Source organism: Athene cunicularia, assembly GCF_003259725.1.
Source record: "Athene cunicularia isolate RWA chromosome 2 unlocalized genomic scaffold, athCun1 chr2_part1, whole genome shotgun sequence".
NCBI classification, from domain to species: Eukaryota; Metazoa; Chordata; class Aves; order Strigiformes; family Strigidae; genus Athene; species Athene cunicularia.
The window spans coordinates 118,417,253-118,489,341 of record NW_020799095.1 but is presented as its reverse complement, the minus strand read 5'-3'; the positions used below and the strand labels follow the sequence as shown (position 1 = coordinate 118,489,341).

At 38.0% G+C, this 72,089-nt stretch overlaps 3 protein-coding genes across 4 annotated transcripts; 2 read left to right on the top strand and 1 right to left on the bottom strand.

Moving 5' to 3' along the window:
- Positions 1–10,729: 10,729 nt before the first annotated feature.
- Positions 10,730–22,443, bottom strand: XKR9 (XK related 9). Its single transcript, XM_026843151.1, has 3 exons — positions 22,169–22,443; positions 12,448–12,671; positions 10,730–11,373 (listed from the first exon to the last, which is right to left on the bottom strand). The coding sequence occupies exons 1-3, from the start codon at positions 22,441–22,443 to the stop codon at positions 10,730–10,732; spliced, it is 1,143 nt and encodes a 380-aa protein (XP_026698952.1).
- Positions 22,444–32,589: 10,146 nt separating this feature from the next.
- LACTB2 (lactamase beta 2) lies at positions 32,590–48,599 on the top strand. Of its 2 annotated transcripts, none has more exons than XM_026843129.1 (7): positions 32,590–32,803; positions 33,375–33,538; positions 34,815–34,938; positions 38,885–39,063; positions 43,276–43,424; positions 44,998–45,075; positions 47,668–48,599. In XM_026843129.1, the coding sequence occupies exons 1-7, from the start codon at positions 32,682–32,684 to the stop codon at positions 47,740–47,742; spliced, it is 891 nt and encodes a 296-aa protein (XP_026698930.1). In that variant the 5' UTR covers positions 32,590–32,681; the 3' UTR covers positions 47,743–48,599. The 2 variants fall into 2 exon arrangements, with proteins under 2 accessions (XP_026698930.1, XP_026698928.1); XM_026843127.1 differs by having other exon boundaries at positions 44,998–45,079.
- A 4,929-nt stretch (positions 48,600–53,528) lies between these two features.
- On the top strand, positions 53,529–71,167 carry TRAM1 (translocation associated membrane protein 1). The gene is made up of 10 exons (XM_026842320.1): positions 53,529–53,661; positions 54,242–54,363; positions 54,545–54,661; positions 55,526–55,584; positions 55,975–56,059; positions 59,718–59,788; positions 61,976–62,080; positions 62,679–62,822; positions 63,815–63,975; positions 67,056–71,167. The coding sequence occupies exons 2-10, from the start codon at positions 54,313–54,315 to the stop codon at positions 67,127–67,129; spliced, it is 867 nt and encodes a 288-aa protein (XP_026698121.1). The 5' UTR covers positions 53,529–53,661; positions 54,242–54,312; the 3' UTR covers positions 67,130–71,167.
- The last annotated feature ends 922 nt before the right edge of the window (positions 71,168–72,089 follow it).

Below are 72,089 nucleotides of genomic sequence, written 5' to 3'. Positions count from 1 at the left end.
GGATGTCAAGGAAGGATTAGGAAAATGAAAAGCAGCCCCCACACTTATGGTTGCTTATACAGTAAACAGTTACTGCCCCTCACAGCACAGCAACAACCATCTGTTTTCATTATATATGTTAAAGTTTTGTGGTGCTTCTTGCTATTTTTGTTAGTATCATGTTTGCTCTGTTTGTTACACCAGAAGACATCATTGGAAGAGATGCTCTTTTTGTAGTCAGCTATATTGCCTAAAGTAATAGAGGTAAAATACTTAAAACAAATGTGGACTATACAGACGTATATAAGACAGGCTATAGGAACATAAGTTAAGTTAAAAAGAAGAGATGTCAAACTCTGGAGTCCTGGAGTTACTGATCCAAACCAGCCCATCTGTGTGGATCAGTGAAGCACTGTGGGGATATTTTGACTGAAGCCCTGAGGCCATTAGTCTTGCACAGCACCATACCCATGCTAACAAATTCTCTGGGCTCCAGGGGCTCAGTAAGCAGCTCTCTATAGTACACCTCTTAAAACCTCCCATCACAGGCTTTAAACCTGGTCCCTGTGCCCCTGCCTTTGCAGCATGGTCAGTCTGCATCTTGTGTGGACATCCACAAACAATGAAGATATGACTATTTGCCTTCACTCTATAGGAAGTTAGGAGAATAGCAATCTTAGAAAGGGTCCTGTGGTATTGGAAAAATATGTAGGCTGAGATTTTTTTCACAAATCATAAATGAGGAAGACTTCAACAGGCTTTTCTACTAATATTTAGGTCTTGAAAGCCTTCTAAAAGCTACAGCTCTTTCTGGCAATTGGGTCCATGTTATGTTTCCAAATTTACCTAGAAACACTGAGTGCTGTGGCCTGCTTGTGTGTTGCAATGCTGTTTCAGGGTCTGCAGGCTTTTCATGGTGTGCTTCCTTTTTCAGGTTCTCCCAGCCCAAAATTCCAAACTATAACTATATTTATCATGTGATAAACTTCAACAATAATGAAATATAGACAGAAATTTCATTTCTTCCCTCATTTGCACTGGCTATACAAGATATTATGTGATAGGATTTTTTTTTTTTCAAATACTTTTGATTACAGCTTTTCTGTAGTTACAAACATTCCTCAAATGCAGTCCTGCTACAGCTGCAACATACAGCAGTGTTCCTGGCTTGGAAGCCACGTTGCTGTCTGAAAATATTTCTTCAGTTATTACCAGTACCCTTTCAAGACTATTAGTGTCAAAATTTGGGGTTTTAAAATGTTCCTATTTTGTTTGCTGACCTGCAGGTGACTTGACACCACTTCTGTCTGTCCAGATGTAGTATAGTAACTTCTGAATGTTGCAGCTGACTGTTCCCTGAAGTTCAGATGACATGAACCCCTTTTAGCTGGGGAAATTTGGATGGATATGAAAGAAGGTGAAAGGGCAAGTGAAGATCTTTTCATCTGTTCAGATAAGCCACTAATTCAAACATATTTGCAATTGATTATAGATCAAAGAATGGTCAGCAGAACTCACGTGTTCCGGCATAGTATGTAATCTTATCTCACTAAGATCCCAGCTGGCCTTAGGTGGCCCTGCTTGAGCATGAGGGTTGGACCAGATGACCTCCAGAGGGCTCTTCCACCCTCAGCTGTTCTGTGATTGTGACACAGCTGGACAGAAACAGAAGAAATCATAAATGAGTAACAAAATTATGTCAGGGCCAGAAGTACATCAATGGCATTGGTGTAGGCATTGGAGGATTGAGAAAGCACATAAAAGCATGAAGGAGCAGAACAAGACCTGGGAAATTAAGTGCACAGGAACAGGTGAAATGGCTGAAATGGGACACTGACAGACTGCCCTAGGTAGGAAGGATGGGTGCAAAACACACTGGAAAAAAGTTCCTGAATAAGGTGTTACAGAGCCTCTGGTGTAGAGAGAGGTGAACTATACAACATTATTCATCTGAAAGAAGAGGGGAGGCTGCGTGGCATCATAATGTATGTAGATAGGACACTGACACACAAAGGAAAAAAGATGTGGAAAAGTAGTCTGTATATATACAATAATCAGGCCTGCGGAAGCAAGGGGACCATGCAACACTCAAATTATCTTTAGATTAGTAGCAGGGTTGAGGTGCAGAAGAGCCTCACTTTGGGGCACTCCTCTGGCTGTATAGCCAGGCTCTGCCCCTTTCCTTCTGAGCAGGAGCTGGGCTCCTGTCCTCTCCACAGACCAGTGGACACTAAGCTGAAAAAGGGGCTCTATGATGGAACAGGGACTAACCTTCCTCTTCCCCACTTTGTCCCACTTACGCTGTATGCAAAATCCTGTTGCCATTTATCCTCCCCATGCACAGACTGCCTAGGTGTCATGACAAAATAATTATCAAGAGCAGAAGCAGAGCTAACTCCTGAAGAAGAACCAAGTAGGACTTGACAGAAAATGAAGGAGGGAGAGGGACAAGTTATGGCCAAGTCTCTTCTGAAATTATTTTCTAATTACTTGTGCTTTCAATATATGCCAGGATAGAAGGTGGATGTTGCGTGTGCTGTCTTCTCAAGCCGTGCTCTTACTGCCAGATTATAGAGCAATGGTGAATTGCACTTGCTGACTAACCTGCTCAGTAAGTAGTAGGAGAATCCAGTCTTCTGAAATTCATGAATCAACTGGGAATTTTTAGCATGGTACCATGCTGAATTGATCAATTTCTTTCCCTGAGCAACACCCATCAACTTCCTGAGATCAGCTACAGCAAACTGTATCAGTAACCACAGATTCTCTCCAATTGACTGCTGAGAAAACCACTTTTTTTAAAAGAAAAATTGAGATTGAGGTCTTAAATCATGTAGAATTCTTGGTTAGGTGTATGGCTGCCTGACACATACATGAGATACGACTGACACAATATTGTTGGGACTTTTGTAAACAGAAAAATAAATTCTTGCTTTGATAGTCACTCATTTACATGTTTTATTGATAAATGGAAACTGGAAGTCTTAGTATTTTAGTGAGATTCTGTTGCTTTCTTCTTAAGTGGTTGAGCTGAAAACTCATGGCCTCCTTTCTCAAAACATTCAAGCATAAGGAGCCATTAACCATCAAACAAGGGTTCACCCACCTTACATGTAGAGTTTGGTAACTGCTGAGCCATGAGGTCCAGCCCACTTTGGTGTGGTGAGAACAATTATTGCCCATGACAAGGCCTGCAAATTTTCATTTCTATTCTCCCATTCACAATCATTCATTAGCGAAAAACCCCCCACCCTTGTGTTTTTGTTTTTCCTTCTGAGGGCCACACCCAGGTGCTTTAATTATACTTCTAAATACATGCATGTAAACATTGTCTTTGTCCAGGAAAATATATGTGCAAGGAAGGCTTTTTAGAAGTATAATTAAAGCACCTGGGTGTGGCCCTCAGAAGGCATAAATTATTTACTGATAGCTACAATTGTTGCTCAAGTCTGATTATAATTATAGACATTAAATCACTAAATATGATTTTATATTCATTTTCTCACACAATAGTAATTCTTATTTGAAACTGCTATGCTTATTTCTTTTCATAAAATTCCCCAGCCTGTTTAACAGAACACAGTGGAAATGGACATGCAACTTCAAAAAAAACCCCCATTGTTTGTATTATGCTTTTTGAAAAAGCTGTTGATTACGATAACTGTTTGCCAAAGCACAAGCTCATTAGCCTATGCAAATTCTGATAGTGTCATTTAAGAAGTTGTTTATAAGAGACTTCTTCCATGTTATGTGGCCTAGCCTGTTGTCCCTTGTGTTTATGTAACTATGCCATTCAGCTTTGCAGACTATAAGGTCACGCTCAGTTAAGATTATGTAGTCAGTGCCGTTGTAGAGAACCCAGGGACAATTCACCATGGATAAGTTCCTTCCACTTTTTTTTTCCTCAAGTGAGAAAATCTTATCAAGTGTTACTAGCAATTTTCACCAGAACAAAACCTAATACAGGTTGATATACTTTTAACTTCAAAATACTTGAGATGGTTGCTTACTACACTGAAGACACTAAGTTTCAAAGGAAGGCTTTAATAAGGCTCTCTGAAATGCTAAATGTAAGCCATTATGCAGAAGAAGCAAATGAGATTTGAAGGATCTCAGCACCTCAGAGAAGTCCATGTCTATAGGACAAAGAAGTGTTCCCACCATTTGTTTTTCAGCTTTTCAATGTTCGAAATAGCCAACTAATATCCCTGTGTTCCTTATATAGATAATCTGAAGAAAGATTTCTATTGATAATTTACTGGGGTTCTGTTACATGTAATAGAATTACTATGCAAAGGGCCAATTATATCACCTAATTTTATCTACCTCCACTGCATCTTGTTGACGTTCCTTCTGAAATCAATGGGAAAGGGCACCTCTAAGGGACGATTCATTCATTACATCCAAAAGAAGTGGCAGGGTAGACAGGATGACAGTCCTCTGGGTGTAATTTTTTTCCTCTCTGTTGATTGTAGAGGACCCTGTACAACTTAACATCCAATTTGAATTGTGTATGGCAGAAAACTGAGATAAGTACCAACCTACAAGGGTACCAATACCACTCAGATAACACTGCCACACACTAGTGAGTGATGCAAAGCAGCACAGAGCTATACGAGGTATTGTTTTGCTGCTTTGGAGTGCTGACAAAAGCAACTGACAGATGTATAAGACTTTTTAAATCTAAGTTTAGCAATGACTATAGCCCAGTAAAACAAAGCCCAAAACAGCTTGGATGACACTTGTAGAATGTAATCTTTGTGTTGTTCTACCTATTGTATGACACCATTCTCTGGAGACCAGATTATAAAAATATTTTCTTGTCACTTTACCTTTTCATCTAATTCAAACAGTATAACAAAGACCTGATGGTTTACAAAGCCATCAACAGCACACATTCTCCATCATGGCAGGGGCATGTATCCTCACCCAGCATAACTCAACCAAGCACATGCATTTCTTGTCTTAATTGAATAATGCGATGTTCATTAAAGATGCATGTCTTTATGTGGGACATAGTTTTGGAAAACCCCAAAATCGCAGAATGATAAAAAACCCCAGTGTTTTTCTGAAGTCTCAAAATTTTATGTGAACTCCCAGCCAAATTCTGATGACTAAACATTTGCTATTGAAGAACAAAAGCTGGTTTCTAGACCATGAGCAGAATATTCATGGAAACAAATCTCTGAAGGAAGCCAGGCCCTAAAGAAGGTGGGAGCTGAACTTTATCTTATAGTGAAAACCAAAGGGGGAAGAACAGATAAGACAATGCTGCTGCACAAAGCTATCTGTGCTACAGTACATTAAACGTGAGTCACTGAAAGTCATGATGTCATAAAAAGACAAAAATTGTAACTAGGATTTAAAAATGGGATTATAGCCTGTGGACAGAAGTAATCCAACTGACATCCTCAGCAGTAGCTAGTGATGCACAAAGATGCCGGTCCTACCCTTCAAGGAGGACATGGTCAACTGGAAGAGAAAGCAGCAGCAAGGATCATCAGTCTAGAAAGCAGGACATACATGATTAAGTGGCTTCATGTGTTTGGCATTCAGAGAAGTCAGACAGCATGATAATGATCTTCAAATATGTAAAATACAGCTTCACAGAAGAAGGAAACCATCTGCTCTGCAAGGCAAGGGGGACAACAAGGGACTCACTGCAGTAAAGACGCTGAACATAGGAGGCTTCTGACTGACAAAACTCTGTAGATGTGGGGGATATCTGGGGGAGATTACCCTGGGACATTGTGTTTTTCAGAAACAGAAAACTTCTGCCAGGAATGGCACAAGCACAGTGGTCCTGCTGTAGGACAAACTACAAAATTATGTTTGAGGTCCCTTTCTGCTCTACTACAGTATAACATGCTTCAAGTTTGACTGAAAGTGTGGAGTATGCTATGTGGAAAATGGCTGAAAAACACCAGCTCCCACTATTTGTTATGCCTTCCTCTCCACACCTTTGTCTTTGCAAGTGACCTTCAAGCATGTAGCTTGGTCATTTATTTTCTCACAGCAGTGGGGAAATGTCCAGGGACATTTAGCCCTTGTTTTTCAGCGATTCACCTACCCCCCACAGAAAAAGGTGGGTAATCATCTCTTTTCCAAGATATCTGTAGTCTCTGTGAAAAGATGCCTGTTCTTAATTGGAAAGACTTAAGATCAGTTAGAAGTGCTGAGCAGACAAAGCATGACAGAACTTTACTGCCAATTTTTTGTTGCATTCTGGTTGCAACAGATCTGTATTCTTCAAAGTATTGTCATCCTAGGCACCTGGACAAAATGCCAGTAGTAGTAACAATGGTAATGATGATGAAAATTTTGTACTGAGATTAGTAAAATCACACTACAGTTTCTGAGGCACAAATGTGCACTTGAAACCCTTCCTATGCTTTCTCGTTCTGCTCTGTTATTTACAGTTGTGTCCTCTGCCAGAAATAAAACTAGTATACTATAAATAGAAACATATATGGAAAACAGCATACAATCATAGGAAGGCCAATGTAGTTTGTGGTTTCAACAGGTATTAGCAGGCTAAAGGAAGTTTGAAGCATCACTCCCCATTCCACCAAGATCTACATTTTACTGAGCTAATGAATGTAAGACTTACATAGTGGGTATCTTCAGTGTGATTTGCCTTTGTTATATGTTAGCTAATTGGAGGTAAAAGAAGAAAGTTTCTTTATGAAGGTGGATTCCAAGGGGTCATCTGCACTCCATTCAAATATTGATTGTACAGCCCATCTACCTTGCTACTCTTCTATTAAAAATCTGATGAAACTAAAGTGCTGGGAAGGAAAGAGCATGAGGAGGTAGAACAGGAAAATTCTTCAGCTGGAATGAATGACAAGTACATGTGTTGCCTCAAGTTCAGACAAGATAAGTTGTTTAACCTCTTGAAACTTATCTTTTTCTGAAAAAAATATACACATGCTCAAAACGGAGCAGAATGTAGGTAAGCCTAAAACCAGTTACCTTTCAGCTGTGTGGATGCTTCTACACTGCATAATAAAAATGAGAGAACTGAGTTCTGAAACTGTCCTTGAGATGTAGGTCTGTGGTAGAAAAAAAGAGCTGGTACTTCAGTGTCTAAAAATACAATGGTTAGTGTTTGGGCTTGGGGATTTTAGAAAGAAATATGTATAGTACCAGTAAAAAGCAGTGGAACTCAGCACTCTGAAGGGTTAAAGTGAACTTTAATCTTCCACTGATCACCCTCTGTTACTGTGTCTTCATAAATTTGCCTCGTTTATGGAGTGTTTTTGATGGGAGGCAATTCTTTGTTGAAAGTTAAGTGCTCTTTTATATGAATAAATAAAGAAGGCTTTGGTTTGAATGAATACATTATTTTGACAAATGTTTATTGGAAACCCAATTATGGCTTCATAAATCAGTACTATCTGTGGTACATCAGGTGAGCTCACCCATGCCATCAAATGGTACGTTGAATATTAGTAGGATAATTAAAACAATTCTGTTGAATGTTGTCCCTCTTACCCAGGTCTGACAGTAGTCAAAACAGGAAGAAATTGTTTATGATTTTTATTTAACTTATTAAAATACTTCTTGTAAGATGTAATGGACATACTTAATAAAAAAAGAAAAAACATTTGTTTTCAATTTGCAGTTAGATTAAAATGACAAGGTCAGACGTGATGCACAAACTGAGTGGCAGTTGAATTTTAAGAGTAGTCAGGGAACAGAAGGGATTTGTATGGTCTATTGTTTGAATTTTACACCTAGGTGAAGTGAGGCATTGTTTGTTTTGTCTGAAGTGGTCACTGATTATATGAAATGTGTCTGCTCTGAATTCATGTTCTTCCTTGTTCTCTGATACAGTGATTCTGAGTTAGAATGACCAAATGAATGTGAAGCCATTTTCAGAACTATGAAAACGAAGGGAATCGAGTTAAAATCTTGAACTCAAGGTCAAGAAGAAAAGAGGAGGTTAAAGTGAAAAATAAATAAAAGTAGACAGAGGACATTAACAGTATTTCCCATCTCTTGAGGCCCTCTGACTGGCAGCAGCAAAATGGAGACATTTACAGAATATGACAGGACAAGATCCGTTTAAGCTTTAATAAAAGAATCTGCATGATTTCCCAAAGAATCATTTCCCAGTTTTAGGATATGGCTAAATTCATATTCACTAGGACTTGCAAGCATAAAATAGGGATTGAAACTTAAGTAACTGGGTTTGATATGTATTTGAATTAGTGTGATACAAATAGTCACCTAGATGCCTTTCTTACCAATTCAACTTCAGTGTACATTCTTCTCAGTGGCACAGAAGAGGGAACAAGGAGACATAAGGAGAACAGAAGACAGCACAACCTTCTGCTTTTCTCCCATGAAAGAAAATGTGTTAGGATTTGGCCAGAGAGATAGCAATGAAAGACTTTTATTTAGAGTTTGTTAGTTCACTGAAAGGAAAAAAAAAAAAAAAAAAAAAAAAAAAAAAAAAAAAAAAAAGAATCACCAAGACAATTTTTTTTTTGTTTCACCAGAAATTAACCTTCCTCCAGAGCAACTCAAGATCCAGATTTCTAGCAGGATGCAGACAACCTGGAGGCCCTGGGGGTGAACCTCTTACAGTAGGACTCCTCAAAAGCTCATATTTCCCCAGAAATCTGCTTCTCAGATAATGTACAAAGTTTGAGGTCTTCTTCCACATAGTGGTTAAACAAAATTTTGTCATTTTCTACAAGATGAAATAATATTCTCCCTTTTCCACCCTACCCTTCTGAGGATTTCAGATGAACAAACAATAAAGTGTGGGAAGCAATATTAGGACAGTATTCACTGTTTAGGATCCTATTTTTTCACAGAAAAGAACAAGTACATTCAGGCATATATTTTGCTGCCAAGGGCATCATCACTGGTAATAAATACCCTGTTAGATAAAAGAGACAGAACTTAGGTCAATCATGGTGCATGAAGCAGGATGGAGCCTTGGGCTTCTACTCTTACCTAAGCAGCCATTCCAGGGCAAACAAATCTGGAAAACTCTTTTCCAATGTAGAGAGAAGTAAAGGTACTCTTTTATATATTTGTTTTGGGAAAACTATTGCTTAAGTCTCATGAATTGTGCTTTTTTAAGTCTTAACTTCTGGACCCACCTGCTAGTTAACCCTAAGTGGAAATGAGGGATTTTAGAAGTAAACTCCTCTTACTGTGCTGCTTTTTCATGCGTATCCTCAGAGAGGCAGACCATTCAGTCTAAGCTATGCATCTAGAAATTCAATTCCTTGAATAGGATTAAGGAGATGTAAGTAGTTGGCCTGGTAAAAGAGAACTATGAAAATGGAACAGGAAAGAAACACATTTAGAAACTTCCCTGAGCTCTGCTAAAGCTGGAAGTATAACAAGATAAAGGCAGTCTGCAGTCCATGGACTTGACATAAACGGTGCAAGACACAGCTCTTCAGCACCCTAATTATCAGCCAAAGCATCAGCCCTTCCTCCAAAATTTTAGGGAAGTTTGCTGTCAATCAATAATGCTAACAGATTTGGTTCCTGGCAAAGTTTATCATTTTTTCTTATCTCTGGTCTCTTTTCTCAAATCCTGTTTCGTCCCTTTGCCTGTGGCTACTCTGCAAATGTGAATTACTGGAAGGGGAAAGGAGGGAAGAGAAAGAGCCAGAGTTTTCATAATTCAGATTTAAAACACAGCTGCTCTGAAAGACTTCCCTTTAGATTTTATTTCGGAAGAAGCTGTGGTTATCAACCTTATTTCCTTTGTTGTTGATTTAGCATTTGAACACAGGACTGAAATGTTGTCTAATTTCACCCTGTCTTCTACCAAAAAATCTTGATGGACAAGATGGTTATTCCATCGTTTCCCAGCCCCTGTGAGTGCAATGTATCAGAATAGTTGTTTTTCTTTTCTTCAGTGACAAAGATAAAAGAAGCTGCACCACTGCATACCTTTCAAAGCCTCCTATTTCAGTGGAAATCAGCATTCAAAGTATTACATCTCAGAGCTCAAAGGAGAGGACAGCTTCAAGGAAGACAGTTCTTCCTTTATATGCAAGACTCCTGGTGCCATCCATAAATCACTCAGGCTGCTATTATAATCCAGAACAACAAACTGGCATCACCCCTAAATACAGAAGGTTGTGTGAAAGATTAGCAGAACAAAAACAATAAAGGAGTCATTAAAACACCTAGAAGATAAAATGCTTGACAATATCTCCCAAATTTCCTTGTGGCAAGGCAGTGATTGAGCCATAAATCAAAGCTGTTGTTCTTCAGGGGATATTTAGGGAGAAGCAGTACAATTTGTAACTATGCTCATCTAAAGAACTGCAGCTCATACACTAATGGGGCGAAGCAGATAACTGATCACTGTCCTCAATTATTTCAAATGCAGTCCTCTTTCAGCAACAGAAGAAAAGCAAGCCCTGTTTTTAACAGAATCAACATAAATGAATAGACTATGGGTTTAATGCAAGCTTTCATTTGATTAACTTTTAGCTTTTTGTATGTTTTATTTGCATTGCTGAAAACTACAACAATTAATTGTTTTGGATGGATTAAATTGCTTCTTGTTCAAAAGTAACTTTGATCAGCACATACAGAAATATTCATGTTATAAAGGCTTTGTCAGTATCAGAGAAAACAATAGTTATTCAGAGCCAATAACTCTGGTCCATTACATACTACTCAGTGGTGATACACAAGAAACAATGACAGAGAAATAGACTGTCCAGCAAGTATTTGAAGTCTGCACAAAAAAAATCTATACTGTTCATTGCATTATGAAATTTTGAAATCTACCAGTTTTCACTCTATCTTTTTGTCCTGCCTCTCCATCAACTTCATCTGGACATGCTTGTGGTCTGCAATAAGCAGTGGGATGAAAACACCCATAATAAACAACAAGAAAAATAATACCTAACACCAGACTAAGAACAGTTAGGATGCTCACTATTGTAAAATGTATTTCCTTGATAATGACAGGTTTCCAGAACATATATAGAAACAAAATGCCTAGAGTTACAGCAGTGTGAGTAGCATAATAAATAAAAATGCAAACTTTTGTTTTTCTCCCCTTTATGTTAAAAAAGGTAAAAATTAGAATGATTCCGACAACAGTTCTGTACAGATATTCCATCTTCTTAGATTTGCAAAATGTCGTATGTTGTTTCAAAGTCCAGCTGAAGCCACAGATCCAAAGAAATATCAGCAGAATTACAGAACTTCTAACACTTAGTAAAGTGATCAGTGCGATACTGAGTATCCAAGAAGTGATGGTGAGCAGTTTATAGAAGAGATATACTAACTTGGAAAGCACATGAAATTCATCTTTATCAGGCAGAGATTCTCGTAATGATATCTGATAATCAACTGTTGAAAAGGAGATACCACAAAAAGACATAATAATGGCAGCATCTAAACAAAACACAAGGAAGAATGTTAAATTGAAGAAAAATATACTTATTTTACATTATAATTTCTGGATGAACTTTTGGACAAATTCATGCTTTCTCAGCACTTTCTTTATACAAATTTTATATTTCCTCTGTGCTCCTGAACAATTCACCTTAATTTTAAGGCTCGATTTAGTTACCTAAATGTAGGTATCTAATGCTGTTTGGTATGCCTATGTTATCCTGCCCAGACTCTGGCTGTTAAATGGTCTCACCAAAGTTCTGTGTCATATTTGCCATCTCTATACACAGATGACTTAGTCCCAAAGTATTGCAGATAGCCCATAAAACCTTGTTTCAGCAACTGACTCCACGCTGTCTATAATGTAGAAATCTATAACTAAGACTTGACCCTTCACATGGTCATATCTGAGATTCGTCTGACCATTTTGTCTGACTACCTATTGACTCCATGGACTATGAAGGAACGCTAGACAGCAGTGCAGGTCTCTCCATTTGGTTAGATAAATTCCATCCCTGAGTAAGTCAATGTCTTACAATAATCCTACTAGTTTTAGAGCTGGAAATGGTACAGCTCCGGTCTTGCTGAGGGTTTAATCAGTATCTCTTAATCATACTGCATTCTGTGATGCTGACATATCCTTAGTTTTTTCTGACTCTGTTGCTCATCTGTTATGTGGTTGATGGTAGTGCAACACACAGGGCTGCTCTTAAATACGTTACTGATTTCAAGATGGCCAGTTAGCAGTTTTAAATGAAATTGTAAGCAAAAAGACATAAAATAAACTACTCTGGAAATTATACATACTAATTGTATTCAACAGCTTATTTTTAAGTGATGTATTATTATGTTCCTATAAGATATTATGGCTTGTTAGAGTGAAATCTTCCTTCTCATGGATTTAGCAGAACAAACCATCTACTAGACAGAAATTATAATTAAATGCAGAGTAATTATACAGTGGAGTGTATGTTTTTCAAGGTACATTTAAAATATTATCCAATCACATGAGGTCGTGGGTTTTTTTAGGTAAGATGGTACTCAACTTGAAAATTAACAAGAAAGAAGACTCACATTGACAGAAATTATTTTTGCTGTGTTCCATGAGGATGTAAATCTGGACAAAAAGTTGTGGTGTGGTCTCAAGAAAAGTGTTGAATACTCTGAGCATGTTAATATCAGTCACTACATCAATGGCTTGTTTTTGAATGAAATTGGGAGGGTCGGTTTCTGATGCATCTCCACTGCTTTTTTGTTTAAACGCAGCCTGGCAGCCATACTTCAGAGCAAACCAATACCTATAAAAAAAAAGGAGACTTGATTAGACAGTGTTGTTTAGAAGAACAACTCAATAAAATCACATAGGCTAACAACGATTTTTCCCATTTCATTCTCCATTCACATTATATTTTTGACTGTAATCCAGCACCTTCTACTAAGATAAAATTCTGTCCAATATCTATCTGATATCACTGATATCAGATAGTAATTTAAGCCCAGTGATACCCATGCAATGTAAAAACCACTGGAACAGAATGAGACCTGGCTGAATAAAGATTACAAGCTTTATTTTGTTAGGTTCTTATTTCTTTAAAAGTACAGCATTTCTGAAAATTCCCTTAGCAACTCTCCTCAGTCTCTCTTTGAGATACTCATTCACTTTCTTTGGATCTTTTTAAGGGTATTAGTGAATATCCAGCTGTGAATATCCATATCTATATAAGCATAATATAGATGCATAAGCCCCAACAATAATAGCTGATGAATTGCAAACATACAACAGACTTTAAAAAAAAAAAAATCACTATAGTGCTATTTTCTAAATACTCAGGAAGGTATTAATTTCAGAAATTGATTTTCAAGACACATGGATTCCTGGGTTGACAGATTCTATTAGTAATCTGAGTGGTTTTACATGAAGAAGTCATTTGCCTCGGCAAATGAGTGCACCTGAATGACTTCTAGAACAGTTGTGGTTTATTTTCAATTAAGCCTAAATGAATACCTCCTCTAAAAGAGCAGTAAATGCAAAGATACATGGAATTAGCTAGTCACTACTGGTGTACATCCTCTGTTGTAAAGAACATTTTCTGTTCAGAATATTTCTAATGCTTTGCTTAGAGATGAATAAAACATAGCTCTTAATCCCATTTTCTAGACCTTTGTCTCGGGCCTGGAGGTGGACATAGCACCTCAGAGGGAATAGAAAGCATAAGTTTTAATCAACAATTTTGATAATTAAGGGAGGAGCCTGCTATTGTACGTTATAATCTTTACAGCTGTGTTTGGGAAAACAGGATAGTGGCTACAACCTGATGTAGGACCAGAGCTCCAGCTGCTGGAAATTACAGTATTTCCACTATCCCTAATAAACTCACACACATACATGGTCCTGGTGAATGACCTGACTCATTGCAGTAGTTCTTTAGAAACCAAGCAAGGTAGGTAAGGCTATAATAAATGAAACGGGGCAATTCCAGAGAAGGGGTTTTCACAGCTAAAGACCTCTTTCTAGTTGAACTGCTCAACAGCAAAGAAAACAATCTTTTGGAACTAGTTAACAAATGAAAGAGGGGAGAAGTATCCTCGTAAGTATGCATGTAGATCCTATCTTAAACCAAAACAGTGCTTGTTCCCTTCTGTTGTTTACTTGATTTCAGGTGGTCAGTAACACTGGCTGTGCAGGTTGTAGACAACGCCTTGTAATTCTGCAGCACTGTAGTAGGCACTCTGTCATTGCTAGTAACATGGCATAAGCTCTGCAAGGCCTCAGGACTGAGGCTTGCCAGGCTTGCTCTAACGTTTTTATGACCTGTTTGTGACTTTGTTTTACTTGGTTTAGCTTGGATTTTCTACAGAAAAATTGGTGATTTCTTCCAATTGTCCAGGTGGTTAATTTGGTTTACTTTTGTTTCTTTTTGTGTGGTACAGCCGTAGCTTTATATAGGTAACAGTAACAAGCAGATATTCTATATTGAATGAGATATTTATGACAGACTTGATGTAAAATAGAGACATATAGTCCTGGTATGATAACAGAGGTCCTGAGATGTGGAGGCACCAGATGCAGTATAGAGAAATACATGCATAAGTTATTAAGTAATGGCTTGACACTGGAGACTCTGTGGATATAGACAAACCACCAGTGGTCAGTTATAGAAATGCAGACCTGGATTAAACCAGTTTTAGGGGTAACAAAGATAAAAAATAAATAGTATTTAACATGCACAAAAGGCACCATAGATACTAAGCTTGGATGTAATGTGAAGCTGCAGAGAAATTAAGAGAAAGCAAAGTCTGAAAGCATGTTGGAAAACATACAAAAAAGACCCAAAGTGGATCCTAAGGGTGAAGAAAAAGAAACCATCAACATGAACATCATGTTCCTCCCAGCAAGACTCCAGACACTCGTAACACCTGTAATACCCCCATACACCAGAATTAAACTACTGACCTTAAGATCCAGAGGAGAAGAGGAAAGGTGAGCAAAAAAAGAAAAGGGATAGCAACTAAGAAACACATGTAACAATTTTACCATATTATTATTACTGGAAATTTTTATGCATAGAAGTATTCTTTCTTTTCCTATAGTAAATACATCTAGACTAATAATGATTCTTAGAATGAACTGTTACAATTTCACTTATATTAATAATAAATTCTTGGTTTTATCAGTATATAAATCCTGTGTATTTTCTCATAACCAGGATTTTGAGCATAACAGCCTTCAGACATCACCTTCAAGCCTATTTCTGCCTATTCAGTTCCCAGATGTCTTGAGCTTCCAATGTTCTTCTCCAGTGAACCTATTTTGACTCTAACTGGCAGGCAAGGAAGAAAAAGCAGTCCTTTTTCAAGAAAACTCACTGTTATTCAATTTTCTAGCATTATAAACATTGCTAAAGGCTTTCCCCCTCAAGAGAAGAATTTAGTCATCTGGTTTATGAAGATTACATCATTCATTCAGGTCTATTTTCTTGAGAAATCAAGTGGAACACCACAGACCATCACTTGGTTATCTCACACAGCTGTATAAGCCTGCTAACATGCATGCATGAGAAAGGCAAGGTCCTATGCCGTGGCTTGCCTCCTACTTTCATTCCCCAAGGCTGCATCTGTGATGATTTCAAGATTTATGCTAAAGTGCCTCAGTTCCAGATTCCCTGATCATCCACAGGATCATACGCACTACAGACCCCATGAAACCCATGCAGTTTCATTTCCATAACATAGAAATCAGGTGTCATTAGAGACCCAGACCTCACAGATTCATCTTATCCCAATATGACACTGGAGCACGGTCCCCTTCTGCTTATAAAGGGAGCTAGGAAGAATCCTTGGCTCTTCCAGGTGTTAAAAGTTTAAAACCTTCACTGTCTTTAAAGACCAAATCCTTTAACCACAGGAGAGACAGTGTCAGGGGTTCTACCACAGCTACAAGCAAGACAGCCAGGATCTGTAGGTCCTGGGTTAAGTGCATGCTAGAGGAATCATGACTTATTCCCTGGTATGTTAAAGCATGTCAAGCATACAAGTGAGAATTGAAACCTGGAAGCATCAGTAGTAGGTGTAGAGCAGCTACGTTACTATTGAGGGGCCTTAAGGGAAGATCCTTTGCTCTTCTTGCAGAGACTCATAGACTGCAGCCCCCATTCAGGCCATACATTGATTCTGTGAGCTGGCTCTAGATCCATTCTTTACTCCTAAAGGAAACTGTTTTCTACTTTCATGTTTTTGTGTATTTATCTTACTGTTCTTTGACTAATAGCTCATAAGCAAAGAACTGAACAGTTTGGCAAGGCATCTATAGCTTTTCCAGTTAATAGAACAATTAGTATTACAAAATATTTGGTTCTTGCATCTGAGATATAAACAGCTGGAAAGTTTGCAATGTTTCCAAGCAAAAACAATTGTGTAGACTGATCTGTTAGTTGTCCATGGACTCATTCCCCAGAGCGTGTGTTTGCCCAAGCAGCAAGAAGTGGAAACCAGCTGCACAAATTTCAAGCAGCAGAGCTCACAGCTGAGAAGGCAAATGACACACAAGAACCAGGAAAAGCAAGAACCTAGTAAAAGGACTATTTCAGCTGGATGCAAACCTGAAATCACTTGTCAGTTTTTGGAAGCACATTCATCTGAGTATGGTATACTAGGTTTATATTGTTGTAAGATGGTATGCTATAGTATTTTTAACTACTTGTAGCAATTTCAGTTAGTCCACTTCTGACTTTGAATATTGTGTAAAATACATTGTTTTTTCTAGAAAAGTCCAAATATTTTCATTGCGCTCTGACTATGTACTAGGTAAGGTGGCGTTCCCTGAGCTCCACTTGCCTATGTCATTTACTGTAGTTCATTTGATGAGTTCTTTATCCCTCAAGAGTATTTTGAGCTTACACTCCTATTTCCATCTGCCCATTTGGCATGTAGTATTCAGACATTTTTGGAAGGGCCCATAGCAGACTTTTAAGCCTAACATTGGACAACTGCATTCACAGCCAAAGGCAAAGTTCAATCTGTACTAAGGGATAGAACAGACTCAAATTTTCTCCTTTATCGTGCCCACAGCTCACCTAAACACTGTGCCTGCTATGAATCTATCATAATTATATTCACAGAATCGCAGAATCAACTAGGTTGAAAAGGACCTTGAAGATCATCTAGTCTAACTGTTAACCTAACACTGACAGTTCCCAACTACACCATATCCCTCAGCGCTATGTCAACTCTACTCTTAAACACCTCAAGGGATGGGGACTCCACCACCTCCCTGGGCAGCCCATTCCAATGCCTAACAACCTGTTCTGTAAAAAAATGCTTCCTAATATCTAGCCTAAACATTCCCTGACACAACTTGAGGCCATTTCCTCTTGTCCTATCACTTGTTACTTCGTTAGAGACTCATCCCCAGCTCTCTGCACCCTCCTTTCAGGGAGCTGTAGAGGGCGATGAGGTCTCCCCTCAGCCTCCTCTTCTCCAGACTAAACATCCCCAGTTCCCTCAGCCGCTCCTCCTACGACCTGTGCTCCAGACCCTTCACCAGCTTCGTTGCCCTTCTCTGGACACGCTTGAGTCATTCAATGTCCTTTTTGTAGTGAGGGGCCCAAAACTGAACACAGGAATCGAGGGGCGGCCTCACCAGTGCCGAGTACAGGGGCAAGATCCCTTCCCTGTCCCTGCTGGCCACGCTATTGCTGACACAAGCCAGGATGCCGTTGGCCTTCTTGGCCACCTGGGCACACTGCTGGCTCCTGTTCAGCCGGCTGTCAATCAACACCCCCAGGTCCCTCTCTGACTGATTGCTATATATCTATTGTCATAGCAGCTCCATGTTTCAGTCATCATAAACAGAAAAAAAGACTGTAATAAAAATACATTAATTGAAAGTACTGGTTTGGTTATGTATTTCAAGTAGACATACATCTTAAACTGAAGGTGAAATGGATATGTGTAGTGTGTTATTGATACAGACAAATGCAGGGTTGCCATTTGCTTTTTCTCCCTCTACATTCATTAAAGAGGACAATTTTTTCCATTAATCCAAGGTATATAAGCTACTTGGAACCCAAAAGAGTAAAAAATCATTATTTCTTTACATCTGGAATTGTCATATGTGAGCAGCAAAGAATTATCAGTGTTTCTAAATATCCTATTCACTTTGATGGGAAAAAAAAAAAGGTTTCTGCCTTTGTAGTGTTGCTTTGTGGAGCAACATATGATAGCACTCCTACTTGTTATACACAGCTCCATTGTGTCTCTGTTCTTGAGATGCTCCTACATTTTCATCATCATTTCATAAGGGGTGAAGTTTTCTTTTTGTCTCCTGTTAAATTAGGCAGGCTTTGGCTCTCCAAGCATGACTGGGAATTCACAGAGGTGACAGATACTTGGTTTTGTTGCTTCACAGCCTTCACATGTCATGGGCAAACTGCCTTACCAGTGCTTCCGTGTCACCTTCTTCCTCTCAGATTTCTACTGAGGACCTTTCACTACAATCCCAGTACTACCCTTCACATCCTGTCTCATCAAACTACTCTGATGAAGATTTAGGTGCTGGTTAGAAATTAATTGAGAAAGAGTGTGAGAGACCTGGCAGCAGTGAATTCCAAATTCTGGTCATGCAGTCATAGTTTGGAGCATCATATAAATCCTTAATCAAAGGAAAATTATTCTCTCCTGCATGTTAAAATTAATCTTCTAACTATAAAAAGGCTTGGATTAAGTCCATGAAACTGATTCAACTAAATAAATACTTAGGACAGTAAATTTATATTAAGAAAATGTGATCAAGCACATATTACTATGTAATCTCTAACTCACTTTAAGTATCATTACAAACTTTCCACTTTTAATTGACTGTACCTCACTGACTTGGTATCTTAAATACCTTTCTATATATTTTGTCCTGTGGAACTTCTTGTTATACACATAAATTGCTGAGGCATGTTGCCAGCTTTGGTCCTTATTTTTGATCCATTCTTGGTTTGGGTGTGACTTAACAGGTATTAAATCTATACCCATATAAACTGAACATTACCTATCTTGACTAAATTTTTCTCAACACATTTTAAAAACCTGTAATGAAAAAATCCCAGGTTCAGTGAAGCACTCACATTTACTCTGAAGTCTCATGGATTTAGAATTCATCTTTGAAAAAAGATCTTTTTCATCTGCTCCTGTTCAAAGGTACAGGGCATCTTAAGCCTACCTTTAAGCATCAAGAGACACAACAGCAGTTGCCAATATTACAATGGCTGCTGCCTATATGGCCACCTATTCTGACAGTGAAGGTTATTAACTGCTAAAATTTAGTCTTCTGCAGGTGTCCTTGGCTGATGCTGCAAACTGCTACACATCAGTGGACTCCAGAATTCATATGGTGCCCCAGGGAAATGTCCTCTTTTTCCATATTCACTGACTGTATTATTGCCTTAATGTTGACTGTTATGACACAGTCTGTTCTCAATTCTACCACCATCTGCGTGACCTATTTAAATGGATTGGGCTGAAAATCATTTTAGTCACCATAGCTAATATATGCTTTACCAACTAAATTTTGCTCCTTGTAGAGAATAACATTTCATATGAAATATAATTACAGGTCTACATTCTTTCCAATTAAAGCCTCATTACATATGAGGCAATATTACAATTTTAATTTCATTTTTTCTCTATTTTTAATAGTTATATGTACGTAAGTGTATAAACACATATTATTTCCATATTTATTTCTTAGCATTGGCAACTAGATTGATTCCCATTGTGCTGTGAACTGTACAGACATAACAACATGAAGTTCCCTGCTTCAAAGGTGGAACAAGGTATAAAAGACACAGGAGAGAGGGAAGAAAGGAAGAAATGAAGGAAGATAATTTGGTAAGATGTATTCACATCTTATAATTTCAGGCATCCTAACTTCACTGGTAAAATCGTATTTACTTACTAGGCCCTTATTTTCCTCTGTAGTGAATGGAGAATATAGGTTCATGCCCCAGATGAACTTGTGGGGAAAATCAACAAGTATGACCCGACTTCTGACAACATTTTTATCTATTGACTATAGAGATAAGCCTGAGAGACTCTGTCTAAATTAACTGGGTAAATCAGATGACTAAGTAGGAGCACAGGAGGGAGTTGTATATGGATACACCTAAATAAACATATATAATAGGAAGTATATAATAGTTGACCACAAAGGTACAAGCCAGCTGTATGACAGCTTGCTGTTACCAGTTTATACTTTAAAGTATGCATTATCACACTGCTGAATTTTGAGGAGTGGCTGAAACAACATTGTAATTTATACATATCAACTTGGAAAATTTTTCTAAGTCTAAGTGGCAGCCATGGAAAGACTATCATTTGTGTGACACAGAGCAGGTGACCAAGTTGACAACACTGCCAGTGCAAAGGGCAAAAATTGTGTTTACTAGATAATAAGCCACTCAGAGAAGATGACACTAATTCTGGGAAGGAAGCTTTGAAAATTATAGAAATTAATGGTATGAGTTCAGCTAAATCCAAGAGTTTCATGGATTACTTTAGAGTTAAGGTAATCCGTTAAGATTTGCCTGTAAAAGCAGCATTTTGGATAGATACAAGCGCTGAGTCAAGATTACAGTATCTAGAATTGTATATGATCAGAGTTTAGATCTGAATTCTGAAAGTCTGTGTTGAAAAGTGACTTCTTAGCAGCAGGCACTAATCAGCAGGAAATTTTGGGGGCAATCTGGGAGTGTAAAACCAAGCCAAAGGTGAAACCAGAATTACAGTCCCGAACAGATTAGAGAATGAGGTCATGGAAGAGAAAGGGGAAGAGGGGAGGGTTTGGGCCAGACATTAGAAAAGCAGCTTCTGCCATTCTACACCACAGTTACTGGTTAACATTTATCATCAATTATTAGAAAGAGAGGTCATGGCTTTAATTTCCTTTGGAAGAAACATACTCAAGGGGGGCAGGTTTGTAAGTCATGAACACAAGAATGGCACTCCCAGCTATGCTGAAGATGAAAAGCCTTGGGGACAGACAAAAGGGAGAGTGCCACAGTGGTCCCCAAGACATCCCCTCTAAAAGGCAGAACCTGGTAGAGTCCCTGTGGCCAGGTCTTGGGATATCTCACATGAACCAACTCATGTCCATGAATCTGGTTAGCAAATGAGAACTGTCCAGAGAAATTGAAGAGAAATTCTCTTTTTATTCAATATTTATGCAATTGTGGTATTTCTAAGTTTTTCTAATACCTGACACCAGAAAATGGTGTCAGTAAATAGTCCTCTGTGAAGTCTGAAATTTCAGGATTGTAAGAGAAGAAGGAGGAAAGTAAAGATGATGAACAAAAGGAAAAATAATATTGAGAGGCAAAAGTTAATTGTGACACCTAAAAGCTCCAACATTTTGCTTAATCCATTATAACATCAAGTGAATAGAACACACTTGTGAGGGGAATTTTTAAGCTGGAGTAAATATATCTTTCATCACTGTCCATAGCATAATATAAAAAGTTAAAGGAGGCATTTTAAATAAGTATTTTATTCAGTGCCTCTGATAAATCTATATTCAGTCATGTTTCTGGCATGTTGTATAGCCAAAATAATTAAAATTCAGAACTTTTTGCCAACATCTTTCACCTCAGTTTTAAAATGGAAATAAAATCTTGGCATAAATGATCTATATAATGATAATTTTATAGCAAAGCCACCATAGAATGTTAAGCATATGGTATCTTAAACTATTCCTGGACAAATACCTTTTAGCAAACAAAGGTTCCTGACACCATTAACTCAAGTCCCTGCAGGAAGTACAGCTGCAAGTGTTCTTACTAACTATTCAACTATTCATTTCTCTCCTGAATCTTGGTGGGTTTTCTACATATGGTTAGACTCTCAGGTTCAAAAATAGCCTCTTACTTCAGTTGTCTCACCCGCTTAGTGTAATCATATTAGTTCCCTTCCTAACATTACTTTGAAAACTGACATTTATCACTTACAACAGTATTATCCTGCAAAGCAACCATTTTATTAAATATGCCCTATCACAAGACTCATGAGTCAGAGTTAGGCTGTGAATGATAAAAATTATTACTTACAGTTAAAATGAAAGAAGGTCCACATTTCCGTCAAAACCTGACATAATTTACTCTGGCATAAACAGACAAAAGTCCATTTGCTTACATGAGGCAGTAATTGTTAAGACCAGAAGTGGTCTTTTCCCTGAAGCAATATTAAGCATTTCTTAATAAACTGTCCAAAAGCAATATGATTTCTTATTTTAAAATAAATTTTTAAATGTGCTTACCTTATAAAAATTCCACACTGAAAGAAATGAACTAGAAAAATCCATTTCAGCTTCCCAGTATCAGTACCTTCACAGTCGTTTTTAAACCACTCATAACTGAATATCTGAGTTATTAATGATGAAAGACCTCTAAAACACAGTATCAATATACTCCAAGAATATTGTCCTTGAGAGAAATATTTACTAGCTACCCAGAAGTCTACTCCAATATCAATTATATAAATTATAATTCCACCAACTAAAAAAAAAAAATTCTGCTTAGTAAATTTCATCATGCATTAGATTGTCACTGTTGTCATTCTCTCCTCACTTCATGTAAAGGAAAGTCAGAATTAATCTAAATGCTTTCCTACAATGGAGTATTTTTCCTGATGATACCACCTTCTCATAGTGCTTTATACAAAAATAAGTTGGGTTCTGCATTTTTATTATGGCAAAGCGACTTGCATTTTTCTATATTCCTGATTTAAATGTTCTATTGACTTCACTGATACATGTCTATTCTGGAAAAGCTAAATGTAAATTGTCTCTTTAATTGGTGGAGTCATTCTTCATTACTGGTTCCTAAAACGAAGAAGAAAAAAAGACTAGCAGTAACAATATTTTCTTTTGAAGTATCATACAGCAGTTCTCACGACCATCAAACAAGCAGGTATAAAATGCAGAATGTACTGAGATATCAATGAACAATCAGCCCAAGAGAAGCTGCACTTCTGAACTTGCTGAGGTCACCCACTCTCCCAACCACCGTAACTCTCCACTTACCAAGCAACTGTTGAGATAACCCCAAATAGTTGCAAAACATTAAGAAACAAGCTTACTTGTTTTTAAAACTAGTTTATGGAAAAAAAAGATTGTTTCCTTCTCAGAACTTTCTCAAGTTTCTCTCAACTTCTGAGCCCTCCTCCCTTACTGTACACAGCACAAAACACTGAGAAAACTCCTGGCTTGAGTACACACCATTGTATCAGAGTACACATCATTATGTCATTTCCAACTGCGTTACTGCATTTGTGTGCATAGATCTAGTGGTCTTATCATTTCTGTGTGTTTTTCCAAATGCAGCAAGGAACTGCTGAATAGGATTGCAGATCTCCTGTTAAAGAGACTTACTCATAAGGAGCCAGACCTGCACCAGTCTACAACTCTTTGGAAAATGTCTCCAAAGCTGTGTGAGTAGTAGCTACATACAGATGACCTAATCACACAGTCTACTACAAATAGAATTACTTCACAATCTGAACTACATTTACATTGCCTAACACTGCAAGGATTCTTGTGACCTCTTTGAGTAGTCCTTACACCTCTTTTCTCTGTGGATCTATGGTATTTGCCAGGTGTTGTAAGGCAGTACGTACATTCTTTGTCTCATTCATTTCCATCACTGCAAAGCTATAAACATTCAAATTAGAAAGGCCCTTATTTTATTTGCATATCTTAGGAAAAAGATGCTAGCAGCAATCCCAAAGGATGGGATGCAGGACATGCCAAAGAACTGGGTTTGGGCTGGTGCCACTGCCAAACAGCAGCAGACAATACACAGGGAACAGCTGTGCCAGCGAACTGGGGGCAGGGGAAGGGCATGCGGAGGCAGGTCTCCTTTGGATTTTTGTGAATTTATGCACACTGCCACAGAGGAATGAAATGAGACAATTGGTTAATATCCCATGAACAAAACTTTTGAAAGGTAGTGACTATTACTCACCTGTGTCGACTGGGCTAAACTATGCTGTGACCCAGGTACAAATACGAAAAAGAGAACATAAGCTCTTAATTTCCTAATGAAGACAAGTGGGAACATAACAGCCTATAAAAGGTGCTGGGTGTCTAGACATTATTTCTTTGGATCTAGGCATTAGCCTCTTGTTCTATCTCCTACTGAGGTTTCATGTCCTGGCCTAGAAGAGGTCAGAAAGATCAGGCAACCTTAGAGCTGGGATAGCTGGAATCCTTTCACTGTGCTTTCCCATCCTCTCCAATAAAATACCAGTAATCTCTTTCAAATCACAATTTATATCCAATTCACAGTCAGATTCGGGGAAGTGGACTTCAGTACAAAGTCCAGCATAATCTGAACTTCATGTTTATAAATGTTTAATATCTGAAAACATGTATGAACCAACTTAAGAGTTTATTACTATGATTCATTCAAAAAAATTCCAAAGGAAATTGTATTTTATCTGTCTAAGAACATCATGTCATTCTGCATTTTGATGTACACCACCTTTGTCAAGCTGTATCCTTTTTTTGTGACAAGAACATTATGCACAGTTTTTCTAACATTCAAAAAAACACCCCCTCAAAAACCAGTCAGGTTCACTATTTGACTGCAGCAGGAAACAGAACAGTAGAAGGTGAGTCAATAACTGGTTTCAAACAGAAAGTTCTTTGGATAGGCCATTTATGGCCAAAGTAGGTAGTATACCAAAGTTCACATTTAATGAGTAATACTGTACTAGACGTTTGAGGGGCAAGGTGTAGCCTCTAATTTTGTACCTGAAATAAAAAGGGTAATTGGATTCCTCCCTCTTTACAACCTCCCTATCTTTTCGTATCTGAGCACTTCACAAAGAGGAATTATCTCATTATCATATTATCCCTAATAAGAAATGAAGTTTTACAGGCAATGTCCGGACTCCTCTGAAACAACAGGATGAAAAGTAGCTGTGACTCGAGTGATTTCTACTTCCTACATGCATACTGTCCAAACTGCTGCTGTGCTGGCAGTCTGCAGACCTGTCTGTACATCTTGGTAGTATATGAAGCCATCAGGTAAGCTGAGATGAATGAGGAGCCACACATTATCAAGCATGTCAGCTTACTCATAGTCCCATGATTATCTTGAATATGGAATCTAGTCTTGAAAGAGCCTTGGAATGGCTGGTAAGACACAGGGTTTACATTTTACTTATGGTAACCTAAAAAAATCTATCCAAGACTCACAAATCTGTGTTCCCGAATGTCCAATGTCATACTTCCAAATGACAGACATATACAAATGCCTGCTCACAAGTGCACATTAAATCTCTGTTGAAGATCTCAGCCCTTAACATCCCCTATATTTTATGCATGATAGCAGTCCAAAGAGCACCATGGTCTCTTGTACCAGGTAGGGTACAATTAAGTTCCATGCAAACTAACATACTTCTACAGAATCATTTTGTGATAAACCAGAAACAGTAAAATGTGATTAGCAAGGCCTTCAGTTCTCACAATACATTTAAAATGCTGTTATAAAATGCAGACTTACCTTAATACTGGCCATGGATAAAGATGTTTCACTTAAAAAAATTGTAGATTTACATATTCACATCCATACCTTTACAAGACTTGCAATCCAAGAAAAGTTAAAGGGCTTACTGATATAACAGAAACTGAAACTAAAATCACATGGAAACCAGGTGACACAGTTAATGATTTGCCACCTGTCAAGAACTGTCATTCTTATGAATATATTATAAAAATTCTATTCTAAAAATTTGTTTTAGAAGTCCCTGTCTATATTTAATACTAAGCTAAATATATTATAAAATTCCTTTCAAAAAATTAATTTCACACTTCAATCCATAACAGTACCATTTTACCTCTGTATGTTTATAATCTGCGTATGCATGTTCGAACTTAGACTTTAGTTTATTAGACCTGTTGAGCAGAAGCCAATTGGTATTTATGGAAACATATGTGTATATGTGTGTGTTTATATGTATATGTTTGTTTATACATATATTAATTTATTCATTTGTATATGCAATTCTATATCTCAAAGATTTATGAAAAAAGAACAATCTTTTTGGCTGTATTTGAATGCCCTATAAAATTTTTTCTGTGTAATGATACATGAAGACACTGCACGTGTCCAGGGACAAGTGATTAAAATTACTTTCCTCTGGTACAACTACAGGTGTTTGCAAGAGTCTGCTCCAGCTGAGCTGTCGGCATTCAACACAATTTTTATGCATGCTTAAAAGAGCTGCAGGGTACAAAGAGCAGGTGTTGTGATTCAGCCTCTACAACTGTCCTGCACAAGGACATACCCTAAGCCAGAGCAGTCTATAGGTTTTCTAGCTCTTAGGACAGGAGATAGACTCCTCTCAAGTGTCTTCATAACAAACATAGTATCAGCACTTGCCTTTTATTGTGCTCCTTCCTGTTTCCCCCTTATAAGTTAGAAACATCCTAATCCTAAACAGTTCTTGCAGTGCTTGAAATGCCATAATTTTGATGTCATCACTTGAAGAACAGAATCGATGAATCCATTTTCCAAAGCTAAAAAGCAGTGTCTTAATCCAAAGCAGTACTGCAGAACTCCTGGTTCAACTGCACATGGCTCATTCCTGCAAGACAACACATTGGGAAGACACCTTAGGACATTAGTGGGGCCTACTGAATAAATGCAGCAGAAGTTTTTCTGCCTGTGCAGAATCATCTCAGTGATTATTCAAAGATAACAGGCCTAATGGCCTGCATGCCCAACAAGCTCTTCATAATGGCTGTGGGCATCATGAATGCACTAATTAAAAATGTTACATTGCTTATAAATTGTTGTATATCACTCCAAAATAAAATCCTGGACTTGAGAGAAGCAGCAGCTCAGCAATTACAATGACACCTGTTCTGGTTTATAAATGATCAAATGAATACAAGCATTTCTATTCTGTTAGAATATATCTTTTCTGAACGATATTTCTTTCAATGTTGGACTAAGATACTGTGTGCTCTTGCAGTGAACTGAACATCTGATACCAGCATAAAGCTATGTAATCTTTGCCCAGAAAATAAGTGATTCATCTTGTCCATCCTGTCTTGTTTTCCCCTGACTTTATTCCACTTGCATAAAATCCACTGGAATGGACTGGACCACTGGTTCTTCACAACCTTCACTTCACTGGGACCTCAGTGGATGAGACTGCATGAGTACCTGCAGGTAAGACAAGACTGGCAAACTGACTGTGGGCTAGACCATCTACATTTAGCAGCTTTTACCAAGACTACACCTCTCCATGGATCTGGGCCAGATTTGAAAAGCGACTGCCTTCCAGTGCAACACAGATTTCTTTAAATCCTAAACAGTCTCTACTGATCTTAGTCAATGATTAATATCATTCCTTCATGTATGAAAAATTTTGGTCATCTGAGATATGTTTTCCCTGAATTATAAAAATACACATAACAGCAGAGTAATAAATATATTATATACTGAGTTTGGTATATACCTTTAAATTCTTATAGCTCCACCCTATCTTTTTAAAATTTGTAATAGGTTTTGCAAACTATTTGCCCAAATAGTGACTAAGCTACTACAGCTTTAAATGAAGGCATCTTAAATCAGCCAAGTCACAAACTCATTGCTGTGACCTTTGTTATTATTTAAAAGTGACAAAAACTCTATAGCACAGAGAGAGAGAGGCAAAGTTTCTGTATCTGATTCTTGAAGTGTAAACCAAGCAGTTCATGAGCTAAATTACTGGCTGGATTATTTATTTGTTTTCTAGTTAGACTTGCCATTGAAGAAAGCACATCTCTAAACTGTGACAAAACTCCTGTGGTATTCCGTACCCATCTTGTTATTTGGTTCCACATGGGATAGGAAGGACCTTTTTTCTCTGCTTTGATTAGTGTTGACAGGACATTGGATATTTTATCTTTGGAACAATAACTTATTCCAGGTATCGGAAGCTAAGGTTCTCACCAGGACTAGCACAGAAATAATCAGGATGAAGCGCTGACCTGAAACACGTGGAGATTTCTGAAGATTCATTGTGTAGGTGTCTTTATTTTTGATACTTCAGCTTTGCAGCCACTTAATGGTTTTGCCATTGGTATTAATGGAAGTTACAGAAGAAAATGCATGGCTTGAAAGAGTGTACTGGCCAATGACTTCAGTGTAACAGATTCCCCTGCTTTTTCATTAATTACTCCAATATACTTGTACAGGCTGTCAGCAGTTTTCTACCACTGCTGCTACTTTGTACCTTGCTACAGCAGAACCCCTGGTCGCCTGTACAGTGAACACAGAAGTTGACATGGTTCACATGGAGTATTTATGCTCTGATCAGCATTAACATACAGATTTTTAGGAGAATCGCACAGTCACAGAATGGGAAGGGACTGCTGGATGTTGTCGGGTCCAACACCCCTGCTCAGGCAGGGCCACCCAGAGCCAGGTTGCCCAGGACTGTGTCCAGATGGCTTTTGAATATCTCCAAGAATGGAAACTCCAGAACATCCCTGGGCAACCTGTGCCAGTGCTTGGTCACCCTCACAGTGAAAAAGTGTTTCCTCATGTTCAGAGGGAACCTTGTGTGTTTCAGTGTGTGCCCACTGCCTCTGGTCCTGACCCCATGACAGGACCAGAGGCAACAGCCCTGTGACAGAGCCTGGCTCCATTCTCTATGCACCCTCCCTCAGGTATTTATATACATTGATGAGATAGATCCCCCTGAGCTTTCTCTTCTCCAAGATGGACAGTCCAAGATCTCTCAGTGTTTCCTCACAGGAGAGATGTCCCAGTCCCTTCATCATCCCCTTTAATCATCTCCTACAAACCAGCCGATCTGGTTTTCTACATTTCCTACACAATGCTGCCTCTCAATGTAGAAATCTTGCAGCCTACGTTCCCTCTGCAAAATCTGCTTCACTTTATGGTTTAAGGTTTCTTTACTTATCTCTGTAACAGGTAACAAACATAAAAACATAATTAAATTGAAAGAAAAATTCTGCAACTACCAATAAATATATGCATTTCTTAAAATATGTTTTATAAATAGCAGGTATAATTGTATTAAAATAACATGAAAACCTACCAAACAAAAATCGGCCCCACAAGACTGTCACGTACCAATGTCTATGAAGATAAATATCTCAGTAAATTTTCTATGTATTATTCAACTGATTCTAATTATCACAGAATTACATACTTATGCTTATATCTATTAAGTTATTACACAGCCACAGTGGAGAGGCTTTTATCTTCAACATTTATTCTTAAAATGGGGAAAAAAGCCAAATGCCAGCACTCAAAGGTTTCTTGAGTGCTAAAAATGCAAACAGTGACCTTGTGGGATTTTCAGAAATACCAAACTGCATTTTATGTATCTCATAGTTCTATAAAATTAATCGTCCATCAAATATCACATTGTATATCACCAGAAATCACATTTTATTAATGAAACTATTTAATTTTTTTTTTTTTACTGATAGTCTAATATTCCCTGCTTCAGAATATTTTTCCCCTCAAAATTTTGTCTTAGCAACATAAAACAGTCAGTGAACCAAAAGAACTTGAGGCTCTACACTCACATTTGCTTGCAGAGTATAATACGCTTTCACTACGTCACTATTAACCCCTGTATTTTAAGGGAAACAACAGACTTCTCAAACCGATGGGTTTGTGCAGGAAATAAAGATGGTAACAGAACCTGTACGTTGTTCTCCAAAGGCACCCACTGCTGCCACCTACAGACGAAACAGATTCACAGCTCCTGCTTAATATTAGATAATACATTCCTTTACTACAGGACAGTAACCGCAGTAATAAGTGTTCCCCGGGGAACAAGTCTACAGTTCCCCAAACACCTCTTAATTCAGAAAAGAAAAAAGTATTGTGATGTCAAAAATAACTGGCACCTTACTACTTCTAAGTTATCAATGACATGTAAAACTTCAGGTAAATAATTTCAGAAATTTTCTCTAAACTTTCAGAATTTTCTGAGAAATATGAAGCTACTGAAATACACAACTTGTCTTTGCTTATGTAGTACCTTCTTCTAATGACATAACAACTAAACTTCACCTAAGGACTGAAAATGGGTTGAGTGTACCACCAAATAGGTATACACATGTGCTACAAAATCAGCATAGTACAGTACCTCATGATTAGGTAAGTTCAGGTCTAGTCACAGTTTCTTATAAAACAGTATACAGGAAAATGATATGGGAAGAGACTGGAATATTGTGTATAGGGGGTCTTGCTTACTTCAGCAGCATACCTGCATACAAAAGGGCTTCTTTCCTTTGATCTGAAACATCCTTTCTGTTTGCTGTAGTTCATGCTTTGATGATCTTGAAAATAAAAATCAAATATAATAGGTTTATATCTCAAATAAGTAAAGTTTTGATTTAACAGATAAATCAAAGAAATTGGCTTGAAGGCCTAAATTTAGGGATGGACAGTATCTGTACTGTGGCACAGATTCTGTCTGTGACTTTTGTGATACCTGGCAATTAACAGCTGCAATCAAAGTCCATGCCCAGGAGCAGATTTCTTTAATTGCTCTATAATATAGGTCAGCACAAAGTACTTCTCTCAAGCCTCTTGTGCACCACAAAGCAAACTTTGGCTGAATAGGTGACTGCAAGGTGATGCATACGGTTTGTGTAGCTGAAGGGTTAGCTAACACTTCAAGTGTACTAACTGTAGCTAAGTTAGTACTGATGAAACAGCCCAGAGGCAAGCATGCTGTTGGTCCCTGGACTGTGAAGATGCAGCATGGCTGCTGTCTGACCAGGCAGCTGAAAGGCACCCTTTGTTCTCAGGCCTCGGAGGCTAGCTGAAAATCTGGATTTGTGAGTCAACACTAGCAAGTGTGTCATGGCTGGGCAGGTAGCAGGGCCTACCTCAGAGCTGCCTCCCTGCCTCACACCATCCTCCACCTAGAGCTGCCCAAGAAGCCAAACGCATCAAGTGGATCTGTGGCAGACTGAGAACTGGCGATGAGGGAAGGATGAAAGACACTAGTGTTAGAGTGGAGAACACCAGTTTGTCCATGCATGGCAAGATGCAGAACTTTATTAGCATACTGAAGCCTTTAAAAGCTTATCTCCTAGCATGTATTGCATGTATTATTTGCCCATGGTAGCATTTAAGCAAACCAAAAAAATTGAACTTTGAAGTTTCATGAAGTTACAAAGCTCTGTTGGAGCCACAAAATTTTGTTTTTCTGTTCCATGCTGTACTCAGAGTTGTTTGTATCCAACAAGTCTTTAGGAAGTTTGCCTATCAAGATCATATTTGGGGATTTCTGCCCCTTCAGACATCTGTTCTGTTTGTCCATGCCCACGGATTCTGTTCTGTTTGCCCATGCAAATCCTAGAAATGGCCCCAGATCACATATATGGGTTGGAACTCTATTTTTGTATCATGAAAAATCATTTAAGCAAAAATTATGCTACCACCAACACTTCCTTCTGCTTTGTATTGCTATCATCACCTTAGAAATTTAAATTTGTTTGTTACAGGTAATATATACTGGAACTTATATAGGTATAAAACAATCAGATAATATTTGAAATTCTAATACTGGTAAAGTTCCCCACAGTAATATTACCTGCTTTAATTTCAGGTTGAATTACCTTTATTCTTCATTTACAGGGACTTTAGGGAGAGAACAAGTTTGCCTGAATTTCTCTAACAGTGTCAGTTGAAAGGCAATTAAATGAGGGGTTTTAGAGGGGACACTGCAAAGCCAAACAGGTGAATTTCAGCACCTTGCAGGCTCTAGAGTGAATGCTGTTTACAAACACAGTATCTACTTGGATGAAAGTGACAAAATTTCACAGAATGGCTGAAGTGGGAAGGGACTGCTGGAGGTCATTTGGTCTGCCCTCCCTGCTCAAGCAGGCACATCTAGAGCAGGCTGCCCAGGACTACGTCCACACGACTTTTTAATATCTCCAAGGACAGAAACTCCATAACCTCCCTGGGCAACCTGTGTCAGTGCTCAGTCACCCTCACGGTGAAAAAGTGTTTTCTGATGTTCAGAGGGAACCGCCTGTGTTTCAGTGTGTGCACAAGGCATCTGGTCTTGGCACCAGGCCCCATGAGAGGACTGGTAGCAACAGCCCTGTGATGGAGCCTGCGTCCGTCCTCTATGTATCTTCTCTTCAGGCATTTATACACATTGATGAGATCTCCCCGAGCCTTCTCTTCTCCAGGATGAACAGTCCCAGCTTTCAGCATTTCCTCACAGGGGAGATGTTCCTGTCCCTTCATGTAGTGGCCCTTTGCTCCATACACTTCCGTAAGACCACAATTTTCTTAAAAATGCTGAATCCTTGATAGCTCCTATATGGCATACAGAAGCATATACAGCTCCTGTATGTGCTGTAAGTGGCCACGTTCTCAGAACACACAGCAGATGCAGCTGTCGCTACAACAAATTCCTCCCACCTTTAGGAAGAAGACAGCAAAGCCGCGTCCTACCTCTCACTGCGCAGCAGCGAGGCACCGACCCCTCAAAGGGGAATATCGCCCTGAATTACCAGTTTTCGTTCCTAGAGGCCGAGTTTTAAGCGAAAACCCGCCCGCTCTCCTCCATAGCCCGGGGCCAGGAGGATCCGCCTCAGTGAGGGCGGTAGCCGAGGCGCCTCCCAGGCGCCCGCCCCACGGCCGGGCGGAAGGCCGCGCGTCTGGCGCCGGGCGTTGTGCTCTGCGCCTTCGCCTTTCGGCGGTGGCGTGAGGGGAGCGGGGCCGGTCGGCTGGAGTGGGGGAGATTTGCGGGGTGCTGCTGCAGAGATGGTGTCGCTGCTGCCGCGCATCGAGCGGCTTTCGTCGCGAGTGGTGCGAGTACTGGGCTGCAACCCGGGGCCCATGACTCTGCAGGGCACCAACACCTACCTGGTGGGCACCGGGCCCAGGTAACGACCCTGTTCGGGGCCGGGGCAAGGGGCTGGGGCCGTCGCGTTTGGGGCCTGTGCGTTGCCTCCGGCTCGAGAGGCGGTTACCGGGCTGTTCCGAAATCCCTTACTTAGGGTAAAAAAGAGGAGAAAAACTTTAAAAATACGGCATTGTTTTCGGGACCGGTGCCCGGAGGCGGCTCGGAGAGGTGGGATGCGGGGGCTCGGCCGGGCGACTGTTCGGCCAAGAATTCCGTGAGGGACGGGGATGGGTTCGTCGCCTGGGGCCTTGCAGCTCCCCGGCGGTACGAAATGGCAGCTCCTGCGACTTGTCCGGTAGTTGGAAATATGCGGTCTCAATTTGTTATTTATTCTCCTTTGTAAATTGTTATAGCACGGGGATAGAATATCAAGGAGGGAAGAGATGGCGTCTGGAGTATGGAGACATCCATTATCACCACATTTCCATGCAATGTTGGGTTCTTTTTTTAACATTCTTTAACTGTCACGTGAGCACTCCCAAGTCTCTCACTTTTTTTTTTTTTTCCCCCCCTCGCTTGTTTTGTTGTTTTTGTTTTTTTTCCATGTGTAGAAGAGTCCTTATTGACACTGGGGAACCAGCTATTCCTGAATATATCGGCTGTTTAAAGCAGACGCTGTCAGAGTTCAACATCTCAATTCAGGAAATTTTAGTGACACACTGGCATCGTGATCATACTGGTGGAATACCTGATATCTGCACAAATATCCCTAATGGTAGGCCAGCGATTTCAGATATTGTTGCAAATGTTACATATTTGGCAAGAAAAAGCTTTTTACAGTGCTGTGCAAATCATCTGGGTTCTTCTGGAATCTCCATGTACACTACATTCAATTTCATGATACTGTTGCAATGTGTAGAATGAGAGCAGTAAATAATCTGAATATTGTACTACAGTTTTTCTTCAATACCTGTGCATAGCTTCATAGTGAATTTTTATTATGTGTGAATGAGAACCTAGATAGCCATCAGCAGCTTACATGATATTAAGAGATGTGAGAAAAACTTAATACTCGTTCCTTTCTACATTTTCAGTAATGACAGATTTACTATTACTTTTGTTTGTGTAAAAATTAAATAACTCAATTTCTGAAAAAGATAGTGCATAACTTACAGCAGACCATTAGTAATTGCTGGCAAATTTGTAGGCATCAGATCATGAGAAGGAAGAGGGTAGGGCAGTCGGCAGGTACATTCTGATCTACAAATATGTATTTTGTGTAGATAAACAGTAAGAGACATTTCTGCTTCAGTATCTGGGAATAGAATAAGCAGCATGGATATTGCAGTTCTTATCGTCATCAGACTTCATCACAAGCTTTGTCACAGGCTTTGTCAGATTTTGTAAAATTGCCAGATACTTATGTGTGAAGATGACTGGCCATGACTGAAAACTGGTGTCTTTGTGAGGATTTCGTCTTGTCAGCCCATGACTATGGTTGTAAAGACTAGCAAAGGATATAAATACCATTCTGGGTTGCTATCCATAGCTGTCCCAGCCAAGGCATTTCTAGTTCATGCTCAGTTCAGAGCGATAAGACACTGAGGGAAGTTGCAGGTCAGAAAGCCTCCATCTACTGTTAATAAAACGTTGAATGGTGCTTCTGTGAATCATAATGCAGAGCATGAGTGCAGAAATCTTAATGATGTCGTAGAAACCTTTTTTTGGCTCTTTATGAGTCAAGAAGGAACATTTGTAAAATATAATAATTATTGACCTTTATTAATTTCACTTGTGCTTTTTCATCTTCAAAATTGCTGCTGGTACAGAGTACAGTATTCAGCTTCAATGGCTTTCACTATTCAGTGTTTGTGGCTCAGGAATAAGGTTGCTTTGTAAACGTAAAGTTACTGCACAGAATTTCTTGTTTCTAGTTTTTTATTCATACTGTGTAGTAATTAATAGTACTTGTTCAAAAAGTAGCCTTTCTGTGGAATTAGCTTTATTAGTGACAAACTCAAAACATCATTTTCTTTGCTTTCTTTCAATAGAGTCTGAATATCGCATCTGTAAGCTTCCTCGTGTCCCTCACCATGAAGAAATAATAGAAGGAGGACATAAATATTTTTATCTTGAAGAAGGAGATGTGATACAGACAGAGGGAGCCACACTCAGGTAAACACTGATTTCTGCAAGTTTGCTTTTTTCTACAAAATTTTGACACATTTATGTACCCTAACTTCTAATGACTGGCAATCCATACATCTAATCTTTTCGACACTTATGCATGTAGACTTCCTATCATGATCCAGCAGGATGTGTTCATATGAAGAAATTGTTTTAATGAATGAAGATTATCAGGAATTAGCATTTGATTTTTTGCCTCAGCAGAGAAATTAAGAACAATTCCCCTGAAAAAATATTTCCTCTGAGAAAAATCAAATAGGACTTTACATACTTTCTCATCACTCTTTGTTGGGGTTTAACTTCAGCCAAAAACTAAGCCCCACACAGCCACTCACTTGCTTTGGGCTACTTGGAAAAACAAACATCATAATTCCAAACATCCTCCCCTTCCTCCTTCTTCCCCCAGCTTTATATGCTGAGCATGTCATCATATGGTGTGGGATATCCCTTTGGTCAGTTGGGGTCAGCTGTCCCGACTGTGTCCCTTCCCAGTGTCTTGTGCACCCCCAGCCTTATTGCTGGTGGGGTGAGGAGAAGAAAAGACTTTGTCTCTGTGTAAGCATTGCTCATCAGTAATGAAAACATGCCTGTATTAGCAATGCTGTTTTCAGCACAAATCCAAAACATAGCCTCATACTAGCTACTATGAAAAAAATTATCCCAGCCCAAACCAGCACATTCTGCACCCCATACGTTATTTACGTCATGCTCGGGTCCCACACTCTCCAATACAACCTCATTAACAAGCACCCCCTTTCCCATCCTTTGATAGAATGCACAGATATCATTCCCTTAGTCTGTGGACCACCCCTGTAAAATGTCTATAAAATGTCCACAAAATGTCCACTGAGTTCATTTAGTCTATGACTTTGGGCTCCATCTGTTATGGTGGTCACTCGGGACAGGAGAGGGGGAGTGTTGTATGGAGTAACCGGGCACGAAAGCCAGCTCAGGTCAGGTTGCTGCTGCACATGGCACTGCTTCATGTAAGACTTGTCCTCCACTGGTTTGGGTGGTTCCTGCTGTAGTAATTCCCAAAACATGCAACTCAAATCCTGGCTTGCAACAATTTAAAGGTATTTCCATTACAATCTCCACCCTGGACCCTTTGGGCCAGGTTATAGGGTTTAACATTGCAATGAACTCCTCCCCTTGCCCTGCTCTGGCTTGGATTTATGCTCAGATGCAGTCCCTTCGGGGTGTGCCTGCTCTAAGTGGGGCCTTATCAGTGTGCCAGTCTCTTCAGGGCTAGACCTGCTGCAGCGTAGACTTACACACAGCCACAGTGGCTTTAAGGTGCACCTCTTCCAGCATGGCCTTCTCCATGGGCCACAATGCCTTCAGACAAATAGCTGCTCCAGCCTGGCCTTACCCATGGCTGCAGGGATGTACCTGCTCTCTTGTGGGCTTATCCATGGCCACATGCCTTGAAGTGCTTCAGCGTGACCTCGTGCACAGCCACTGATGCTTCAAGGGGTACCTGTGCTGGTTGCCAAAAAAGACTGTCGTGGTTTAACCCCAGCTAGCAGCTAAGCCCCACATGGCTGTTTGCTCACTACCCCCTGGTGGGATGGGGGAGAGAACTGGAAGGGTAAAAGTGAGAAAACTCATGGGTCGAGACAAAGACATTTTAATAGGTAAAGCAAAAGCCATACATGCAAGCAAAGCAAAACAAGGAATTCATTCCCATGGGCAGGTAGATGTTCAACCACCTCCAGGAAAGCAGGGCTCCATCACACTTAACAGTTACTTGGGGAAAACCACCATAATTCCAAACATCTCCCCCTTCCTCCTTCTTCCCCCAGCTTTATATGCTGAGCATGACATCACATGGTGTGAGATATGCCTTTGGTCAGTTGGGGTCAGCTGTCCTGACTGCATCCCCTGCCAGCTTCTTGTGCACCCCCAGCCTTGTTGCTGGTGGGGTGAGGTGAGAAGCAGAGAAGACCTTGACTGCTCAGCAGTAATGAAAACATTCCTGTATTACCAACACTGTTTTCAGCACAAGTCCAAAACATAGGCTTGTAATAGCTACTGTGAAGAAAATTAACTCTCTCCCAGCCAAAACCAGCACACTTATTAAAAATTATATATTGGGGAAGTTTATGGTAGTCTGGATGGAATATTTAGCGTGCATTTCTTTTTACTTTTAAAATATTTCTCAGACACTAAAACCTTTAATACTTAAGGGTTTAAATTTTTAACATTTTAACCTGTCAGGTTCTTTGTAGGGTGCCAATTTGGAAGGGCTTCTTCTGAGAGAGTATATTGCCTGTCTTGTTAGCTTGAATGAGTCTGAAACAGAAAGCCACTCTGCCTCACACAAACACAGACACAAAGAAAAGATCTGACTGTTCTTTTCCAGAGTTCTTTCATTAACATTAATGCATAAATGCATTACTCTTCGCAGGACAAATTTTGCTCGTTTTCCTCAGTTTAGATGTGAATTATATCCCACTTGTAGAATATGCCAGCTGGTTGATAGGAAGAAGAAATGTAAAAGTAACGGATATATTTGACCAAAAGCATTTTATTTTGTTATTGTGAAGAAAAAAAAAAAAAGAAACCAAACATGGAGAGTATTATGTTGATTATTGAAGATCTATCACTACTCTGTGTGGCCCATGTTTGGACAAAATCAATTTAGACATGGAAAACAACTTGCTAAATTTGAATCCAAGTCAGACAGGGGTGGCACATTTGAAGTTTGGGGTAATGCAGCCAAACTTTATGCTAAAAGCAGGAATTCTCACCTGGTTAATTCAGTAAACACTTTAAGGATACTCTTAGATCCACCACTGGTGCCAAAATAGCAGTATCTGCATGTTAAATTTTAGTTAGCAATCTTCAGATTTTCAAGCTGTGCCAGATAGCATTGGGTTCTTTTTCCTTTGTTTTTCCAATTAGTGGTTAAGCTTCCTGGTAATGTTTCGTCAAGAACTGGAGGATACTACTTCATATGAGGGCAAGATGGAACCCATCAGCTTGATTTGCCTCCGCAGGACAATGGCTCACTTGCGGTCTCCCAGCCCTGCATAGATGTGGCTGTGTGCTGCTTATCTTGGCCTGTACACCATGCTTGGCACCAGCTCTGTCGGTTCCTGTTTGCTGCTTTCACGCATCTGCCTTTAACAAGAAGATGCTGCTGAATTTCAGCAGGGATGCTGGTCTGAGTTGTGTTACTTTCACATTGAATCAGCCTCAGCATGAGGCCTTCTGCCTTTCAAAAATCATAGTGAAAGGACACTGCGGTGCAGCTCCTCAGCAACTCAGGTTACTATGTACATACCAATTGCTGCGTTGGAATGCAGTACTCCTTCAAGCTGTGGGGTCCTAAGTCCTTACCATTCAGATGTTTAACAACCTGCAGGTAGAACAGCTAAAAGACTGTGATTCCTTGTATTTGACAGCTCAGCTGCACTGTGTCATGGGGCTTTCAAGGAAAAATAAATTTCAGGAGACAGAAATTTATCAGGGTTTGGTCTCAAAGTTTATACTTAATTTCTAAAAGAATTGGCAACATCATCCTTGCTCTCTTTTGCGAAGTGCAAGGTGTATGTCAAGAACTTCATGTTTCCATCTGGAGATAACCTGTCAATTTTTCTTTTTTAAAGCTTCAGAGTAAAGCCTTGTGTCACACAAATTCTACATGACTAGCCAGCTCCCTTAATGCCTTTTTATTATGATACGTCATGTAAGTAAAAGCATGTTAGAGATGGTGATCAGTGTTCTCTACAATAGTATAAGAGAATGGACTGGGATTAGACCAAGTGATACCCTGTTTGCATCAACATTTCAGCCTTTTCTGGTCTATTTCTTTCTGGTTCTTATTGTGGGCTACATTGTAAGTGTATGATTTCTATCATGTGTTTCTAGCTTCTGAAAATGAAGCATATATGCAATATGAAAAACATGCTTTTTTGTTGCTCTTTAGAGTGTTATATACGCCTGGACACACTGATGATCATATGGCTTTACATCTAGAAGAAGAAAATGCTCTGTTTTCCGGTGACTGTATTTTAGGGGAAGGAACAACTGTAATTGAAGACCTGTATGATTACATGAAAACTTTGAAGAGGTTGTTACAAATGAAACTAAATTTAATATATCCAGGTAAGTGGTTCTATTTTGAACTGCTCTGTTTTACTATACAATTTTTAAATATCTCCTCTAAGAATTTGAGAACTTTTATTAAAATCAAACACCATTACTAATCTAACAATTCAAGTTCATTACGTAATATATGCCCACTGCATAAGACTTTATGGCAAGACTTGAAAATTTTTCAGTGGTAGATACCTTTCCTTCCTGACATTTCTCCATCTGAGGGTGAATCTTGTGCTTCTGAGCCCAGAGCATACAGAGGCCAGAATCTTTCAGTGTTGGAATTATGCAGCAACTTTGGTTTTCTTATATTACTTTATCCACAAGCCTTAATGTTACCTTGGATTTGCATCCCCACATACACTGCCAATGTGAGTAACTTAGTAAGTTTTTTTGAGGGGTGTCTGTCCTCAGCACAGATCAATCATGGAAAGCTGCAGAACTGTCAGATGGTTGACTTGGTTAATGACTTAGCTTAAATTTGAACAAGAACCAAGAGGTCAAAGGTCATGTTCTAAAAATAAGTTGCTGATTCATTCAGTCTATGACTTTGCTTTATTTTTTTTTCCTCTATCTCCCCCAAACCTTGGGAATGCATTTACTTTTCATATAAAGCACTTGTCTGTTTGTCAAGACTGGGTTTTAAGAATTCATTATGTAGCTAAGGTTTAAGTTCTTCATTTGATTTTTCAGAGCTACATCTCAGGATTTTTTCTGATTTATTCTGTTTCATCATCTTCAGCTTGTCATTCTGAGTGACTGTGTCTACATTCTCAGTTCTGTATTCCTCCGTAACCATCTATGTTTAGCCTACATAACAAAATCTCTTTTGTGTTCATTTTTAAGATATGCTTCTTTTGAAGTAGGTGTTCTCTAAATGCTTTAAGATCTAATCATTAAAATGCTATTTAAGAAAAATACCACTATAAATATTCCAGGGATGTGGAGGCTGACAGACAGAAATAGTGACTTGCTCATAGTTATTGACTTAACTACTGGTAAAACTAAGAATAGCCTTCTGAATCTCAGTCTCGATGAATTAAATGTTCTATTTTATTTCTTAAATACCTACAAAACTAAGGCTGTTGCTTTAATTGAGTTTCTGCCTTCCAAAACCCCATATATGCCAAATTCTATTGGGTTTATCAGTTTTATCTGTTATATTTCACTCTCTCCCTAATTTATCTAGATTACACATTCAGGAAGGTTGAATATTTGTGCCATTTATCTGTAACTATTTCCTACACTGTTGTAAGTATGTTCATGCTGTACTTGCCATTAGGAAGCCAGTTGGATATTTATTATATATTTTCAGTGATGAGTAGCTAAGTACTGAGATGGTTTGGAGCTAATCCATGCATCACAAAATGTGTGTGCAATTGTGTAAAAGATAACTATTGCCCAGTCGGAACAATTGTTTATATTATTGGTCTATACAGTAAAATGGTAACTATAGCAGAAGGTAGTTTGCTTTACCAGTACATTCTGTATGAGCTCAGTACTTTTACTTTATTGCAGTTATAGGTCTTCATAATTCTTGAACTGTTTGTCTTGTTCTCCATCCATGCTTTAGCACTTAAATTGCAGCTTCAGATTAGATGTAGAGGAGCATGAATTTTTGTAACAAGCTGACTGCTGGCTAGGTGTGAGTAGCTGAATTTTTCCCAATCCTTCCCCTTCCATGTTTCTTTTTTAATTTAATGTGAAGATGACTTCAGGCAGAATACTCATGACAGTCTATTTACAGTCGATAGTTGATGAGAATCCTTGGGTCCAGAAAAGGGCATTTTAATCAGCAGAGGGCTCCCCATCCTGTAATAAATGATGTTCCTTGATAATACAGAAAAAATGGTACTGGAGTTAGGAATCTGTGCAAGATTTCATAAGCCAATTATTTTTATCCTTAATGCTTTAATTTACTGTAAAGTAAGAGAAATTTATATTACTTCACAGGGTGTTATGAGAATAAAAATTTACTGTAACTGATAGTCTGGGCTATAGAGGTGTGAAATAATATGAAGCTGTCTGATATAAAATCTGAACTATTGAAAAGGCAGTCATATTTTGAGAGATCTATTTTACAAACTCAGAAACATTTTACATTTATGCAGTTACTAATTTATTTATTGGTGAAGTTAATTGAGTTGCTTTCCCTGAAAAATTATGGGTGGTAAAGATCCACATGTGGATTTAGTTCCAAGCTTTCTGACATAATTTTAATGTATGCATATGCATATGTAATGGCTGTGGATCAGATGATGTAATGGATATGAAATGCCTTTAACTTTGCAAAATTTGTGTTCCATTCCAGGTACTGACATTGGTCTTGTAGTAAAAGTCAATTAAATCAGTTGGAAGAGCAGAGACTGGTTTTAAGACTGCCTTGTGATTCCATGTGCAGGCCTTAATTTTGAAGATTTTAATGCGACTTCTGTCATTAGAAAATGCAAGAGAATGGACAGTTAGCATTATAGTCTCTGCTCTATATATCTTTTTTTTTTTCTAAATTTAAACATTTTTTTTCTAAATGGCAACATATTTACTAGAGATACTGTTATATTTGTAATTTATTTTGTACGGAATAATAGCTTCAGATTAAAGATGTTTGAAATCATTAAATATATGTGCCCATGACAGAATAATTTTATATTTACATGTTACATATCTTTTATTATTATTATACTACCTTTACACTCTATACAAGGTAAGCTTCGTTGTGTATTTAGTAATTTCAAATCTGCTGAAGTGAGTGTGTAAGTTGAGATACATATAAATATTTTGACTTGCTGAAGAATAGGTTTCCTTTGACACTTACTTCACAGATATTCAAAACATGAAAAAATAGTTGTTCTTTTTCTATAAGCTGCCTGTCCTCAGGCAGAATAAGCTCTAGTTTTAAAAGCCTTAAAACTAAAAATCCATTTAGTCAGTTAACCCAAAAGTACAACTAAAGAATATGATGATTTCTTTTTAAATAATCGGAGAACCCAAAATAAACTGCCTGATTTGGATGATGCCAAATGACTTCTAAGAGAAAGCTGTGTTTTTCACAATAGTTTCTGTTCTCTCATTTTATAAATTACTTGGAGTTTAGACTGGCAGAGCTAGAAGTTTCTGCTGCTACTTCAGGTGAGGTATACAGGCAAAGAAATAGGAAACCTTGCTATAAAAAGCATGATGTAAGTAAATTTCTTTATAGGTAAAACATTGTTTAACTTTTGTTCATGTAACTCATGTCTGAAAAACATTTTCATTTCATCTGTCATTTTAGTGTATCATGAGGCAGTATTTGATTTTTCCACAAAGGTTAGTGCTTTACCAATTAAGGTTTTTTATAATTTGATTCAAAGACCTTTCGAAAGTAAGTTGAACATTTCTGATCTGCCATAGTAAGTCCAGGAAAAAAACAGGTGTTTGTTTATGCCAGACATAAAAAGGTCCACATACAGCCTTCCATGTGCATTGCTTATTTCTGCTCTGACACATTCCTGTTGGCTCATGGATTTGTCTTCTATTGATTTTTTTTTATCATACTTATGAAATTATGTTCTCAAGGGTATAAATTACTGTGGGTGAGTCACTTTGGAAGATCTGTCCTGGAAAATTTATCTGTCGCAATTAAAGATGTTACTTCTGTTGCCCTGTGTTTGCTAGATAGCCCCACAACAGGACAGTAGTACATGAGTCCTTCACCTCAGCCAATACTGGTCAAAGACCAGAATCAGTTGAAGTCATCAGTATCTTTTGGGGAGAGTGAGACAGGCAGAGAGAGGTAATATAATGATCTGAATCTCATCCTTAAAATCTGTTCAGCAGTGAACTCCTTTCCTTTTTTTTTTAATAGCCTGAAGTAGTCTTCCCTTGCTTTCCTTATCTCATCTGAAGTATTCCCTCTCCCCATTCACGCTTTTCAGATCCTAATGCTTCCTTTGCATTGTAATGCTTTTCAATTTCAGACTGTGGTGCAGAAATTCAAACTTAATTTTAGCCTATTTATATGCAAAAAAAACCCAAACCACCAAACAAAAAAACTTGCAAAGAGCAAGAGCGTCTTACAGTTTAACATCAAGGATACTCTGACAGGGTGGTATGTATAGGTGCTGCACCCTTCTTATGACTTTTAAGTCTACCAGAGTTTATATAATAATGAATCAATTATTCAATAGCATGCTTAATTCCAAATTTAAGTAACAGTGCTCTGGTACCTGTGTTTTGATTTAGGTCATGGCCCAGTAGTACGTGATGCAAATGCTAGAATCCAAAGCTACATTTCTCACCGAACAGCACGTGAACAGCAAATTCTAAATGTTTTCCAGAAGAATGCTGGAAAATCATATACGTCCTCGGAGCTTGTAAAGATAGTATACAAGGTAATTGTTGATTAAAAGTTTTTAGATCAAACTAAAGAAAATTGAGGTTATGTTCATAAAATTGTATGTAACGGTTTGTTTGAGTGAAGACAGTGGTGGCTTTTTAAAAGAGAAAAAATAAATTCTGCTTGTTCAGATTTCATATATGACTGTGCATTTAAATTGCATTGTTTAAGCACTTCATTGGAGTAGGGCCTGGATGATTCTTACAACCTTCTTATTTCACTATCTAGATGGTCCTAAGCACAGTTTCATAGGACCAAGCAAAAATAAAGTTGTAGTGCTTGGTTCTAAGTGAAAAGTATGAGATGACTGTTAATTGTTGATTTGTCAAAGTGTGTTTGGAGTCTCCTGAAAGATTGTTTAGAACTTCTAGTTCTTGGTTTATCTGTCTGCAGGAGGATGCAGGAGGACTGTAGTTCCACAAAGATAGATATTGTGCTCAGAAGTTGGGTGGCTTGCGTTGTGTCGTTAGGCAGACATAAAAGTACTTATTTCCTACTTCATCATTCTTCATGTAACCTAGGTAATTTGTACATGTGATATGGGGGCTACCCCTCCTATCAAGTAAAGATAAAAGTTACAGCATTTGCTTCAGAGGAAGATGTCTAAGTTGCCTATGGCAGTGGCTTGTGAGTAAGTCTGTAACAGCTTCATAACTCATTTTTCGTGGTTCTGCTGATCCCCAGTTTGCAAAAGAATTGACTACGTCACATTGAACATTTTGCAGTGCTGATGTACCCATTACCTGTGGCTGTTTAGCTCCTGCAGTTTTCCTGCCTGAACAGCAACAGCTTTTAAAGTATACAGCCATGCACATGTTCTTCTAAATCACAAACCACTTGTCCTGTCACTATAGGATGAGAATTTTCTCAGTACTACTAAAGCTTTCATATTAAAAATGACAGTGTAATCTTTTCCGGCTTTTTAAAGATTCACAATTTATTGAGCTAGTTTTCTAGTGAATTTTCCTGCCAGACTCGTGTTACTTGGAGAACAACTGTTTAATTTTCAAAAAGGCAGCTTTTCTTTTAGAATGACAGAGCTGGAGAGGAGTATTTTGAAATCTAATTGGCTTTTACCTAGTGGGCATTAGAAAACTTTAAGAGATGTTTTGTCCTCCCGAAGCTGTTGTATTTTTAAATTGTTCACTCTTTTATAGATGCTAATTGTTAAAGGATATTTAAACCTATGCAAACATTGTCATGGAATAGAAGTGATAGGTATCGGTGGAGAAATACATCTCCAAATTTGCCTTTAAAAATGCTGACCCAGTGCAGACCAAGCTCAGAAGAGCACAGTCTTAGTGTTGGCCAAAGTTTGCATAACACAAATGGATAATGCAAAAATACGAGCAAAGTAAACTAAAGTGTGTTTTGGGGCTACTAGTTTAACTGGTGTAAAATTGATTTGCTCATTTTAGTTTGTTGTCATTATATAACTAACTGAATGTTCAACATAGCAGTTTAGAAGAGGAAGATCTATGTATGTTGAACCATGAGTTACATATATTGAAAAAAATAATTGGGAGATATTTAAACAAATACAAAATGCGTATTTGTGTTCCCATTAGGAGATCCCTGAAAATTTACTTCCAGCAGCAGAAAATAACCTCCTAGTCCACTTGAAGAAGTTGGAAAAAGAAGGAAAAGTGTGTAAGTTGTGGGTAGAGGGTAATTTTAATTTTGATTTTCTATATACTGTTTCTCATTATATTTTAGTGGATTATATCCAGGGGGAAAAAACCTGCAATTAGTTGTAGTGGCTGTCCTTCAGACAACTGAAGTAGAATTATATATAAAAGGCCTCTGGCTATACAGTATTTCCAGACTTTCAGAAAATATTTTATAAAGTATTTGTGACATACTTAGAGCACAGATTACTCCAATGCATATACCTTTACATTTTCATTTAAAACATACCATGGAATACATTCCTAATGCTAGTGTTTATACGTTTGTGTATTTTCTGAAATTCTTACCTAAACATGCATGTACATAGTATTTTATGGGAATACGTTTTACGTTTCTGCCTTTCCTAAATGCATATTTTTACATGTATGTGTTCTCGAGATGGTTAAAATCATGCAGTGTAAATTTTTACAATTTCTGATTAGTACAGTACTGAAGTAGAGCAACTATATTTAGTTTATTGTTTTTGCCTTGTGCCTTTACTTTTAGCGAACAAGGTGAAGTATTCTGTTTCTGTAATGGCATGCGCATGTGGAGAAGTTATTCAGCCAGAAACTAAGGAAAATACTCCTGTCTGTACATTACATAACTGCACCCAGGACTGTCTACTTATAATAATTACATTAATATTTACAACTGTTTCAAATTTTCAGCATTTACCAACCTGAATAACAACTTGAAATTAGTGTATTTTTTCCAACTAAGACCTTCTCTTTATTTTATTAAATCAGCTACTACATACTAATTGTGTGAACAGTTGAGACAATTTTTGAAATAATGATGACCTGCCTCTATAAAATAGTCTAGAGTCACATGAATACAGTCATTACTGAAATTCAGAAAATGACATCTTCACGTATATTTTGTGCAGAATGCCATGAAAGCTTACCAGCATGATACTTATTGGATCAGCTTTTAAATGTGATCTCAATTTTTGGTTAGTAACATTATTGACTTACACAGTTCTCCAGTTTGGCTCCACAAGATTCCTCTGGGGTATCAGATGCTGTTGTCTATTTATCCTTTTCACTGCCAACGTAGCTCAAGCAACAGCATTTTCTGTTTAGATGAAGTAGTGGATAAATTAGTTTTCTTTGTAAAGCTAGACTTGCAGTCTTTGCTACAGTAGACTGTGTGTATGCATCTTAGAAGTCCAGGAATTAATTTTGAGTGAGCTAGTGACTTTCATCTCTTAAGCCAGGCAGTCTTCCTTTCCGTTTCTCCCAGAATACCTTTCTCATGCTTACTGAACAAAACCAGCTCAGTTTTCCTCAGAAATCACCTTTGTATTTTGGAGACAGCAGATACGGAGCTTCAGGCTGTTCGCAAAGTAGCAACTGCTTGAAATGATTAGAAAGTTTAAATAGCTAGAGGAGATACTAATTAGAAGAATTATTGTGACTCTTCTACTCCAGTTGGAGGGTCTTGATTCAGCTGTGTGTTCCTGCTCTCCATGAAGCACAAGAAATGCACTTTAAAGTTTTTTGATTTTTTGTTTTTTAATCTTCAATTTGAGCTCCCAGAGAGGGAGGGAAGCAATCTCATCAGAACACTTGTAGTTATATCTGTTAATAAACCCTTAACATCATGTGACCTTTGTCAGTTATTCAGTTCAAATTAAGGACACGGGAAAGGAAAATTTATTCTTTTGGTTCTGAGAATGTAGCATACAAATGCTTGTGTACCAATAGTAGTTGTTCATTTGGTTTTGATATGATGTCCTTTCCACATAGTCCAAGTTGCAGTATTTCAAGTATTGTTCCCATTATGGAAGACTCAAGCTGCAGTCATAACAATGTCTGCTTAATTTTTCCAAAATATTTTTCCAAAGAACCATGTTGTCAGTATCTGTAGTGAATGTGACAGGCACATTACAACCTTACAAGAGAGTTACTCAATGCAAATTATGGCCATATGCTGTCTGCTGCAGTCATTAATTCACCACTTCATACTAGAAATTGCAGTTTATGTTGGTACATAACTTTTATAACTTGAATTAGGAGTGATAATGCCTTTACAGATTTGCTTTTCTCACTCAGAAAAATAATGTCGTGTACAGGAGCATGGTACAATATGGGCATGTAAGCTTTCTCCCATGTTTGGATATAAGTATCTTGGTCATTGTTTCACATTTTTAAAACACTGCTGATGAAGAGAGAAAAATAATTTGACTGTTCTTAATTTCTTAGCACAATTTTTTTTTCTCTGAAGTTCATAAATTTCGGAAAATGCAACAGTTGTTCTGCTACCTCAAATTTCTTAATATCTAGAATTTTTAATATTCTGAACTTTCAATAACTGTGAGATTATTAAACACTTTTTTATTAATCATTCTTTATATTGCTAGGTTACACTGTGAAACAGTTAATGTTTATCATCTTCCATTAAAATGCAACACTGGCCTGAAGGAAAGTATTCCAGTGGTTTTAATAAAAAATGCCATGTATAGACATACATATGCATGTACAGGTTAAGTTTGAGATCGTCTGTAATGTTTATATATAGCATCTAAGTGTTAGTTTGTGACTAATTTGGTCTTTTTTTCTTAACAGTACATGACATGTCTCCCAACTTCAGATGGAGAAACAATTTATAAGTTACGCAAGATTGCTCAAGAATATTTTTAATCTGCATAGTTGCTGCATGAAAAAATAGAATGATGAGCTCAGATGATATGTAAAATAAATACTAATTCTTCCTTCCTTTTTTTTAAACAGTGGTAACACCATTTCAAAGCAGTGTTACAGTCAGTTAAATAATGTTTTTCATATTCTTCTTTACAGAAATTTTCAAAATGACCTGATACATACTGAGCTAATAAAATGGAATGAGTGTGAAGAACTGAATGTTACCTCTGCTGTAAAATATCCAGTTTTATCACTGGTGGCAGAAAACAAAACTTAATAATAACATATTATAAAGCAATATTATAAACTTAGTAAATCAGATATGTAAAAAATCTCTAGTAAAAGAATAGAAAAAATGTTTCATTTGCTTGTGATTTTCAAAAAGTGATTTTCTAACAAGTTATCTGTACATTCTAAAAAACAAGTTATTTTTGTTAACAGATGTAAATACTGGGGTTTATATTCTTTTTCTAATTTAGCTGCCTGTGCATATCTTTGCTGGTTGCTCACTGCAATAGGTTTTAACGAACACCGAAAGTAATTCCAGACTTCTCTGTTTCCTGGCAGAAACACTATTTTTACGGAATTCAAAGTATACATTCATTTTACCTAATTCATGTCAAAAAATGTGCAGAGTTGGAGCAGACTCTTGAATTCTTTACCTTGTAAGACTCTGCAAAAATGTGATTAAAAAGCTGTATAAATTGAGATATGTATTACCATATGAAGTTGTCTATAACTAACAAGCTTCAAGTTTTGCTGTTAAATCCATTTAAACTACAAATATTTTATTTAAAGCTTTTACTTGGTTGTAAGATACTGTATAGTGTATTAAAATACAATATTGGAAGATTAAACTGTAAGTTCTGTTCTCTGTGGAGCTTAAACTTTCAGAATAGCATACGAATGTTTGCATTACTTTGTGTATTCAAAGTGTGTGAAGGTTTTATGATATATACACTTCTTTTAATTCTGGCTCAACCTGAAAAAAAATCAGATATGAGATGTTTGAAATTACCGAAGAGAAATATATATCCTTGAAAATCTTTAACTGTTCAATACTGTACCTGCATTTGTGAGACATCTGTATGTTTGGGTATTTAAGGCATGTTTTAATAATTATCATTATTTTATGAAGTTATTGACATTTGTTTTAATCAGCTGAGCCAAATCCAATACAAAAATACTCCCAGGAACAGCAATCCAAAACAGAAATCATACTCTGAAGTAGTAACCAGCCCCTTGAAGAGGGGTAATAGTAACTTCTGCTCTATAAAATAATTCATTCTGCAAAACCATTGATCAGATTTTTGGCCATATAATGACTCTTGCTTACTTTTAACTTTATGTCCAGTGTCATTTTAGGGTCTTTTCCAGATCTCCTAGCTTTTCTTCCCTTTTTGTTTTGTTTATTTGTATTTTTCCATTTCAGCCACTTATTTTTCCTCCTCCCACAAACCTTATTTTTTTAATTTCTTTTGGATTGTTTCTCTCTTCATAATTACACAGGAGGTTTCACATGGACTTCTTAATCATTAATAATTGTTTTCCTGTAACTCTTTCATGAATTTATAGTTTTTCCATTGTTAGGAATGAAAAGGTAATTATCACTGTTTTCTTTCTTAAAAACTTAATTCACATGCTCTGAATGATGTCATTTTCCTTCACAAAAACAGAAGGATCAGTGAAATGGCACAGTTTTCTGTCGTGAGGTCAGAGAACTAAGCCAGGAGTTAAACTGGTATGAAGAGGTGATGTCTCATTACCTTTCTGAGCTTAAGAAGTCTACCGGCAGGCAAAATGTCGCTGAATCATTTTCTTCTGTTTTACTGTACTTCATTTTTAAATACAAAGAAATGGCTTTAGGATTAATTTAAAAGTATCATTGGAACTTGCGAGCAGCAAAGAAAGTGAGAGGGTACAAATTGGAGAATTCCATGTTCTGTGCTGTGCTGCAGCAAACACCTGACATTCACAAAAAATAAGGGAAATTGCAGTTTAACCAGAAGTTGTTAATTGTGAGTTAATTATAATGTCATTCATTATAAGTCAGAGTGTTTATTTAAAAATAGAGTGGTAAATGTAAGCTATATGCCATGTATGTATAGAAAATGGGCATTTTCCTATTTACATCCCTTGTAAGGAATACATTCATCTGTGCAGAATGCTTTAAAAGTCAAAAACAGGAGAAGGGGCAATTTCTATCTCATCAAGCCAGAAGGGCAAATGTCATTCGATGTGTGAACTTTATAAACAGCTAGGGGCAATCTGTATTTCCAGTCTTCCTGCCAGCTAATTTGAAGATCCTGTGCATCATCATTTATTAGTTTTAAGACCTAGGAAAGAAGTTTGTTGGTATTTAGGACCTTTGGGGGATTTTTGATTCTGTTTCTTGCCAACTTGCTTATGTACACCTTATTTAAAATGTCATTTTTGGTTATATCTTTAAGCATGTTTGATGACGAGGGAATTCAGGAAAGGCTCCCAAATAGGAAGGGCATTGTTCTGTTACTGCAGGTACAGCACGTCCTACCGAATCCTCCACAGTCTTGCCACCTGAAACTGTATTGGGTTTGCATGGCAACGTTTTGGTAGCAGCAGGGGCACAGGGGTGGCTTCTCTGAGAAGGTGCCAGATGCTTCCCCATTTCAGACTCTAAGGAACTTCCTTCCTAAATGACATGATCATTTTGAAGCCTAGTATTTCAAAGTATGAACATCTGGAAAGAAACCTGGCAAACAGACCAGTAACCCACTGGCAAGAAGCAGACAGGGCTGACAGGCTCAGGTGTTGTAGATCATCCCACTTTGAAGAGCCATAAGAAACATTGTATGGCAGAAGAGGGAACTCCAGTAAAAGGAAGGCATGAAAACTGTTGAGATGAGGCAACAGGTTGCCTTGTTTTCCATTTCAGTACAGCTGTTTGCACTGTATCATCAGAACAAACAAAACTAAGTTGAAACTGAGGAGCTCAGTGCCTACATAAGAGGACTTCTAACCAGATGCTTGAGGCACTTGCTGATTATAGCGTGAGACAAGGATGTCTTGTCCCAGTTAAGTCCTGTTTGTTATGTCTGTGGAGATGAGATGACCTGATTTCTTTTTAAGGCTGAGGTGGGAAATAGATGCAAGACAACATTGCAAAAAGGATTCTCATTTTCATCCCAGCCCAATATACTTCATGGGTTCAGTATGTTACACCCATGACCACACAGTATGCAGCTGGAGATAACACTTTCACATTGTTGCTGTTGAAAATAATGTTCTGCTTACTTTAGAGTTTGAAAATACTGGTGTGGCCAGGGGATGAAGGGATTTCTAAGTTATAAAACATCTTGGGACTGAAATACGAATGCTTGTTCTCTTTAACTTTTATATGTAAAAAAAAAAAAAAATCTCCAGCTGTGAAGGGAAAAATTTCTGCAGGTTTTCCTCTATTTTTTAGTACCCCAGATCATCTCCAGATACCAAATATCCCTGTCTCCTGATTTAATAAATATGTGCAAAACCTCTTGAGTATCTTCACAGCTGATAAAAGCATTCCATAGTTGAAAAACCTGGTCATCCACTAATCAGTCTGCTTCATGAGTAGGTCACCCCAAAAACCTGGTCATACACTACACACAGCTCTGTATAGTAGGAAGAAACCAACCTATTAAAACCAGTTTGTACAGTGTATTTGTGCACATTCAATTCTGGCACAGCCAAGCCATAGTGAATAGTTGCATCTTAGTCTCCTACCCTGTATTCATTAGCAAAAGCTGTTCTGACAAGACTAAACCTCAGCCATAAATTACTCCTTTTCTTGATCTTTCTTCTCCATGTATCCACTGAGAGTACCTGTCAGCCAGAAGCTTTAATAAAAGTAGCATGAATTTGGCGGGGGGTTGAAGGACAGCTCAATTTAGCCTGGAAGTTTTCTGCATCGGTGTTCATTTCCCAGATCTCATCACTCACGTATTTAACCTGGTAACAGGTTCTGTGACCGGGTTGGGTTTTTTTTTTTTTAAATCCCCATCTAGCCTCCCTTTTATTGTCTCCTCTTCCATACTTGCCGGTTAGCTTTTCTTCCCTTCTGCTTGCTCGGCATTGGGTTCCTCGTTACTGTTCCTCGGATAACGTGTGTTAACCCTGGCTGCACAGCCCCATGGAGACAGGCGGGCGCCTGCTGCCGCCACAGCCGTACCTTGCGGCTGCGCCTCGGCCTCTTATGTTTGGGTTTACTATCAAAAATCATCAAGACAGTCCTTATATGGTCGTTTTCTGGGAATTGAGGTTAAAGAGATGCACTTCAATCTTTACCTTTTATGCCTACTTCTGGCTTACTGTATTTATAGTATTACTGGTAGGATTGGAAGTTTTGTGGGGATTGGATGTGCTGAAGTCTTTTTGCTTCCAGTTTTTTCAGTCCAGGGTGTTTTCTACCCCAGTGTCAAAGGGCCGTATGCCTTTGTTGGTACAGATGTGGTACAGCTGAGAAGATTGTCCAGTTTAGGTCTTGGAAATTGCCTCCTGTGGTTAACGTTGGTCTGTAAAGGTATTTATACTGTCTGACTTGTGCAACTGAATTAGGACTGTAAGTAGCTGACTGAGCCTTCACAGGGCAGTTCAAAATTGGCTGTTTGGAATTGTCCTCTGAAAGCTTCTTTGATGAATAGGGAGCCCTAGGCAGCTTCACTCATTCAGACAAACTAGATGGATTCCCTGAAGTTACACGGAGTGAGCAGTCCAGTGTATATTCGGGGATTCCTAGAAAATCTAGGGCTTGTTTACCAAGCACTAGTTTTTAAAATAAATCTTATTTATTGTGAATGATCATAAATGATGCTAGTAACTTAATAATTATCTTCAGATACTGAAGGTATCCTTCCAAGATTCATTAAGGAGTTTGGTTTTTTGCTGGAGGTTTTTTTTTGTTTTGTCGGTCCTAGAAATGCAATAAAGGATGCTAGGTTTTTACAGTGGTGAGAAACAATCAGATCATAAATATTGTAAAGCATGGTTATTTTTCTTTCTCTGTTAAGACATGTTGATTCATGTTGGATTCATCGAAGATGTGCTAAAATTTAAAATTATTTTATGCTTATTGAGATATAAGAAGTTGTGCTGCTACCTGCTTATTGGGATTTTTATAGTATAGTCACTCCCCCCCCCAAAAAAAAAAACCCAAACCTTTAGAACAAACTGGCCCCCTCCCCCTTCATCCTGCTTTTTCTCACTGTCCATCATAAAGGAGTAGTACCACTACTGCTAATTTTCATTTCTTTTGTTTTACACTTCTTGCCAGAGGATCCCCAGGTCAAAAAAATGCTAATTATATTGAGTTGGTATGCAGCTAGCCTGAAATGGTTCTCCATTCTTTATGCCTTTTCTCTTTTCTTGTCCACGTTTTCAAAATCGTCCACAGATTTATGGATATGATACTGATCTTCAGATTTTGACGAATCAAAAAGTAGTTTTAAATGGAATTTATTCTCAGCCATTGCTGCACTCATCGGGGTCTGGGGATTACACGATATTGTGCATTCTGCTAATATAATAATACATTACGGACCAGAGAAAGAATCACAGCATGTGTTTTTGTTTTAATGTTGTGGAAAAGACAATTTGTAAGTAGCATTTTCGAGGACATTTCATTCAGGAGATTGGGTATTCTGTAAACAGACCTATAGAGATCACACCATATGTTCTGCCTTTGGAAGGTCAGGTGAAGTGGTGTGATAATGCGAGTTGATCAGTTTTATGGGAGGGGACAAACGTGCTGGGGAAGGGTGCTAAAACTATGGGCAAATGTTTTCAGCTTAATACTGTTTATTTCAGTAGCATTTACAGCACTTTTGTTTTTTCTCTTTCAGTTTACAGCAAAAGCAGCTGTCATTTTTGTTACACTTCAGTATAATGTTACAATTCCTGCCACAGGTACGTATCTTGCAGGAGGCTAGTTATGAGATAGTGTATTCAGACATTAGTATGCTGTACTTTCTAGACTGAGGGTAAGGGAATTTGTCAGTTTGAATAGATAATAAGCAATTTTCAAGGACTTACTTTATTTTTAATAAAACTCCATTTTAAATAATTAGGTTAGAAACGATGTTTCTGTTCTGCTGAATTCATCATTAGTCCTAAAACACCATCTGACTAGATAAGTTAACATTAATTCTTGGTCTGGTTTGCAAGTGACAATCTTTACATCACAGCAGAGTGATACTTTAACGTAATTTTATTGTCGCCTTTCAATGCATTTGGGTAAGCTTCCTAAGTGCATTTAAGTTTTCATTTTTATGGTACATGTTTAGAGAATCAAATTTAGTTCATGATGTGATAGAGAAGATGACTGTAAACAACCAAGTGACCTAGCTCATGACGGTGCTTTAATTTAACTTCTGTTTGTTCAGCTGACTACAAACTACTTCTGTCTGAAAGGTTTCACTTTGAGAAGCAGACTTATTAGCCATTAAACTACACTGGTGCCTAACAGCCAATTCTGTTTGTCTTCTAGACGTACAATCTGCAGAAACAATCTCTCTCTATCACTATGGCATCAAAGACTTGGCTACAATTTTCTTTTATATGCTTGTAGCAATAATCATACATGCTATAATTCAGGAGTATGTACTGGATGTAAGTATAAAATATTAATTCCTTTCATCAAGATAATTAGACTTCAAGACTATTAAAAGTAAACTTTTGCATTAAAGCTTTTAACTGTTAAAACATGCATTGAGACTTAGATGTTGTAATGCAGTTAACAGGTTATTGTTAAGTACTACAGCATATAAATAACAATGGACTTTCATTTCAGAAAATTAACAGGAAAATGCACTTTTCAAAAACAAAGCATAGCAAGTTCAATGAGTCTGGGCAACTTAGTGCATTCTACCTTTTCTCCTGTGTTTGGGGAACAAGCATTCTTGTCTCTGTAAGTATGCTGTCTCTTGTTTGTATTACGAGATTTAAAAAATTTTGCTTATGATGATCACAAATAAGTTTTTGGCTTATTTTTCAGCTTTTAGCTGGTTTTAATATTAAAGCAGGGACAAGTTTAAGGATTCTGTGTAGGTTGTAGTCATAACTGAGTATAAAGTCCAGTAATGTTACTGTTGCTCAGTTTGAGTTAATTTACTGTCAACTGAATAAGATAAAACTTTTTAACTGTATTATGGTACTTCATTTTCTGTAATATTTTGGTGTGGGCTTATTAGCATAAGATAAATCTTAGAAAAGCATCATACATAGTATTTTGGCAGCCTAGGGAATAGGTGTATGGACAGATTGCTGTAGACTCAGGTGAGTGTATGCTTTCAGATTACATGCTCTTTACTAGTGGCTGAATGTGTATAAGAGTTTCAAAAAAGGGGAAGAGTATGTTTTTTTTCTTCCTTAACATAATGATTCCTGAAAAAACTTGCCTTCTCTTAGTTAAGCTCAAAGTTTGTCAGCAGTTTATAAGGGAAGACTTATGGCTGTAGTGATGCTGAGATAAACTCCATCTTATAAGGACACTATCTTGTATGAATGCTTGGTTTGTTTGGTTGCTTTTTATTTTTCCAAGCCAATACAGCTGTCTTTTGGTTTTGGGACTTGGTTTTGGTGATGTTTGTGTTTTTTTGTAAAAGGAAATATTGATCTGCAGCTTTGACCTGTATGTGTAGGTGTATGTACGTTTGTATGTACGCATGCATGTATAGATAAATACATACATCTATGTACGTTCATTATTTCTGACTAGGAAGTAGCATCTTTGAGGGTTTATTAGTTTGTTTTGTTTTGTTTTTTCTTTTAGGAGAACTATATATCAGATCCAACCTCTCTGTGGAGGGACTATCCGCACACTCTGATTCCGTAAGGCCTCTTCCTCAGAGGATTCTTGGGGAGAGGAGGGAGTGTTTTAAATTTAGGGTGTTTCACGTACAATCTGTGTAGAAAAAGTAGTCTGTAAAACTGTATTAGTCACTAATGTAGTTTTGCTCATATTTATGGGGGAACTTGATTCTCTCAATTTGTAGCATAAAGAGTTCTCTTTCTGTAGGCTACTTTTTAAAGAATTACATTTTTGCAAGCTTTATCGTAACAATTTTGGTTTTTAAAAATCTTTTGAGTTGGCTGGCAGGAAGGATCTATATTTTTATTTCTTTAAAGACAGTGATTAAATATGTTCACTAGAAAGCTTCCAAAATGTTTTAACTTCATTAATAAAAAGTAATATTCTTCAATTCTTGCTGTATTGTACAGGTTTCAAATGAAGTTTTTCTACATCTTACAGTTGGCATACTGGTTTCATGCTTTTCCAGAATTGTACTTCCAGAAAACTAAAAAAGTAAGTTCAAAATGTAAATCAAAACAATTCCAAAGCAAGCAACTTGGAACAGTGGAATAGTTACTTTCTTTTGGACTTTCAGAGTAACATGTTATCATAGATTTCCTACCCTATTCTTACTTGTGTTACCCACTTTTCCTGATGAAACTTTGGGTGCTCAAATATCCATGGTAAAAGGTAGCAGTTTTTCTTTTCAGTTAAATCCTGTATTTCTGATTGCCATAACATTGCTATATAGCTGTTGTATAAATAATTTTCCCTTGAGCAAATTAATGTGAGATTTTCTTTTCAAACTTTTTTTTGTTTGTCTCTTGTAATTAGTAGTGTGGATAGTCTCACTGAAATCACAGTTGCTTCATGAGTCATGTTACAGGTGTAGAATATAAGCAGTGAATAATTTCATAAATCCAAGGAATATTAAACTCTGGGATTTGATTTAAATGCCATAGTCCTCAGCAGAAGTTCTGGTTAGTTGTGTATTTAGATCTTTTTTCAGTGCTCAACTTTTAATGGCATCCTTTTCCCCCTGAGGATTTTGTCTGCTGGGGTTCTCAAAACACTGAGTTTACAGTAGATCTTTTCTTGTTAGCACACTTTTTGCCTTCCTGGACCTATTATGTAGTCTTTTTGCATAGGCTCATTTTGCATATGCAGCTTCCTTTTTTAAACTTTTCTTTTTTAAACTCTTCAACACGGCTTCACCAAGGGCAGATCATGCTTGACTAATTTAGTGGCTTTCTACAGTGGACTGACTGCATCAGGGGGTGAGGGAAGAACTACTGATGTCATCTACCCGAACTTCTTTTACGGCTTCTGATGTTGTCCCACACACAGCATCCTTACCTCTAAATTGGAAAGAGATGGATTTGATGGATGGACTGTTAGATGGATGAGGAACTGACTGGATGGCTGCTCCCAGAGAGTTACAGTCAGTGGCTCAATGTCCAATTAGAAACCAGCAACGAGTGGTGTTCTTCCAAGAGTCTGTACTGGGACCAATGCTATTTAATATCTTTATCAATGACATAGACAGTGGGATCAAGTGCACCCTCAGCAAGTTTGCAGGTGACGCCAAGCTGAATGGTGCAGTTGATTTGCTCAAGGAAAGAAATGTGATCCAGAGGGATCTTGACAGGCTTGAGGATTAGGCCTGTGTGAACCTCATGAAGGCCAAGTGCAAGGTCCTGCACCTGGGTCATGGGAATCCCCAACATCAGTACAGACTGGAGATGAAGGAATTGAGGGCAGCCATGCAGACAAGGACTTGGGGGTACTGGGGTGTGAAAAACTGGACATGATCAACAATGTGCGCTCACACCCAGAAAGCCAGTTGTATGCTGGGTCAAATAAAAAGAAGTATGGCCAGCAGGTCGAGGGAAGTGATTCTTCCCCTCTACTCCGCTCTCATGAGACCCCACCTGGAATGCTGCGTCCAGCTCTGGGCCTCCTGACATAAGGACATGGACCTGTTGGAGTGAGTCCAGAGGAGGCCACAAAGATGACTGGGGGGCTGGAACACCTGCCCTAAGCAGAAAGGCTGAAAGAGTTGGGGTGGTTCAACCTAGAGAAGGGAAGACTCTGGGAAGACCTTATAGTGGCCTCTCAATATTTGAAGGAGTCTTATAAGAAAGATGGAGAAAGACTTTTTATCAGGGCTTGTAGTGACAGGACAGGAGAAAAAGATTTTAATATGAAAGAGGGTAGGTTTAGATTAGGTATAAGGAATAAATTTATGATGAAGGTGGTGAGACACTGGAATGGGTTGTCTGGAGAAGTTTTGGATGGCCCATCATTGGAAGTGTTCAAGGCCAGACTGGATGGGGCTTTAAGCAACCTGATCTAGTGAAAGATGTCACTGCCCATGACAGGGGGACTTGGACTAGATGATCTTTAAGCTCCCTTCCAACGAAACCATCTGTGTTTCTGTTGCTACTCTGTGACTAGACTGTGTCTCTGCTGCCAGAGTTCTGCTCTATTCAAGAAAATGAAACTGACATGTTACATAACCATAAGTCTTTGTTCAAGAGCCTGGAAGAGGCTTGGGAAAATAGTAATGAGATGCTTTGTTTTCATGCTGATCAGATGCAATACAAACACTGAAGTTTTGCAGATAACTGCAGCTGATGTTCCCATATTGTGCTAGTGATACCTCGAATTTCTCTCCATATCCAAGTGTTGAGGGTTTTTTAACATAACTTCAAGAAAGCTGTCACAAGTGTGATGGAAGTTCCATATGTTGAATAGTAGTGTTCTGCTGGGTCACTGCTTGGAATTTTGGCCCCTGACTTTTGCACGAAGTTTTAAGAGTAATAGTTAATTTGTTTTAGCAAGTTCATAGTTGATATTTCTTTCATCACATTTTAACCTCTGCCGTCTTGGCTTCTCTGCCTTATTCCTTCTTTTGAAGGAGCTGGCTTTCACTCAGGTCTAACTGTCTGTACTGCTGACATAGACCAGAAAAGAAGTTCTTAACTGCTTTCTGCATAGTAGTGTATACCTCCACCTGCATTATTCCAGTAGGCCTTCAGTCTCTAACAGTTTGTCTAAGCAGGAAGCATGGGCTGTTTAAATGTTACCTCAGTTCTGAAGATAAAGTGCAAAAGGTTCATCCTGGCAGTACTTGGACAAACTGAGCATTTGACTATTCTAATTTGTCTGAAAGAACTAATTTTTTGTTTTGTTTCAGATCATTTAGAGTAGGTTTTTATCTGTTTTCTCGCTCTTTGTGTATATGTGTGGTCTTTGGTGTTGTCACAAGTGTTTGATTCTGTGCTGTTGTTGGCTTTGAGATGGAGTATTGCATAACATAAGATAGATCTTACAAGATAAAATTTTTAGGCCTTTTTTTAATTACATGTATACAAGATAAAGCTGAAGCTCCTTGCTTGAAGTTTCCTAAGACTGGAGAGTTTAAGCACAACTGAATATACTCTGCATACCAACTTCAAGACAGACTTCTGTTGTGACACAGCATGCTTCAGTGATTCTGTTGACAGATGGCACCTTCTGCTTTCCGTGTGCTGTGTGTCTGTACTTAAATTCATGTCTCTTCCCCTTTATTATTTCATAACTATGAAGTGTTAAGTTCAATAGGGCTGGCTAACTTGAAGTGTGACCATGTGGCTTAACATAAGTGGTTAATAACATTATTCTCTGTATTTGCTAGCAACAGTGTGCCAGAACCTTGAATGATCTTGGATTTTTTAAAATAGATGTCAACACTTGGAAGCCTTTTCATTTTGGTTCATAGACTGTTATTTTATTTCTGTAACAATCTGATGGGCAGCAAACATGTGAAACTGTAGGAAGTTAATCTGATGTTATAGTAATACATACCAAATAAGTATTGTAATAGCTAGTACAAATTCACAGTACTCACATCAAATAGAAATGGCCTTTTTAAAAAGCATCTTTGATGCGTTTTCTCACAATAGCATATGTGTAAGACACTGGATGTTACTGGTAAGTAAGCAATAAGTTATGTGTGGAATTAGATGATTGAAGTTTAGTAATTTAGTGCCAGAACAGGCCACATTAAGGTAGCTGATAAACCAAGCAGAATTTCCAAGACTACAGAATAGTTCATAATAATATATAACATTGTACAATAATGTTTAACATTGTGTATAACACATAATTACTTTTTTCTTCCTCATAGGAAGATATCTTTCGCCAGATTGTCTACATTGGACTTTATCTCTTTCATATTGCTGGAGCCTATCTCCTGAAGTAAGTCATAGAATCATAGAATGGTTTGGGTTGGAAGGAACCTTAGTGATCATCTAGTTACACCCCTCACTGCCATGGGCAGGGACACCTTCTGCTAGACCAGGTTGCTCAAAGCCCTGTCCAGCCTGGACATGAACACTTCCTTGAACACATCCACAGCTTCTCTGGGCAAGCTGTTCCAGTGCCTTACCACCCTCTCAGTAAAGAATTTCTTTCTTATATCTAATCTGAATCTACCCTCTCAGTTTAAAACCGTTACCCCTTGTCCTATCAACTGCGCTCCCTAATAAAGAGTCCCTCCCCATCTTTCTTGTAGGCCCCCTTTAAGTACTGGAAGGCCGCTATAAGGTCTTCCCAGAGCCTTCTCTTGCAGGCTGAACAACCCCAACTCCCTCGGCCTGTCTTTATAGGAGTGTTTCAGCCCCTGATTATCTTTGTGGCTTCCTCTGGACCCGCTTGAGCAGGTTCATCTCTCTTATGTTGGGGACCCCAGAGCTGGACACAGCACTCCAGGTGGGGTCTCACAAGAGCAGAGTAGAGGGGGAGAATCACCTCTCTCGACCTGCTGGTCACACTTCACATGATGCAGCCCAGGATATGGTTGGCCTTCTGGGCTTCATATGTGCATTGCTGACTCAGTCAGTTTTCCATCCGCTACTGTTTCCAAGTCCTCCTCCACAGGGCTGCTCTCAATCCATTCATCACCTAGCCTGTATTTGTGTTTGGGATTGCCTTGACCCGTGTGCAGGACCTTGCACTTGGCCTTGCTGAACTTCATAAGGTTTGCACAGGCACCTCTCAAGCCTGTCACAGTCCCTCTGATGGCATCCCTTCCCTCCAGCATGTCAATTGCACCACACAGATTGGTTTCATTGGCAGACTTGCTGAGGGTGCACTCAGTCCCACTGTTCACTTTGCCAACAAAGGTGTTAAACACTAGTGGTCCCAGTAGTGCCCCCTGAGGAACACCACTCATCACTGGTCTACACTTGGACTTCGAGCTGTTAACTGCAACTCTTTGAGTGTGACCATCCAGCCAATTCCTTATCCACTGAGTGGTCCATCCATCAAATCCATATGTCTCCAGTTTAGAGAGAAGGATGTCAAGACAGTGTCAAAAGTTTTCCATAAGCCGAGGTGGATGATGTCAGTTGCTCTTCCCTTATCAATCAATGGTGTAACCCCATCATAGAAGGTCACCAAATTTGTCAGGCATGATTTACCCTTAGTGAAGCCATGTTGGCTGTCACTAATCACCTCCTTATTTTCCCTAATTTGCCCTAGTCTAGTTTTCAGGAGGATCTGCTCCATGATCTTGCTGGGCACAGAGGTGAGAATGACCAGCCTGTAGTTCCCTGGGTCCTCTATTTCCCTTTTTGAAAATGGGGTTTATGTTTCCCCTTTTCCAGTCATCAGGAACTTCACTGGACTGCCACCACTTCTCAGCTATGATGAGTAGTGGCTGAGCCACTTCATCTGCCAGTTCCCTCAGGACCCACGGATGCATCTCATCAGGTCCCATGGACTTGTGCACCTTCAGGTTCATTAGATGATCTCGAACATGATCTTCTCCTACAGTGGGTGTTTTTTCTTTCTCCCAGCCCCCACCTTTACCTTCTGTGTCTTGGGTGGTGTGGCTGGAGCACTTGCCAGTGAAGACTGAGGCAAAAGAGACATTGAATACCTCAGCCTTCTCCATATCCCAGGTGACCAAGACTCCCTTTTCTTTCCAGAGAGGGCCCACATGTTCCCTGGTCTTCATTTCATCACCAATGTACCTATAGAAGCTTTTCTTGTTACCCTTCATGTCTCTGGTCAGATTTAATTCTACCAGGGCTTTAGCTTTCCTAACCTGATCCCTGGTTCCTTGAACAATTTCTCTGTATTCCTCCCAGGCTACCTGTCCTTGCTTCCACCATCTGTAGGCTTCCTTTTTGTGTTTGACCTTGTCCAGGTGCTCCTTGTTCATCCATGCAGGCCTCATGGCATTCTTAGCTGACTTCCTCTTTGTTGGGATGCATCACTCCTGAGCTTGGAGGAGGTGATCCTTGAATATTAACCATCTTTCCTGGGTCCCTCTTCCCTCTAGGGCCTTATCCCATGTCAACTGTCAATTTTTGCTGGCTTCATTCTCTGTCTTGAACATCTAACAAAATGTCTGAACATTTGTTTTATTTGTTTTGATAGACTGACCCATCTTGGACTTGTTCTTCTAGTATTGCATTACTTTGTTGAATTTCTTTTCCACATATCCCGTCTCTTCTACTTCAGTGATGAAAGATACCAGAAAGGGTAAGTAGTCGTTATCTTCTCATGTAATTTCTGTCTCAAAGCCTTGTGCATTTAACTAACCAGAAACCAAAATAACAAGGAAGTTCAATGTTTCCTTAGAGGCCATAGTTCTCCAGGCTAGTTTTAGTATTTATATCTCTAAACCAGCTATTATTTTACCTTATTCACCTATTTAAGTAAAACTTAGTAGTAGTATAAAATGAAATAAAATCTGACACTTTATACTAATATTTTTTTAAAAAAAAGGTTTGTAGGAAAAGGAACAGCATAGGTTGCTAATACAGCCTGTTCTGTAGGAACTACTAGCATGCTTATGTTCTAATTTTAATAGAAGGCACTTTCTGTTGAGTTGAACCTAGTTCTCAGAACATACTTTGGTTTGTTAAAAAAAAAAAAAGGATATTGTGAGGCAGGCCTTCTTTTTCCTTTTTGTCTTCTACAAGTACTAGAGACGTAAGACTAGAATAGGTGCAAAATAATGAGTTTAGTTAAGTTCTTAAATTTCAAATGGATTCATGTTATAAAAAGTGAACATTTGCATTGTTGGTACTTGTGAACAGAGAATTCATTTAGTGTTTGTGATGTTTTTTCTTTGCAGATTTTCACTGTGGGCAGTTCTTTTTGTTTTGGCAAGGCTTCTCACCTTGATTCTCTCAGTCCTTACTTTTGGCTTTGGACTGGCAAGAGCAGAAGATCAGCAGCTGAATTTCAGTACTGGAAACTTTAATATCCTGGCTGTTAGGTATAGTAAACTTGGAACAGTTCTTAAGCATGAGCTATAAACCTGTGCTAAATAAACAATATAAATTGTATGGTATGGTATTTGTGCTAGTAATTATGAATGGTTAGGTTTCATGCAGCCGATGGGATCAATAGAAATAGCTTATGTAATAAACTTGTAAGGCACAGTGAAATTAAACATTTACACTCTATACAGCTGAGAAATCTGTAACTGGTTACTTGGGTTTTTTTTGTCAGAAAAAAAACCCAACCCAGAATTAAAGGGAGTATCTAATTACAGGGATTACTTTAAAATATTTTAGTTATTGAGTTGTATTCTAGATACAATTGCAGTGAGTTTATCTATAGAGGTCAAGGCATTAGGCCCAGAGTATCTTTGGTCCTGATTACCTCTTTCTCTGCCTTTATTATAGCTTCTGTTGCTGCTGAGTAATGCAGAATGTTCAGCCTACCACCTGAATGGTGGTTTGATTTCTATGAATTAAATACAGAAAACCAAGTTATTAAAACATTGACGATGTCAGCATTACCCTGCAGAATTGATATTCAGAACTGCAAGACTCTTTTAAACCGTTTTCAGCTGTTACTACCTATTGCCTTGAAAGTAATCCTGAGAAAGGAGAAAAGCGGAAAGAATTCTAGTACTTCCCAGTTTTGATGGAGGGGCAAAGACTTCCCTCTCACTATATCTAGTATATCTAGTTTTGTTCAGCTGTGCTAAGCCCAGTCACCTTATGTGAGCTAACTCTTGCATGGCTTAGAAAATTGATGTTACTGGATGGGGGGAGGTCACAAAAAAAAAACCCAGACAAAACTGAACTTTTACAAATTCATGTTACCTAGAAGGAATCACTCTAATGTGTTTGAAGAACCTGTGTAAAAAGGCAGTTTATGACATGCAAAAAACTATCTGAGGTGGTGTTCTACTTTCCTTTTCTATTTAAATAATGAGAGAAACTTACTGATAAACCTTCACCTGTGTTTTGTTTCTAGAATCAGTGTGCTGGCCTCCATCTGCATGGCTCAAGCATTTATGATGTGGAAGTTCATTAATTTCCAGCTTCGGAGGTGGAGAGAACATTCTTCTTCTCAGCCTCAGTCAGTGAAAAAGAAGTTCGTAACAGCTAAAGGAAAGACCTCCAGAAAAGAAAGAGGTTAGTATTTTCAGTTTTTCTGTTGCCTTGACTTCTCAAAAACAACTTCAGATAATGGAGAGCCTTTTATAATAGAAGTGTTAAAGAAACATGTCTAACTTGCAAGTGAGATGACTCAAGTTACAGGAACAGTATTGGTGAATATTGTTGGTTGGGTTTTTTTAATTAAAAAACCCACTATATATTAATTGTTTGGTTTTTTCTCTTCTAATTGGCTGAATGAAGGAATTACCATTTCTTTTGTTAATGCAATGTCAGATTTTTATTATGTCTAATTTCATTACTTGAGCACAATGTGTCATGCTTATGTTTTATTCTCTTATGAAAAGAGAGCAGACACATTTTTAGATGTGTTCTCATAATCAATTACTTCTAAATTTTTATTGGCATGAATTTCAAGCTTGTTTTTCATTGCCACTAAACTCTTGAGCTTTTAGGGCAAGGACATGGTTTCATTATCCATCCAGTAAATAGGCTTATTGTTTTTACTAAAATTAGAACTTTGATACATCTTTTAAGGGAAGTAGTAACTACTTACTACTCTAAATCTGTGTAGAAGCATTTGAAAATGAACTAAAGACTCCAGGTTTGACTTGATCGCGTCACAACTATTTTTATGGAGAGGGCATGAAAGGTGAACTGAATGCTTTTTCCTCCAAGGAAAATTATATGCTCCATTTGGAAAAAAAAAAAAAAAATCCACACACTTCAATATTTCTTGCTGTACCAACAGTTAAACTTCTGTGTATTTAATTGCTATCTTGAATAACTTCTGCACCTTTTTTGAAACTGCTTCAGTAATTTCAAAAGCTTTTCTCAGCATGATAATCTGCTGCCAATCATGTATTGCCAACATGTTCCACTTTTTGATATACTAAACCTGTGTGAAGACGATTTGCTCAGAGATCAATTCAGTGATTTTTTTTTTTCTTCACTGTTCTTTTTTATTAAAATTAATATGGTTTAGAGTATTTCTTACTCCCTTTTGATGATTTGTAATTATCTCAACTCGGCTTTTCTGTGTTGTTGGGGTTTCTTGTTTTTGTCAGAAAATCCAGTTGGACTGTTTTTTTAATTGAGTGAAGGTAGCTTCCTGTGTAGGTGTCCTACTTAATCAGAGCTTTGTGTTCATTGTGTACTATGAGTTATTGTGGCATTAATGACAAATATCTTTAAAGCATAAACTTAAATAGCGTATTAATCAGTGAACTAAAAATGTAGTCGCTTTTTAACAACTCCTAAACTATTTCATTCACGTAATTTGATGAATTTGCTGCTTTTCACCTAACTTTAATGGAGCCTTGCAAGTGGTAAACAAATAGTGAAAAAAGCAGTTAATTGGAATTGTGGTTCTATTCACAAAATAATTGAGCTGTGCCTGTTTTAGACTGGGGAAATTTACAGCTTATTTTAAATGGAAAGAAAAGAACTTTAAAATCTTAAAGGTTAGTGTTACTTCTTGTGTTTTGAAGATTCCTCTAATGTTATCTGTTCAGAACACTTGCACAGTATGTAGCAAGGCAATGTTTTTGAAAGAGTAATATATGCAATTAAATGGTTTTAAAATTGTATTTTTTTTCTTGTGGTTGGATGGATTTTTGGGAGCCAGGGTACAATAAAATGTGCTACTTTTAGACTATGCCAAAAGCAAGAAGTGACAGTAGAAGAATCCTACTGGTGATGTAGGTGGGGTCTCCAGGCACATGCTGATTCTTGTTCTTTATTTTACTTACGCTTGTTATGACATGACTGTTTATGAAAATATTTATGAAATTCAGTTAGCTGGCTTGGATCTAGCTCATTGTTTGTGAGCTTCTTGATTTGAGAATAACACAAACTTTTTGAAAAGTATCCAAAGACCACCTTGTGTAGGCTTAAAATGGTGGTGGTGTTTACAACCAAATATGTTGGATAGGCTTTGACTGTTTCTGTGTGACTAATTGATCCTGTGTCTGGTCTCATTCTCATGTATGTTTCTGATTTTATTATTTTCTTTTAGTTGTTTGTTTGAATAAATGGGAGCATTTGGGTGTAGTGGGGGATAGAGGAAAATTAACGGTTGGTTTTGTGGATTGGCCACACTGTGGTGATCTACAACACACCTGCAGATGAAAAACGTTCATTCAACCAGTTTTAATGGTTGCTTGAAGTCACAGCAATACTGCAAATTGAAGCAAAGATGCTAAGCAGCAAGCATTATAGCTGGATAGGCACTTCGCTCTTCAGATCTGTTTTATAAAGTTACTGTCAGGCAACATCTCTTCTTCCTTGGGTTATGGTGACACTGAATAAAGGGGATACTTTTAATTCACAATGGTATCATGTTGCTCCAGTTGTGTGCATTATAAATCCACAGATTGTGGGTCATTGTTCTAGGGCAAACTTTTGCTATCAAATTGTCACTGTGGTACTTGAACAGTTTAAAACACTTGAAACCTTTAAGTTGGCCCAGAAGTGGGATAGACATACAGAGCTGCAACTGGTAACACATTCGTACTTTGTATTGTTAAGATAAGTGCCCGGTCTTGTTTTTGAATTCTTTCCTTGTACACATACTCCTCTCAAATCTAACTGGTGTTTTACTTCTGTCCATCTTATCTATGTAAATATCTTCATCAGAACATAAATGAATTCTATATTTTAAAGTGTATACTTTAAAAAAACAGTGTGTATTTGTATTTAAATATTTTCTATATATATGAAATGTTTGTGAAGGAGTGTAATTTTAGGAAGAATTAAAATATGAAATAGGTGGGATAAACAGTAAAGACCTACACCGGGGAATTGTGTATATACTGTGTGTCTCCAGAATTTCACAGGACAGTCTCATTTACAGGTTGAGTATTTTACTTTTTTAAGATAGTATCTTCTAAAACCTTATAGCTAGTCTTGATTTTCAGTCCACATGTATATAATGCACACATTTCAGTGTCAGGAAACTGGACTTTATCATAATTAAATTTTACAAGATAGATCAGAAAAGAAGTTTTTATACAAGACTGTTTGTATAGGGCCTACAAAAATGTAGCAAAATATAAAGTGTCTCGTTGTATTTGAAAAATGTTTCTTCTTTTTTCTAGAAAATGGAATAAATGGAACAGTGACCTCAAATGGAGCAGACTCACCTCGTAGCAGGAAGGATAAATCCTCGTAAAACTGGGTTTTATTAAGTTAATTGACTAATGTCCCCAAAGAATCTGCTTTTTACATGGATGGCCCTTCAGCACTAGAGATGTTACAGATTAAAGAAAATACAATTCATGGTTTTTGATTATTGCTGTTGTTTTGAGAAACTTTTTTTAAAAGCCATTTTGACTAAGAAAAAAGGTTTATCTGTCTTCAAATACTTGGGGGGAGTATACAACACTTTTTAAATAACATTGACACTTTTTTAAACATTTATTGTGATGAAATCACTTAATGAGGATCACTGTTGCAATGTATTATTTCCTTCCAGTTTTTGTAATCTTGGTGATATATACTGTTCTACCAACTTTACTTTTTTCAAGTTCTTCAAGAAGTATTGCAAAATTGAAGCAAAAACTTAGTATGCGTTTTCAGATACTCTGGCTTTTCATTTAATTGCCTTGATTCAAATTTACTGTTCAGATTGGGATTCTGAGACCACACCAATAAACCTCTTTATTTTGTAGTTATTAGCTACACAATGTCTGCTCTAAGAATTGCCCCATATCATTAAAACAAAACTGAACTAATTGGAAATGTTGCAGAGTCTTATTGTTTGTTGGTTAGAAATCTCTTACAAGGAACAAAAAACCTTTTTGAGATATAGCTTTAGCACTTGAAAATTAGAAGGGAGCGTGTATGGTCATAGAAAGAGTTGATTTGAGTAGCACCGTTAACTCCCGTCTGTGCTTTTAAAGTGTACATATCTTGAAGAATTAGTGTGTGTTGGACCTTCTTTGAAAACTTGTTTGTCTGACTTTTAGAGGGTGGAGGTTCTTACAGTGTGTTGTTGTGATTGTTTTAGGAAGCATTTAATGTTCCATGGAGAGGGAATTTGTTAGATAAATGGATCAAGTTATGAGAAACATTCCTTTATTCTAACTGCTTTGCTTTGTTTCACCTCTGTTAGGAAATAGTTTGATTTCTTCTATATATATTTTTATGAAAAAATATTTAAAAGCTACAAGTTCTTAAAATTGATTTATTGTGCCCTTTGCTACAAGTGGAAAATCTTCATTTAAGATTTTCTCTATTATCTGTCTTTCACAATTGTATTAAATGTGAAGCTTTGTCCAGTTAATTTTCCAGTTTAATATGCAGTTGCTGTTTCCTCTGTAGCCTTTTGTAATGGGTATAATTCAACCCATTTCACTTGCGAGAATGAGTTAGAGATTTAATTCAGTCTTAAGAAGTTGCTAAATTAGTCTTTCAAGTTAACCCAAGTATTGGCCTGCTGATTGATTGAGAGGAGTAATTATGAGCAATCAAGCTGATAATAACAGTTTTTAATTAAAACGATTTTATTTATAGTTGAGTTTATACCCAACAAAATAATAAATCTGTATTCTGTATCTTCTACAGTTCAGTTGCTTACTATACAGAACAAACGTTCCTAGTATCCATTTTTCCATCATTTAGTGCTAGTTCGAGTTACTGCGGTAGAGTTGGCTGCAGTATAATTTATTGTTTCAGATAATTTCCATCACAGTTCCTGAGCACTTGCTTCACAGCTCCTGAAGTGGACTTGACAGACTCGGACTTGCTTAAGTTGAGTACTCTGGGGCAGCATGCCCTGTAATATGCCCAGTCTGCTTCAGTGGAAGTAGCTATACCATATCTTGATTTGGTGAAATAGAACTCAAGTGGTGAAACTGTGAACCTCTCTGATCTGACCATGAAACTGGAAAGTTGGAACTAAGAAATTTTGAGGGAATCGCATACGTTCAATACTTGCTGCACAAAATCACGTTTCATGTCTCTTGTTTCTAAAAAGACGACAGATTCTGTGTGCCTTGCTCTCAAGTTGTACCTTAAGCCAAAAGGCGATAATTTTTAAAGTTTCTAGTGTGGTACTTGACTTTTTGTTTGCTTGTGATATCTTGTTGTCCAGGGGCTGTCAAAATCATAAAGTGTGGAAGAACAAATTATGAAGGGAGCATTTAAGGTACTACTTGAGATCTTTGAGACTTATTTGGAGTCTGAGTGTTGTAATATTTGTTTCCCTAAGGCAAACTGTTTCTTGTAAACCTCATTCTTTGGCACAGTAGTCTTGAAGTGTAAATTTCAGGTTCACTTCCAAAAACATCAAATGAGTATATTCTTGCCTGTTAATTCTGATGTTGGTTTTTGGCTCCTTTTCGCTTTATGGATGTTCTTGGCCTTTGAACTTTGAAAAAAGCACTTTTATTTCCACAATGGCTTAATCTTCATCCTTGCCTTATAGGAGTTGTTGCTTTCTACAGAGTGATAGAGAATAATTTCAGTTGTTGAAGAATTTGCATAGAGTATTGAAAGGCAGTTTCTTATAACTAAAAACACGTATTTATCATTTCAGATGAGGCAAAAGCAGTAATTTTTTCATTTTCTACCTTGGGGTGGAAACACCTGTGAATTTAGAAGATTTTGAGTCTTCTGTTTCCAGTTTGATATTAGTTGCTTTGCATGAGATTATTGTTTGCCTGGATAATTTATTTGGAATTGTGTAAAATTGATTTTCAAATGTTACTGCATTTTGGCTCTTTGTAATCTGGGATTCAGTAAACTGGAAGAAGATTAGTTGTCTAATCATGTTTTCTTAATTATGGAATCAGGAAAATTAGAAATGGAAATGACTGAAGAGCTCGTTATTATAGTCCTATGCCTAATAAAATAATTTTTGCTTAGGCTGTAGTAATTTATCCTGATCAGTTACCAAGGTCTCACAAAGAGAAGGTTTTGTGCATGTAGATGGATTTGAATTGGGTAATTCATATAGATGCTGGATAGGGTTTGCTGGGTTTGTTTTTTCCCTTAAACCCCCTTCTCCCTGCCTCATCTTGTCAGAAGTTTTCAAGACTTAAAAGAGATTTAAAGCCTTTCCCTCTCCCTCCACCCCACATAGATGTTCGGTTTATGTCTACTATAAAATCTACTTTAAAAACCAGTATTTTACTAAGTAATTATATGTAACTTAAAAGTACAAACAAGGAATGCAGAGCAGCTGAAACTTATTTTCCAAGTTTTTGCTTTTATCTGGACACTATCCTCTTGACGAGTTAGAAAGATTGACTTCTCTTTTGTGAATTACTCATGAATATGGTTCTGTGGTCATGGGATCACCTGAAATCAGTATTTCCAAACTTAAGAACGATCAAGGCATTTGCTGTGCAGAGAACATGCATAAGCTATTTCTGCTGACATTAGAATATGCCAAAAGTAAATGTAAGTATGTTAGAATAATGCATTTGGAATTTTCCTAATACTTTTTTTTTTTAATTGTGTTTATGGAGTTCTATCACCCAGAATTGTAATAGGCAGTGTGGTACTTTGGTAGAAGTAATCAGACTTCCATTAAAAGGGTTAATACACATCTGCAGTCCTTTTGCTCTTTGCAGATTTCTGACTAGCTGTACCTGAGGTGATTTTGTTGGGGGCAAAATTTGGTATTTAAGGGAAGAGCACATTTTCATGATCGTGCTAAACTGGATGTAGGTTGCTGCCAAAATTGGGGTGCTGTCTCTTACCTCGTCCATCACAAGACTTTCTGGTTGTGTGGTGAACTAGATGAGGGACTTGTCTGACTGAAAACTGGCTTGTTTGTTTTAGGAGCTTTTCCACTGGATTAGTTAGTTGCTTGATAGTAATCCTGAAGGTACTCCAGTATTCATATATAAGAAAGAAGAAGAGATGCAGGGAAAAGGTGAATCAAATTTTAAGGCAGCTATCCCTTTGGCTGAATTTGGCTGAAAATTACACTAGATTACAGTTTGAGAGATCTTACTGAAGGGCTTCCAGTCATCAATACCAGAAGGGAGCTGGTCTTTCTGGTGGCTCCCACATGCCAAACTGATTAACTGTTAATGGATTTTTGGCAGATACTGTGGGGGAAGGGGAAATACTCAATGTGCTTTACTATATTGAGATACCTTTTATCTGTCATAGTGTTGGGATTTTTGAGCAGTGCAAGATGATACTGGTTGTGAAGAAACTGGAATTCTGAAAATATAGTTTTTCTTGGATCAAAAAACCAAGGTGGCTTTCCTTAACAGCGGGAAAACTGCAGCTTCTTTGATGTGGGATTTTTTTCACCACGTGAACCCTTTATGTATTGAAGTAGGTATTTCAGAGAGCTTTGCAAGAATTGCACTGTATGCCTGTCTAGGCCCATGGAGAGGAGGGTTATTTCATTTCTGTTATTTTTTCCTGTTTTCAAGAAGTTCACCAGCTGATTCCTAGATCATACTTGGGTTTGGTTCCATTTGTGACTCAGCCCTTTTGGCCTGTGTTGTAGAAGATGGAGTCGAGCAGCTGCAATAAGGCTCCCTATGCAGTGTTGGTCATTGCTGTCCTAATTGTCCTCAGTGGAAAATGTCGGTACTGAAGAGACTTGACCATGAAAAAGTGAGTCGTGATACTTGTAATGTTTACGGGCCAGTGAGAGCCTGTATACAGAGATAACTGTGTTCCAGGGGGCTGTCATTTAATGCCTGGAGACTGTGGTAATAATTACCTTGTTACACAGACACTTAGGTTACTTCCTGCACAGGGTAGAAGAATGTCCTACACAATTAAGGCTTGGGGAAAAATTAGGAGATCCTTTAAAAAGAATAAGACTATTCAAGGGACTGGCATCAATTATCATTTATTCATTGCATTTGAATTTCTCACATTGTTAGTCGTGGATTATCTTTAGAGCACTGGATTAGACTATGCTTGGGGGTTTTTTATACTGTAGGTTGTGGTGGTGGATGTCTGGTGGGTATCCTCTATTCTCATTGCTTCCTGAAATACTCCGTTTAGGATCTGATAAGCCTAGTTCTGTACACATTAAGGAATTTGATGTGCTCTTCAAAATTGAAATAGAATCAGTGCCGGAGTGTTTCTGGAGCAGCCATGCGAGAAATAAGTACATCAATATGTCGGGTGTCATCAGAACCCACTTAATGGGA

Bases quoted from the DNA above. Each gene is read 5' to 3' on its own strand.
- XKR9 (XM_026843151.1), bottom strand. From the start codon at position 22,443: ATGATGAAATTTACTAAGCAGAATTTTTTTTTTTTAGTTGGTGGAATT. The intron at 12,672-22,168 runs GTAAGCACATTT...TTTTTTTTATAG, and splicing joins CAGTGTGGAATTTTTATAAG to GTATTGGTTTGCTCTGAAGT. The intron at 11,374-12,447 runs GTGAGTCTTCTT...TGTTTTGTTTAG, and splicing joins CAAAAATAATTTCTGTCAAT to ATGCTGCCATTATTATGTCT.
- LACTB2 (XM_026843129.1), top strand. From the start codon at position 32,682: ATGGTGTCGCTGCTGCCGCGCATCGAGCGGCTTTCGTCGCGAGTGGTG. The intron at 34,939-38,884 runs GTAAACACTGAT...GTTGCTCTTTAG, and splicing joins ACAGAGGGAGCCACACTCAG to AGTGTTATATACGCCTGGAC. The intron at 39,064-43,275 runs GTAAGTGGTTCT...GTTTTGATTTAG, and splicing joins ACTAAATTTAATATATCCAG to GTCATGGCCCAGTAGTACGT.
- TRAM1 (XM_026842320.1), top strand. From the start codon at position 54,313: ATGCTTGTAGCAATAATCATACATGCTATAATTCAGGAGTATGTACTG. The intron at 56,060-59,717 runs GTAAGTTCAAAA...TCTTCCTCATAG, and splicing joins ACTTCCAGAAAACTAAAAAA to GAAGATATCTTTCGCCAGAT. The intron at 62,081-62,678 runs GTAAGTAGTCGT...TTTTCTTTGCAG, and splicing joins GATGAAAGATACCAGAAAGG to ATTTTCACTGTGGGCAGTTC.